Genomic DNA, 72,089 nt, shown 5'->3' on the forward strand with positions numbered 1-72,089 from the left:
TTTACCTTTAAAAATAACTTTTTACAATATTCAATAAAAGAGTTCAATTTCCTTTGAAGGCCAATTTCTGTTTGATCTACAATTACGAGATCATCTGCGTATAACAGACACGGCACCTTTTTGCCATTCATTCTTGGGCTGGCACTACCCTTCACTTCAAGACATTCTGGTAATTCTGATAGAAATATGGAGAATAACTGGGGGGCCAGAACGCAGCCTTGTCTTAATCCATTTTCTATAGGAATTTTTGGCGTCAGTGACCCCTCAGTATCCTTAATCACTTGAGCCCAGTTGTCCCGGTGCAATTCTTTTAATACCGTCAACAGGTCTCGCGGGATATTTTTCTTTATTAATATTTCCCAGAGGCAGTCCCTATCCACAGAGTCAAATGCGGCTCGGAAATCCACGAAGCAGCAACAGAGTTTACCATTCTGCTCCGTCGACTTCCTTGCCATTGCCCATAGTGCGAAGCAGTGGTCTATCGTTGAATGTCCCTCTCTGAATCCTCTCTGTTCAATAGGTATTATTGAGTTCTCCTCAACCCAGTCATTCAGTCTATTTAGGACTAGTTTTGAGAAGACCTTTTCCCCTATATCTAGGAGGTTTATCAGTCTGTAATTTTGCGGGTCACCGGGGCTACCCTTTTTGTGGATAGGTCTAATTATTGCGCCCTTCCAGTTTAATGGTACTTTTCCCTCTGTTAATATTAATTGGAAGAGGTGGGAAAGGAACTTTGCCCACCATTTTGTTTGAGACTTAAGAATTATCGCTGGGAGGTTATTCGGCACTGCAGCACTAATTAGATTCATCTTCTTAATTATTCCTTCAACCAAGTCTTCTGTAAAGTTTAGTTTAAATTCTTCTGAAATTTCCTGCCAACCTGGGGATACTCTAGCTCCTAAAGTTAATCTAGCTTCATATAGTTCCCTTATGTATTTATACCAGGCTGCCTCACTTACAACGCAAATCATATCTCCAGCTGGGGGAGATGATGCTGATTTTATCAATTTCCAAAATTGTCTCAAGTCCTTATCTTCAATTGATTCTAACAGCTTGCCCCAGCACTTCTCTTTATACTCCCTTTTTGCATCGAGGACCATTTTTTTGAACTGTACTTTCAGAGAAATAATATGTTTTTTCCTATCTTGGTTGAATTTTCTCTTTTGTTTTCTAGCTTCTGCCCTTATCTCCCTTTTTTTAATTTGGCAGTCCATTGAGAACCATTTCGGTCGGCTAACACTGTTTATTGTCCCTTTTCTTTTATCCTTTTTTAGTTCTATCCGAAGGCATTGGCCTAATTGGGCTATTTTCTCCTCGTACCATTCCAAGTTTCGTCTCTCATAAATTATTAATTCTGTCTTATGCTGGAACGATTTTAACTTTTCCAAATACTCTTCGGTTAATCTTGTTGTTACCCGTTTTGGGTAGTTCATTTCTTGTTGAATCACCTTTTCCCTTGGTTTCATCCTTCCCCCTCTTAACCTCACAGCAAGCTGGTTATGGTCACTACCCTCACTGTGAAGTACTTTAAAACCCTGCACTAAGGGGAAGTTCCAAGCTGGCATAAAGACATAGTCAATTGGGGAGTTTTGTAATCCTTTTTTAAAGGTCTTCTTTGCTGGGCAATATGTTTTAAACCTGCCGTTTAAGCAAAAAAGGCCCTTTTCCCCCAAATAATTGACCAGTTCCCGGTCCAGCTTCGAAGGAACACATATTGGGAAGCTAGCATATCTTATTCCATATGTGTCCAATAATTCAGTATACCAGCAGTCGGCCTTCGTTGGGTGTAACTTATGGTTAAAATCCCCTAAAATTATCAATATGTCTGAGGTATACATTTCAAGAATATCATCTATATCCTGTTTAAAATTCTTCATCTCAATTGCATAGTCGCACAAATTTTCCCACTGCATGTATACATTTATAACAATTAACTTTTCACATGTATTATCCTGGGATAGATGATTTATCCTGCAAGCCAATAGCCACTTACACTTTACTTTTAGCAATATTACATTTCTTAATATTCTCGTTGAGATAAGTGTCATTATTCCCCCCGAGGGGCGACCAAATCTTTGCCTCTTCGCCAGTCGATTTAACTGGTAGTAGCCCTCGAAGATTGTGGTTTCGCCGCATGCCCATGTCTCTTGTAGGCAGGCAATTTCTACTTCATTTATACGGTTCTTTATAAGTTCTTTTTTTAAATCATTGCCTAACCCATTTACATTCCACGTTAAGAGACTTAGGGCAGGCGACACCATTTCTCATATTCTATCTCGCTTAGACCACCAGCTACCCCACTTCCACCCAGATCACCCTCAATTGAATCACCTAGATAACTACATTGACTCCAGTTACCCCACCCATCCTCTTTCACAGTATTGTTTATCACTACCTTCAGTCGGCTGACCCCTTCCTCTTTACCCTTGTGTAGTCTCACCTGTCTCTTCCTTAGGCCTGCATGGCAGTTTAGGAAGTTCTTTCCTTGTAGAGCATTAACCTTAGATCTTTTTCAGTTATCACCCTTACTCCCTCTTGGAGGATCTCGCTTGCTCCTCCTATAATTGCCCTTTTGGTAAAAAGGTCTGAGTATAACAATACTTTTGTTATTTCCCCACCTGGCATGCTATCTATGAAGCCCACCTGTCTTAGATCTTTTGTGTCAATCCCACTCTGGCTTGTACATTTGGAGAAAATCGTCAGAATTTGTGATCTATTTAAGGGTTTTATTTTTCTTGATTTCTTACTCCTTTGGCCTTCTTCAGCTGGTTCTAAGTAGACCCATTTGTTGTTCCCCTGCTCATCTTCTTTCTCTGGGGGCGCTATGATTATCTGTCTTGGCTCATTCCTCTCTATTGATCTTATTTCTGACTCTTGGGTTACCTCCAACATATGATTCTTCTGGGGGGTCTGCAATTTGCTTTTTAATGCGGAGGTTATTCCCTGCTTTATGGTTTTATTCTTTTGTACTCTCTCTTTTGGGTCCTTGCTGTTCTGACTCTTCATTTGTATGTTTTGAGCCTTCCTTATGGCATCTATTGCCAAGGGTCTGGTTGGTACAAAGGACTGAGCCCTGGCGTTTAGTGTACCTCCAGATTCCTTTTTCTTCTTCTTTTCCCTTAGTACTACCCGTGGGGCATGTTTTTTACCTGCCCTACCCTTGTTGCGGGATCTTACATGTACGCACCTCCTTCTTACCAGCATCGGACGCCTAGATATATACACATAATCTGAAGGCTCTGCCAATTCACTTCCTAAACTTTGATCACTAATATTGGCAGTTTCTGCTGGTCTTAACAAGGTAGAAATGTGTCCTTTAATTCCCGTCAACTCAGCTTCAATCTTCTTTAGGGATTGCTTTTGAGCATTCAATACCCCATTGTTCAATAATGACACTTCAAGAATTCCCTGCAGTGTTTTCTGTAGCATTAGCAGAAGGTCCATCATTGAATAGTAGGGGCTGCTGAAAGATCAGGATCTTGTAGGCTGTTTCTCTCTGGGTTTACTTGGCTTACAATTCTTCCAGGGTTCTGCTGGTTTGAGTTGTTTCTCCTTTCTTGACTCGATATCACTTGGTTGGAGGTTGCCCCCCAAATAAAGCTAGTCTCGAGACTTTCTTTTCTCGCATGCTCTTCATTCCCCGATGTTTGGAGAGAAAACAGTTTTGGGGATGAAGAGAGCCGTGGTTCCATCAATTTTGAGTTCTGGCTGTGGGCTGAAAAATTTATTGACAGAGGGTCCTCTAGCTCATCTTCATGTTCTTTTTCTAGTACTCCCCTCTTGCTTTGGTCCACGTGAAACACATCTTCAGTTTCTCTATTTGTTGTCTCAGGACGGGACTCCTCTTCTGAGTCCACGTTAATTGCAGTTGGGTTTTGGTCTTTATAATGTTTACCTAGAAAGTCCTTTACGGAGTTAGTGGACGTAGGGATCTTTTTAATAGATGTTAATGTGCACCCCTTTTTTGCTTGTGGGGCTTTTTTTTTGCTCCTTTTTTGCATTTCCCTTTCTTACGTCTCCCATCGGAAATATTCCCTGGGGAAGTCAGACTCTCTTGGTTCTCTTCCCATGACCTGGATCCTGCCGGTACCTCACTCGTCTCCAGACTATTTTCATGCGTTCCCTTCCGTGCTTTCTGCCTAGGTTTGGGGCCCATGTCCCTTTTTTGGGGGGATTATACTAAGGGGGTTATTTACTTTATCCCTTCGGGGCTCCCTGGATTCTTCTTGCTTCCAATATGAGTGGGTGATACCCAGTATGGCTGTGGGCTGATACATTTATTGACAGAGGGTCCTCTACCTCATCTTCATGTTCTTTTTCTAGTACTCCCCTCTTGCTTTGGTCCACGTGAAACACATCTTCAGTTTCTCTATTTGTTGTCTCAGGACGGGACTCCTCTTCTGAGTCCACGTTAATTGCAGTTGGGTTTTGGGCTTTATAATGTTTACCTAGAAAGTCCTTTACGGAGTTAGTGGACGTAGTGATCTTTTTAATAGATGTTAATGTGCACCCCTTTTTTGCTTGTGGGGCTTTTTTTTTTGCTCCTTTTTTGCATTTCCCTTTCTTACGTCTCCCATCGGAAATATTCCCTGGGGAAGTCAGACTCTCTTGGCTCTCTTCCCATGACCTGGATCCTGCCGGTACCTCGTCTCCAGACTATTTTCATGCGTTCCCTTCCGTGCTTTCTGCCTAGGTTTGGGGCCCATGTCCCTTTTTTGGGGGGATTATACTAAGGGGGTTATTTACTTTATCCCTTCGGGGCTCCCTGGATTCTTCTTGCTTCCAATATGAGTGGGTGATACCCAGCTAGTACTTGAATGCTCCAACTTTAAACATACACTTCTCCACGCACCTACTCACTTACCTCTGTAGTGCACTTCCACCAGCCTGCCTTGCCGAGGGTTGGATGCTGTTCTCTTTTCTCCTCTGGCTGTCTTTTCCGGCTTTTGCCCCTGAACGGGGATGTCCTGATGTTCTTGATGTTCTTTGGGGGGGCTAAGTTAAATATTTGCCGTTCAAAAATCGGCTGCTCCCTTTCGGCTGCCCCCCTCGGGCTTGCTAGGCCACTCGAGCACTCGGATTCCTGCTCACGGCACCCCCTTGGGGTGGCGTCATACCGCTGTGCACACCCCTCTCAGACTCCCTGTAACTTTATCTTTGCTTTTCAGCCCCAGCCTGGGGCACTTGGGGGCTTTAGCAGGCGGCACGGTCGTTATACCGGCAGGAGTCGCGGGGGTGTGAGTGTGTGGTTGGATCCACTCACCCACCGCTTCTCCGTGCCGTTCCCAGCTTCGCCGCACAAGCGGCTCGTGCAAGCCTTTTTCCTTTGTTGTTCTTTCTTGCGATCCACAGCGTCTGGTGTTTCACGCGATAGATGTCCCCCTTCCCGGGTCAGCCCGGTCCGCGCTGTTTGTTTGTCAGCGCGCGTCCTCCATGTGCAGCGTTCGACTGTCTGGGCTGCGTTCAACTCCGAGCGGCTCCGGGCGTCACTCCTCGCGCCTCCGAAAATCCGCTGAGAATCCTGCGCGACTCTACTCGGCAAGGCTTAGCGAGGCAAGGCGTGGCTACAACGAGGCAATTTGAGCATCTGTCTCAATTCTAAATTATGTTACAATGGCCCAAACATCGATCACACCATGATCAATCACTAAATGGTCCAGTGCCTTAAAAACCTTAAGCTTCCTACCTTTATAGTTTTGTATGCCCGGTTGGAGTTCCCTACCAGCCAAATGGATATTAAAATCCCTGCAGAGTACAAGTAGGGTGGGCCACAAAGCAAGTTCCACATTTAAACACTCAAGGACTAAACCCTCATCGAGGTTAAAACCGTATACCGTGCATAACGTGAACTTCACTCCCCACGCAATGCATTCCAAAATGGCCCACCGAACTTGTTTGTCCACAAACACTCCTCCTGATTGCTGAACTACTCATCGTCAATTACTGTGAAGATGCCAAGACAGCACAGCTTAATTCCTTTAAACTTTTCCCGTTACCCCAGGGTATGTGCGTTTCCTGTAAACACACTAGGTCCGGCTGGATCACCTGCAGCTCTGCAGCAAACCTTTGTCTTTTATTATTATTATTATTTAGCCAACAAACATTCAAAGAGCAAATACATAACCCAACTTTATCCCTCTTATCTCCCAATCAAATAAGGGTGAGTGCCCTTCATCAATGCTTCTGCCATGTAATACCAGATCCCTCATCTTCATAATCTTCACCATGCTGTGGATTGATTTTCTTTTTTTACCCCAACTCACCAACCCCAAACCCCCCCACAAGCCCAACCCATACTTTCTCCCCCATCCAACCCCAGAGCCCCGTCCCCATCCATGCAGTGAGGCTTTAGGACCAATGGTCCCTGTGATAACAAGCTCCAGCCACCCGGATGCCCCCCACCTGTACACCACCCTATGTTTATGACATAAAAAACAAAAAACCCCAGTACATAATACCAGCAGTATGATGCCAGGCAAATTTTGTTCATACATATAAACAGAAACAACATAGGCTGCTATAGAACAGGGAAAAAAGAGAATAAAAACAGAGACAATTACCCCACCAGCCAAGAGAAAAAGTAGAGAGACATAGACTAAGGGTCCCCGGAGACAGAAACACCATTTTAAGCAAAGTCATTCACAACATACAATATCCAGCAAACTCAACCGCCTGCCTTTGCATCAAATAGATTATAAATACTCTTTAGCTTGCACCTCAGAGATAAAAAATTGAGTATGCTCTTTATATAACACTTTTAGTTTTGCAGGGTTTAAGAGAAAAGCTTGTACCCCTTTGGCCCGAAATGGTGAAATAAGCTGACACAGCTGCCAGCGCTTTTCTGCAGTTTGATGCCAGAAATCTGGCCTAACAAAAAACTCTAACCCTTTTAGTGCCCTCTTTCTATCAGCGATACCAAAGGGGATGATGGACGTATAGCCAGAAACCAGTCCCAGGATGCTTGTTTCCGGTCCAGGGAAGACATAGCTTGGCAGTTCGGGCAGGACTGTTCCCATGAGGCACAGGTTCAGACTGATTTGCATATGGCCATTTCTGAACTGGGGTGGTGGAGTGAGCTAAAAAATGATGATGGATTGAACCCGGGTCAGTTGACTGGGGGTAAGTCTTTGATTTGTTCCAACGTTCCGCCCATCATCCCCTTTGGTATTGCTTTGTTCACCCTAAGTTGGCAGGGTATATGCCCAGACGTGGGCCCCTTGCTCACTTTGCCACTGGATTGAAGCTAGCCTGGCTAATGATGGCTGATTAGCCAGAAACCGGTCTCAGGATGCTTCTTTCCGGTCCAGGGATGACATGACTTGGCAGTTCGGACTAAACTGTTCCCATGAGGCACCGGGTCAGACTGATTTGCATGTGGCCATGTCTCAACTGGGGTGGTGGAGTGAGCTAAAGAATGATGATGGATTAAACTCAGATCAGTAGTTTGGGGGTTGAGTGTTTGATTTGTTCCAATGCTCCATCCATCATCCCCTTTGGTATCACTCTTTCTATCAGGGCATTCCAGATCAGATACCACTTCACGGGCCAGAACAATATTGAGTGATATTATTATCTCTCTTGGTCTAGATGTTATTTGTCCTGGTCCTGCACAAGGAGAAAATGGAAATCGATGTGCCCTTTGGATCTCCCTCTGCCAGTCCCACTGTGTCAATTCTGGAAAAAATAAGAGAACAGCTCGATGACAAACTTGCGAGGATCCTGGCCTTAGGCACCTTCTGGAATTTGCAGAACTCTGAGTTTGTTCCTGCAGAGCTGGTTTTCCAGATCAGTCAATTTCCATTGAGTATCGTCCTTGAGGGACCACAGGGCTTCCGTCACCACCTTCTGAGCTGCCACCTCGTCTTCCAGGCATGAGATCTGAGCTTCCTGCTCTGTTGAACCTTGTGGAGAATTCAGTACGTGATTTAGCAATGCATCAGACAGAATTCTCTAATTTACGACACACACTCTGTGTCCACTGACTCTCTGTACATATTTCTTCCCTATGAGTCATGATGGTTTGATAAATCAGGGCTAGTGAGATCTTCTCGGATCTTTCTACTGCATTTTCTTTAGGTGTCTCTGAAATACGCCCGCTGCTGGTGCCTATGTCTGCTGAAAAGGAGTAGTCCCATTCAAAGGCACTGCTACCCTCCACCTGCGTTGCCCCTTCTCTTGTGTCTAGATTCTTGTGGACCATACTGGGTCTGGCTTCAGGGGTTCCTCCACCCGTGTCAACGGGGAGCGTTCTACTAAAATCAATGTCACCACTGCCATGTGAGCCACCCCTAGCCTGAAACTTCAGGATTGACTCCAGCTCATCGCAGGAGGAGTCTGAGTGATCCGACAGGGAGTAGAAGTAATCACCAGAGTCTATCTCCTTCATTCCAGTCTTGGTTGTACTCTGGAAGTCACCCTTCCTCCTAGCACCTGATATTTCTGCAATTGAAGAAGCCAGTATCTCCAGTCCAGTTTTAGTTTATGCGGGGCTTGACTTTTACCCCCACTGCATCTTCCATCATTGGAGTTGTACCTTCTAGAGCTTGTTACCCAGTGTCAGTATTAGCTCCATTCATTTGACCAGCAGCAGGATCTCGCTCCCCGGGGCAGTGCTCCACCGCAAGGTAAGAAATGTAGCTTCTCTCTGGTAATTGCTGAGTAGCTTCAATCTGAGGGGAATATACTGTTTTCTGTTTTTCTTTTCCACAGAAAACAAGGGGGGGATAACACACTTACCTGTGCTTCCCTTTAGTGGGCAATCCCGTTTCTCTCCCATTACATCACCAGCGGTGTCATTCTTACCGGTTTGATCGATATGACTGTACTAACAGAGCTCTTGCCAGATCCGGCTCCAGGCCTCGCATTGTCAGTCAGGGGGCGAGACCTTCCTCTCCCAGCTTTGGGAGGCTTCATCAGCAAGGCACCTGCTTTCCCTCTCCATCTTCCATCAGCTGTCATGACCGTGGTACACAACCAGCGCTGGCTCCATGGTGCTATCCAGCTTAACCCGCTGAGACCGAGATGCTTCAACATGCCTATGACCGCCGCGGCACCGATTCCAAACTTGCCCGGCAGGCCAATTTTTGAGTGCTCAATGAATTTACTGCCACATACCAAGAACCTTTCTCCCTGCCAAGACTTTAGCAGCTACGCAGGTGGGGGGCCCGAGAGCGCCAGGTCACACGTTCAAGCCAGTGGATGCCATCTTGCCTCCAAACTCAACCAAGTGACTTTACTCAACATGGTACAGGATCCAGCTAGGGAGTTTGGGCTGATCCTGTTAGATGCCAAAATGGCCCTTGATCGTGTTGCGTGGGATTTTCTATGGGGGGGTCTTACAGCAGATGGGGTTCGGCCCTGGGTTCATTCAGGCTATTCAGGTTTTATATCGATCTCCTGTGGCTAAGATATGCTCAATGGGGCTTGAATCTGATCCAGTACTTATCCTCAGATGGACAAGGAAGGGCTGTCCCCTTTCTCCACTGTTGTTTGCTTTATACATCAACCACTTTTTAAATATGTTGGAGAGAAGTGCTGGGATTAAACCTTTCACCAGAGGGCATGATCGCTTTTGTGTTCTCGCATATGCGGACAACATAGGGGTTGTTACATCTAATCCCATCGCAGCTATGCCAGAAATTGAACATCTAGCACATAGGTGTGGCTCTATTTCAGGTTATAAGTGAACGCTGCCAAAATGCAGATCATCTGTACAAATCAAACTGGAGTTAATGATCCTAGAATAGTTAAAGTGGTCACATACTTGGGTATCAAGATTAGGGCGTGTTTAAAGGAACTGGTGGAGGCTGAAGTTAATTGGGGGGCTATTATGGCCAATGTGAAGCAACTTTTGGGAAGGTGGGAATGCCTACATCTCTCACTGGTTGGCAGATGTAATATTTTTAAAATGAATATATTGCCCAAGGTTCAGTACTATTTTAGATCTGTTCCTTTGGAACTATCTTGAGGGCAACTACAGTCACTCTGTGCTAGATTCTTTTGGGCCCCGGAGAAACCTCGCAGAGCGATACGTTTCATGACTCTATTATTATGCCTGCATACTGAGGAAGATGCGTATACTCTTGACTGGAGAAGAGGTGGGTAACCCGGCTAGAGGCTAGATGGTCTTGGGGACTGAAGTAAAAAACTGCCTGTTTAAATTGTTCGAAGGCATCTACTATAAAAAAAACTTGTTTTAAAATTTTGGGTGCAGCCTTCAAGGTGTGTAAGATAGTACTGAAAAACCTCCAGATTGAAGTTCTGTTGTATCACATGCCCACCGATGCAACAACGATATTGCCTACGATTTCTTGGGATCAGATGGTAGATAATTGGAGACTTGAAGGCATTACGCAAATTGGGGATTTTTATGGTGAAGGGGGTTTGTGCTCTTCCTTTTCAATATTGGTGGATAGGTATCAGCTGCCTAATAATCAATTTTGTAAGTTTCTACATATATGTGATTTTTTTGGCAAACGGCAAACCACATACATTTGTGGAGGCTACTAGGCATCTGGATAAGGTAGGGGCACTATATAATTTGTTTTTAGCTACCAGGATGGAGGATCTCAATAGGCAAAATCCTACATGGGGAAATCGTCCGGGAAAGCAGAGTGTGTCTTTTGAGCAATCAATTGACATAGCAGGGAAAATCCTACTCTCAGCTAATCTTAAAGCACAGCACTTTAAAACAATGTTTAATCTGTACCATACCCCTGCAAAGATGTTGAAGTGGGGTCGAGTCAATCATGGGAAATGATTCCGGTGTGGTGCAGATACTGCGGATGTTGTACACATTTTTTACTCATGTGGAAAATTGTTATATTTTATCGAATGTATTAAAAGGTTTCTGTCAGAAGTAACAGGGGTTGGCATAAAGATCTCAACTCCTATGATGCTTTTAGGGACTTGGAAAGATTAGCGGCAAGTGATGCCGATTTTTAAATGTTGTTGCCTAATTTTTGTTGCCACAGCAGTTGCACATTTGTGTTTATCGTCTATGTGGTTGCTGCCGGATGTACCATCTTTTGTTATGTGGTGGGCCAGGTTTTATAGTATCTTCAATCTGGCGTATAGTCTGTACTCAGTTAAGGGGCTAAGAAGGTGTACACTTGGCATTTATAAATGGGGTCCTATGATTGACCATATGAAAGACTGAAAGTCATTTATGTCAAGTGTAACATGAATTGCCTTTTTTTTCACACTGCAATGTGATACAAGATGCGTATGTATTTATTTATGTGGCTGTGGATTGCAATACAAAGATATTAAAATAAAAATGGCAAATACACTAATTTACCTATTAGACCTTTCTGCAGCTCTGTTGGGGGTAACTTGCCTCTCTTTGGCTCCATACGTACTATAGCCACAATGGATGTATAGTTTGGATAAGAATGAACTCATAACTATTTAAACCTTGAAGTGCTTCTAGAATGGGAACCACTTCTAACATGTTATGCACAGCTCTAGCAGCCATTTTATTATCCTCTAACTTATTAAATCAGTACTTGCTTAAAACTTGTTGTATGGACAAGTCAAATCATTGTTCTCCAAATAAATACATTGCAAAATGTTGCCAGTTATCATTAGTCACTTTTTTACTCTTTAAATAGAGGTCAACATTCCATGTTTGATTCTTGTACTGAGTCTGTGGACAACATCTGTTTTTTCAGAGCATACTGTATTACATTTTAAAATCACTTCTTCAAAACTATCAACTGTAGTACCTGTGTCCTGTTCCACATCTCCTCCTATTATACACTCTTCAAATTCACTACAGTTTTGTTCTGGACCAAAGAAATGAAAGAGCACAGAATCTCAAACCTTGTCTACCTCTGCCACAGTACCATGAAAATGTGTCCTATTAATTTCATCTATACATAAATCTGCAGTTTTCAAATATTACACCCTTCTAGCTAAAGTTTTCATTGCTTTCTCGGCTTACAAGGTTCTAAAACTTGTAAAGTACTTATTTTGTGTTTGAAACTTTGCCTTGGAAATATACATAGGAATTTTCTTAATATATCAATGGATTGCTGTCTAATACTACAAACAATACTACAATTCCATATGGATACAGGGGCCTGACTATGCTTTCCTTGTATCTCTTCGGCAAATACTTCTTCTACATTTCTAGGTACCATCACCTCTTTTCCTATAGGACTGACATTCTTCGTTTCATAACATCGTCCTCTTTCATCAAAAGCATGAGCTAATCTGTTATCCTGGAGATAGCTTTCTTCATTAAAGAATGGCTCTGTACAGCATATGTGTAGCTGTTTTCCACTAAAAACTGTACAATGTTACTTCTATTCACTAATCTTTTCTTCTGGTTTTGTTTCCTCATGCACAATACTATTTTGTCAAAAGTCTTCGTTCTATTTAGAACTGAAATGAAAAGCTTCCTCTTCAAAGCAAAGGCCTTATGAACTATTCTATTATACCTGTCCTTTCTGATTCAGTACATCTCTATTTCTTCTATACTTTTTCAAATTTCTCAGTAGATTTAAAACTACTCTTCTACGAAACATGCTAGCTCTGATTTCCTTAAACTGCTTCTGTCTCCTGGTTAAGGTGTGTCCATTTTTTACAGGCTTTTTCTGTTCTTACAATGTACACTGTGTCCACTCTTATTGTTTCTCATACTCATAATTTTCATTTTCTTTATTTTGTAATCTTTGCAAATGTCTGCGTACATTTTCAAGAAATGACTTTGTCCTATTACCAATACCTCTTTTTTTTCACCACTTTTTCTGATTTTGCCCCTTTTGTAACTCATTTCTGCAAACATCTGCAGTTGGTTCTGTTTCTTTTTTGTCCGAGCTTGTGCAGACATTCTAACTGTGTGAACATATGTAGATATTGTTATGTAAAAAAAAGTATTTTTACCCTAGCCAATGTACCAACTACTTTACTACTGACTAAAACATAACACAAAAACACTTTTCATGTTATGTTGCAGTTTTAAATCTACAGATGAACCTAGATATATTATTACATGCACTCACTCCAATATAAAAAAAAACAAAGCAAAACATACAAATGTATATAACACACAGCGGCACCATATCTCACTTCTCACTAATGCATGGTGAAAGAACTGTTTATCCCTTCCGTAGTAAATTTTAAAATGAACATCAAGCCAAGAGGGCGTTTTTACAAACCCCAGGCACTATCCAGTGCATCACTTTATTCGACACACTAGCAGTGTAATGTAGTATTCCATATTTATAAGGCCACGTAAAGCCACTCTGCTTGGCTTTTCATGGAATTATAAATGCGGGCCCTTTTCATGCAGCACTTTCCGTGAAAGAAGGGTGCCATGGGTATTGCTGTGGGCGTTCCCACGATACACTTATGGATTATGCCACATTCCCAAATTTACAACAATTTGTAACACTGGAAATGTGTCAAGAGTCCTACGCCTTCCCAGGGAAAGTGTAGGGATGTGCAATGAGGAGAAATACTTTTTTCTCCTCATTTTGTCCTCTTTCTATGCTGTTATTAATCGCAATGCACCCCAATGTCGGCTTGGGTAGTCTCCTAAACATTTATCTACATTTACCCTGCCATTTTACTGCATAACATGTTTTTAGTGCTGACTTTTTACCTAGTAAGGTGCTGCATAAATGTTGTTTGGTTTTCCCAAAAAATTGGCCTAATTTATCATGTATGACAATTCTCAGAATCACAGCAGGATTACCATCTTCTGCTTAATAAATGTGTATAAGGTTCATCACCATCATCATCCTCGGCCAACATGACACAGCAAGGTAGAACCCCTGAGGGTACATTTTGTGTTTATAAGCACCATATCTTTGCTGGGGTAAATAGAGGAGAAAGACTTCTATGCTGACACAAGACTCTGTAGTCCCTGCACGTAGACACTCAAGCATGCAGTGGTCTGACGTCCCTTCCGTGGTGTCCATCTCGAGACCACGATAGGTTCCTTTGCTCTCTCACATCAGGTAATATGGCTGGCTCTATTCTAGGGTGATTCTTGGCTATACACCTACATACATGCTAGGTACCCATGGGTACATCCAGTTAGGGTTAGCATCATAGGAGTATGCATTATCATGTATTCATACACCAGCATATATCCATTGTTTTAGCTTTATGATATAATTCTACCATCTATCTACTCTATAGGTGCTTATACCAGTATGCATCTTTTTCTGTCATGTGGTTGTTGCAGCACAAGTATTTCACACTAGAATTACACTGGCTCAATAAATGCTTATTGAAAACTTCCACATCGTTTATTCTCTGAGAAAAAGTGAGCACGAGAGACTGAGCAAAAAGTACTGTATTGTTTCCACGATCCCTGAGGTATCAGGGTTATTACTTTCGATAATTGCCAAAAACTATTTGCTACTTGGTAAGAGGAGTTCATAGTGGTGCTGTGAGCTAGCTGGTATACAGGCGAACATATCCAGCGGGCTGTCTGGAATCAGCCTGGACACCGATCCCACAGTTTATGTTGTCTGTCTAAACACACAGATCCTATATAGATGTATAGGAACTATACAACAATGCATGCTGCATTCTGCAGCACACATTGAAGGAGAAAAATATCTCTTGTGATTGTTTTTGTTCAAGAAGGTGTCCCCTCCTGCACAAAAACAATCACCTTCACTACACAGGCACCATTGCACCATGGTGAAAGGGTGCCTCCTTTGGTGAATAGCAGCCAGTTGTGCGCCATCACAGGGGAGAGTATAGGGATCCATCATATTGTTGTAAATATGATGCATCCCTGTGCTTTGAAAGTAATGCAGCACGGTGCAGCCACATTGCTTGCGGCTTTGCCCTGCATTACTTTCTTGTAAAATTCTGCTTCAATTGTACAAAGTACATATAGTGTCTCAACACTGCAAACCTGAAAAAACAACATAAGAGCTATTTGGATGCCCCTCTGCCACTGTGTCACTGGTATATTTAGTATCTCAGTTCTGTTCTACTTAAATGTATCAGATTTAAATTTTGGGAAAGGGTACATTTAACAATATGCAAGTTAATCTCTGTCAGCTCCTATTCCTCAGTAAAACATGTAAAACCATGTGTTTGTGGTTGAAAACATGAAAACTTCCTACATGATTCAATTGGTGCATAGGTAGTGCCGAGGTGATTCACTGAAGATACAGGTAGGTCCAGGATGATTCCCTGAGTATTTGAGAACTCCATGGATAATTCCATATCTGCATACTTACTGCCTACGTGTTTGCATGAGTATATCACTACTATCTGGGTGTTTGAATGAGTGCATGAGTAGTACCTGAATGATTAGATAAGTGCATGACTAATGGCACAATAATTTAGTACATACATAGGTAGTGGTTGGATGATAAAATGAGTGCAACTATAGTGCTTCAAGGATTGCAAGAGAGCAAAGACAGTATACAGGTGATTTAGAGACTGCATGGAGAGGGCATACATGATTGTTTAAGTACAAGCATAGCACCTAGCAGATTGGAAGAGTGCATGAGTAGTGTTTCAGTGATTGAATAACTACCTGCTGATGCTCATGTCTTTTTGGTTACGTGAAGAGGGAGTGCCTGAGTGTTTTGATAACTACTTGGGTAGCACCTGTATAATTCAATGAGTGCATCAGTAGTGTCTGGCTGATTAGATGAGTGCATGACTAGTGTCTAAATGATTTCATGAGTGCATTGTTAAACTTTGAGAGATTTGATGAAAGTAAATGGACTAATAGGGTGATTGTATTAGTGCAAGAGTATTGCCTCAGTAATTAAAAGAGTGCATAGGTACTGGATGGATGATGGGTTTACTACAATAGTACTCTCTATGTAATTAGATGAGTGCATGAGTAGTGCCTCAGAGTTTGCGTGAGTGCATGTGTGTGCCTCAATATTTCAATGACTGCATGGGTTGTAAGTGGGTGTTTAGATGGCTGCATAGGTTTGGCTCAAGTGTTATAAAGCCTTGTTAATTGATAAGTAAATTGTTAGTGTCTGAGTGATTAGATGAATGTATACAAATTGCCTGCATAGTTGAATGACTACATAATTTCTGCCTGCCAGATTGTGTGGTGTATAGGTAATTGAATAACTCTATAGATAGTGAATCACTGGTTTGATGACTAACTGACTAGTGGCTGGGTGGTTGCATAAGTACCTGAATACTGCCTGACTGACTGTGAAACTACCTTCATTGTTGTTAGATACATAACAGTTGTGAATATATCTCTGACTCATTGATTATCTCCTTCTGTCAGTATCAAACTACTGTATTACTGTATATATATACTTTTCTACTGAGATATCACACTTGGTATATAATTGCATACATGGCTCTCTAGGATCATACATTGCTTTTTTACTCAGCAAGCACATGCATCGGTAAATTTCTAAAATGGAAAAACACATTTTGAAATTATTCAAAGCACAAAAACCTTTTGCAAATGGCATACCTACATTGTTTCTCAAATACCTCTTCTGCTTCTAAAACATATATTCAGCATTTCTCAAACAACTTCAAATGAAGCTAGCACAAGAACTCTCAAGGCATTCTGCTCTATTAATCCTCCTCAATTTTAAACAAACCATGTTTAAAGAAAAAATACCACCCTCGCCATATACATTACATTTTCATCAGCCTTACTGAACATAGATCACCATGTAAACATATGTGCAATTTCTTAATAGATGTACACCTTCAAAACATCTTTCCAATGATATATACCATCTTTAAGTAAAATCAAAAATCCCACCATATATACAGACTAGCAGCCCGTCCCGACCTTGTCCGGGAGCAATCAGGCTTCAGGGCCCCCGCCTGCCCCGGCCCCCGCCCGCCCCGACATCGTCTGTGGGTCCCCCGGAGTAGCAGCCCGTCCCAACCTTGGCTTTAGGGCCCCCGCCCGCCCCGACATTGTCCTTGGGCCTTACCTCATCCGCCGCACCTCCCCGCGTTCCTGAGTTCACCGATCTGCTGCTCCTCTCCGCTCCCGACCTTGTCTGGGAGCAATCAGGCTTCAGGGCCCCCGCCCGCCCCGGCCCCCGCCCGCCCCGACATTGTCCTGGGGTCCCCCGGAGTAGCAGCCCGTCCCGACCTTGGCTTCAGGGCCCCCGACCGCCCGACATTGTCCGTGGGTCCCCCGGAGCCTTACCTCATCCGCCACACCTCCCCACGCTCCTGAGTTCACCGGTCCGCCGCTCCTCGCCGCTCCTCCCCGCCTGTCCGCCGCTCCTCCCAACCTGTCCGCAGCTCCTCACCGCTCCTCCCTGCCTATCCGCCGCTGCTCCCCGCGCTCATGTCCGCCGCTCCTCCTCGCGCTCCTGATGTCAGCACGCACGTCGCGGCCGGCGCTACTTCCATGGGACATTTTTTAAATAACATATTTTTTAAATTCATATGGCCTATGTCCATCTGCACACCCTGACAATTACAACAATGTATCGGGTGTCTGGATTGGCGCTGTGGTTCCCGAGTTTACCCGCCTCAAAGGTTCAAAGTTCTTCCTTTATAATAGTAGTATAGATATGTGCGACCATAAGAACGACAACTCACAGTTAAAGCATATGCAAAGCAGTCATGTAAGTTAAAACCCACATTGACAAACACCTCCCAATACATGTCTAAAAAGTATTTCTTTTTTCTAATTTCATATATAGGTGGACAACATGTTCTCATCTTTTATTTGTTATTACACTACTCCGGTTTCATAATGTTACTAAAAGTACTACAACTCCCAGAATTAAAATACCAGATGTATTTATTCTGGACATGATATATATACATTGAAAACATTCTTATTTCCTCATTGAAATTTTCCAAAACACTATACTATTATTTTTAAATAAAGTACACAATGTAATAGAGAGGCACTAATTCATTTTTCTCTTACTTCCCACAACATTCCCAACTAGCCACTTAAACACATACCCTCTAATATGTAGTTCATCTGATATATTTTTTCATATCACTGTGATACTCATTTTTTATCAAACTCCCATATGTATCTTCATTTCTAATGTAATTTGTATAAAGGATTAAAAAGGAATGTACATACCAGTGAATTCAGTTTGTAGATTATATTGTTGTTTTAGCTCTTTGTGTATAATTTTGGCATTGTTAGGATTTGTAAAAACTAAGCACAAGAATGGTTCACCACTCTCATAGAAAAACATAAAATAACAACCTCTACAACGTTGCACTCTGTGATCAGGAGGAAGGCGCTAATGAAATCATGTCTTTTATTTTAGACTAAACTATCTCAACTTGTGAATGGTCAGTATCTGTTAGCCCTTTCCATCACTTTCAAAAATAGGATCCTATCTATGCATGTTTTTGATGTATTCATGATCATCCAGGAGAAAACGCAGAAAAAGACCTGAATTCAAACCTGCATCAAGTTTCATTTTTCTAAAATCTAAATACTACACACCAGTTTATTACATAGTCCTTTCGTAGTTGGACATTAAAGCTTGCCGTTTCTTAAATTGTGTAATCACTCCTCAACACTCGAATAAATATTCTATCTCTTTAACCCCCTTCCTCCCAATACACTTTCAGCTCAGTGTACCTAGCAACACAATGGAACTAGCAGGTCACAAATTCACAGCACATTCTAGAAGGAAAATGCTACTTCCCAATAGGATACAGCAGGTTCAGAAGCATATCCATATCTGTATTACATTTCTTTTATTAAACAACCACCAAAAATAATACTTCTTGCTAAGGCATCCAATACATAACCAAATTCTATTCACTTTCATGCTGACAGCATCCTATGAAATATACATTTTTTTAATACCCCCATTTTAACTGCTTTTGCTTTTGAAAACTACCTCATTCAGCTCCAGCCTACTCACAACTACTATTGCTCCTTCACTTCAAAATGCTTAGAGCATGGATTGTGAGCCACAGCTATATCTATTGGGCTAAAGATGCAGCAAAAAAGAAAGGTATTGACAGGAACCTGGGTTTGCCAAATGTGCAGATTACTTGGTTTGGCCAAAGAGGGTTACAGTTTCATCAGTTGCTAGCTTTGGTTAAACCCATTGTGGATTCCCAAGCTCCTTACCTCATGATTGTGCACTGTGGTGGCAATGACCTAGGCACATTGACTGGGGTAGTGCTGGAAACCCTATTGAAAGAAACCTTTTCAGAACTTTTTCCTCACACTCTCTTGGTGTGGTCTAAAACATATTAAATCAAAATGAGTGTGAAAGAAGGGATTGTAATCCATTCAGCTTCCTTGCATTAGTATTCAAAATCAAATGAGAATGGATCACTTGACCTGAGTAACCAGGCTTTGCAACGTTCGCGTAGTGTACTGATAAAAAACCCTCATTCACGTACACAAGTCGGAAAGGCGGTATATCTTAGTTCTCCGACCTGCTTTACAGGGAGCGTACCAGGGAGCATACCAAAGGGAAAACCCAGTGAAACAGTAAAATAATAATTTAAAGTGCTTAGAGGTAGGGTAGCTTTGAATAGAGTTGTTGTGTTGTGTGGGTGATTTAAGTACCAACATGTAGGTACCAATGCAGAGTCTTAAATTCAATGTACACCTTTTTTTCTGTAGATATCTTGCATGTTGTTACAGAAGTTATTGTGGTATATGGAATCCATACCATAGTCTGTCAGGAAAGCAGAAACAGATCCTCTAAGCACTCCCTGAGAAGACCTAGGGGATCATGGGTAGTCTACCCTGCTTCCTTATGATGTTTTAAAATTGCACAGTATACTGTAAGTTTCACTTTATACTATAATATAAACATAATCATGTTGGTACTACTTCATGAATTAGATATAAAAATTAATAATGTCTCAAACAATTTTTAATTATATCAATATCTTGTAAACATTTAATAAATTGTTGATCCAAAGACTGATCCATAAAATCCTCTTCAACAAAATCTTCATTAAGAATCTCCTCATTTGTAATCTCGAAAGAAACATTGATGTTTTCTTGTTCCCCTTCCATTTTCTTGCTGTAAATTGCATAAAAAATAACTATATCAGTAGAGTTAGGGCACTGTTGGTTTTAAGTTCAGACAGGTAGTTCTGATTTTTTAACAGTGAAGTTAACTTTGGGCAGTGTATGGTATCAGGCAGGAAGTCGAAATATAAAAAAAGTGCCTGTGAAGAAGCGTAAGTAAATTCATAATTATAGCAGAGAAGCCTAAGTCAATCCATAAATATAACAGAGGAGCCTATCTCTATCTATAACTATAGCAGAGGGACAGTAAATAACTATCAGAAAACATTTTTACAAATTAACTTAAAGTGCCCCTTACAAATTAACAACTTACTTTATAGAGAGGTGAAGAAGAAAAAATGCGAAAATCCTTTCAAGATGTACCTCAGGTAGTTGTAGTCAAAATGGCCGTGTTTCCCTCTCATTTTTCATTTATATTCATGTACATAACCAATCAAATGTCAGGAAAAAAAGTAGAAAATGAAAGTAACATTTTAATTGGTTGTAAATTCTAACACTTCATATGTGTTTTTGTCATGTAATTTACCTCAGTATATTTAGACAGTGCTACAGCTCAAATGGCTGAATGGAATTCCACCAAATTTGGGAAAATGGTAGGGACTGGTATGTAGTAGGGCCTATTCTATATTTGGTGAAAGTGTCTCCAGTGGTTTTTATGTAAATGAACTTTTAAAAAATTTTGGGAGCGCTTCCCGGTGCGCGCCCCGGTACGTGTACCGGCAGCGCAACGGGAGTCCTCCATCTTGTGTTTCGGTAGATTTGAGACACAAGATGGAGGACAAACAACGTTGGGAATGGGTAAAAGGGGGCACGGTAGACACCCCCTGACCCCCTAGGTTTTCTGAGGGGGCTTAGGAGGCCCATATAGGCGAATAAACAAAAACAAATTTCTTTTTCACGGGGGGAGCGCCCGGTACGCGTACCGGGGGGCGTACTTTGGTGAAAAACAGTGAAAAAAGTTAGAGTAAAATAATCATTTGGAGTGATCAGAGGTAGGGTAGCCCTGAAAAGAGCTTTTGGGTTCTGTGGCTTATTTAGGTACCTACAAGTAGGTTCCAATGCACAGTCTTATATTCAGGAGGAATATTCTATTCCCCTCATCTGAGAAGTGCACACCATCTCCTCTGTAGATATCTAGCATGTTGTAACGCAAGTTATTGTTGTATATTGAACCCATTCCATAGTCTCTCATGTAAGCAGAAACAGATTTATTCACATGTTTCCATGCTTTCTCAAATTGTGGACGAAATTGGTTGGACCACTTCCATTTCTGTCTTTGGCATATATTGGAAAATACCAATGCAGTTTGAGGGAAAAAGTGCCATCAATTGCTCGAAGGTGTCCTTTAAAAGCATTTCCAGACCTGCCCCAGTCAAAGTGCCTAAGTCATTTCCACCACAGTGCAGAATTATGAGGTGAGGGTGTGGCAGATGCAAAAAGGTTTTCACCGATGGTATCAATTGATGACATCTCAATCCTATCTGGCCAATCCATTTGATGTTCACATTTGGTAAATCAAGGTTGTGAAAATTTCTGGTAGCTGCATACCTTTGAGCCCAGTGGATGTAGCTATGTCCAATAATCCAGACAGAATACATGGTAAGAGGAGGTTCTGGTGCAGTCAGATGAAGTGTGGGAATGAAATGGCAGTTGGAACAGTAGGAGTTTGCAAAAAAAACCTGTGGAGTTTCAGTGCTCTTGAATCACAAGCAATGATTGGTGGATTCAGATAGTTTAACACTGAAAGTTAGGGTGCATGGTTCTGTTTTGTGAAAGAAGCAATTTGAATGGTTAAGAAAAAGTCATTTAAAGAAACATTGCACTGGATAAGCTGGTGTATTAAGAGGTCAAACATCCTTGCTAAGTTCAATTGCAACATTGTAGAATAAACTTTTAAACCTGAGAGCTCAGTGAGGAGGGAGTTGCTATGGTAACAGGCAGAAAGGGCTGAGGGGGGGAAGGGTGATGGTTTGAAAATAGAGAGGGAAGAGTTTTGATTGGTTACCAAGAGGAATATGTGTGTAGAATTAGAGGTTCTCTGTGCCATTCATGGTTGCAGTGCCTGGAGTACATACCTTTTGCTCTGCTAAAGAAATATTGGTGTGTGTGTCTGACACTGTTCTCAATCTCCTAAAGCATTTGTAAAGGTGAGTAATGATTCATTTAATATAGATGGAGACTTGTATACTCTATGGAGAAGATTTGGAAGCAAATTGTGGTTTTTAATGTTGCTTTGTGTCATGTTTTTTGATAATGCTTGGTAAAAAGTTTTTACTGAATATAGGATTTGTATTTTGTGAAATAGTGAGGTTTCAGTAGTGACATGGAATGCTTGTACATAGGACCTGTGCTGTGTTTCTTAAATGTGATGTGAAAAACGATTTTGGGGAAAATGAATGGCTTTCACATTTTTGAGAAGGAATAAATAGTTCAGAAAAAGAGGAGCTTTAGAGGGAAAAGCTAGTCAATAGGTCGCCCTCCACTCAATATGCAACTACTACACAACGAGACCTAGACTATAGAAGCACCTGTAGAAATTCACCCTTATTTAGGATATTTCGTTTGTTGCTCTTCTTTAGCAAACATTACTCCCCTTCTTAAATATTAAATGGGGTAGCCGAAACCCTTGAGGGTAGTGCTAAATTCAAACAATTGCCTAATTCTCATTCACCTAGTAAAATACAGTTGAGAGACTGATCATACCACACTCAATCTCGTGTCCAACATATATAGTGCTAAACCGAAAAAAAGTGTGTAGGAGCGAGATGGCACCTCACGGGCGCACCACCAAACGGGGACCTGACTGGTACTCGCCAGGACAGCCCTGTTGTCATCATCGGTACCATCAAGCTCAGAACTGAAAATAGTGTCCAAATACACAAAAGATTTGTGAAAAAGTGCAGTGAGATTAAAGCAGAAAAGAAACCACTACAGTGTCAAAAACGTTTAAAACACTCATAACACAACACAGACACTACAATTTGATTCACTTTCTTGTGTTGTGTATGGAAAAAATAAAAGGAAAAAGTAGATGTGGTTATCACCTATTTAACCACTCATACTTTTACTTGCCGACATGTTTCATTGCCTGGTAACTTGTAGGCAATTTCATCAGGGCGTCATGTATATTAAAGCCACTGCAAATGGACCCACACGTCTTCACAACTGTAAACACATAAAATAAAATCCGCACCAATGTGGTTAACCAAAGCACTTAGTCCATGTATACTCTAACACACATTTGACCTTCTGATAGTTACCCTCATATGGCCATAGGTGCTCCTACCAGCCGGATGGAACACGGTTGTCATTTAAAAGACAAGAAAAATCGCAAAAAGTCGATAATTCACTTCTCCCCTTCAAATTGCTAGAAAAAGGAGAGAACAGTGCACTCTTTAGGCAAAAATGCAAAAGGTGTATATTTTTACATTGTTTACGTTTATCTGGATGGCCCTAAGCGTTATAAAACGGACCACCTGCACAGCATAAACCCGGTTGCGATGTTCGCAATGCCTACCGGGATCAAAGGGCACTTTTTAACGTGCACTCTGTGTACCTCTTAACCTAAACACGAGCCCTGTGGACTGCCTCCTATACCCAGGCACTTGACAACCCATTTGTCTTACCGGACATTCGAGAAGCGGCCGCTGTGTCTCAGCCCGTGCATCATTGCCGAATGAATAGGGGAAGTACTTGTGATGCCTTCCGTGGTCTCTGTAAAAACGCGTCGGCCATCTTGGATTGGGCATATTCCTATTTTGCACAATGAGGAGTGCTGAACGCGATCAGCATCACGCGAGACTTTCGCGCGTGATCTCGGTCTCTCTTATTCCGAACAACACAGTTCGAACTTTATGCACATTTCTGTGAACAGTCCGTTCTCGTTTTACAATTTTCAAAGGACCAAAGTGCATATAAATCATATTACTCGTGGGAACCTAACAATTATTCAACTAGAATAAATCGGAAGGAAGCCACAAATAAAAACATATCATACAAAATTTGAAAAATTGAAATGGAACCTTTTTATCTAGTGGATAGAATAAATTTTTAGCCCACCTTAAAAAATCAATGTATAAATATACACACCAAAGGGAGGAGCCAATGTTAGTATATATATTCTCACAGGTACCGGCATACATATATGCACCAGGAATATATCATACCACAGTAAGAGAATAGATGTACACTCATACAAATGCCAATACAGACTCAGTTCTGATGGGAAACTCAATGTATCTTATTCCACTCCAATAAATCGTTCAGCCCTATCTTATCAGATTTCTCTTGAAAAATCCATTTTGCTTCCTTCCTTGCTAACAGGCGTTCCACTGAATACGTGTCTCCTGTCACCTTCTCAAGCACTACCCACTTAAATGCATGTTTGTTCGTGTGGCAGTGTTGCACTAGTTTCGTCGTCAGCTTTCCAGACTTTATAGTACTTAGGTGTTCTTGAATGCTTGTTTTTATTTTCCGTGTCGTAAGGCCTATATACTGAAGGCCACATTCACAGTTCAGTTTATACACGACACTTGTGGTGTTGCAATTGCTAAATTGCCTTAGCTCCCATTCTTTCCCCGACTGTAGGGTGACACGAGTCGTTTTTTCTGTAAGGTGACACACAGAGCAGGTGCCACAGGGATGGTGCCCTGTGAGATGAGGTTTGCTGTTTGCTCTAGTTGTTTGTACTCGAGTGTGAACCAATTTGTCTTTTAAATTGCTGGTACGTTTAAAAGCAAATGTAGGTTGGGGCATTTTGAAGTCTTTATTGGAAAGAATCGCCCAGTGTTTACGTATCGACTGTCGGATTTTGGAGGCTAACGGGTTGAAAGTCATGACTACCGGTAAGCAGTCTTTTCTTTCTTTTTTATTTACTTCTAACAAAGCACTGCGTGGTGTATTAAGAGCTCTCTTTTTCGCAGTTTTGATCGTTCTTGCAGGATATTGTCTTTGTAGAAGTTTCTCTCCCAAGACCTGCGACTGTTCCACAAAGATCTCGGTACTAGAGCAATTTCTCCTGTACCGGAGGAACTGGCCCACCGGGAGATTTTCCCTGAGAGCCCGTGGGTGGTAAGACTGGTAAGATAATAATGAATTCTTATCCGTGGGCTTTTGATGAACGCTCGTAGTCAAAGTGTTATCTTTCACCGTGATGTCCAGGTCTAGATATACAGCGGACTCCCTGCTGTAGGACCAGGTGAATCTTAGGCTTTGGTCTTGGCAATTGAGCCAATTCAGAAACTCCAGCAGGGTAGTTTCCTCTCCAGTCCAAATGCAGAGCACATCATCTATATATCTCCTCCAGAGACGCACATGGTCTCTGAAGGGATTGCTGGTGGGATAGATGATGTGCTCTTCAAACTGGCCTACATATATGCAAGCCAGGCTCGGTGCCATTGTAGCCCCCATGGAGGTCCCCGTGGTTTGTAGGTACATCTTATCCTTATAGCAAAGAAATTGAGACACATCTAAAATTGTAGTGTCTGTGTTGTGTTATGAGTGTTTTAAACGTTTTTGACACTGTAGTGGTTTCTTTTCTGCTTTAATCTCACTGCACTTTTTCACAAATCTTTTGTGTATTTGGACACTATTTTCTGTTCTGAGCTTGATGGTACCGATGATGACAACAGGGCTGTCCTGGCGAGTACCAGTCAGGTCCCCATTTGGTGGTGCGCCCGTGAGGTGCCATCTCGCTCCTACACACTTTTTTTCGGTTTAGCACTATATATGTTGGACACGAGATTGAGTGTGGTATGATCAGTCTCTCAACTGTATTTTACTAGGTGAATGAGAATCAGGCAATTGTTTGAATTTAGCACTACCCTCAAGGGTTTCGGCTACCCCATTTAATATTTAAGAAGGGGAGTAATGGTTGCTAAAGAAGAGCAACAAACGAAAATCCTAAATAAGGGTGAATTTCTACAGGTGCTTCTATAGTCTAGGTCTCGTTGTGTAGTAAAGGAATAAATAGTGTCTGCATGCTTAAAGAAATAAATTTGACCGTTTAACAATGATGTTACCTGTGTTAACTCAGAGTAGGAAGCACATTGAGTTTCTTTGCTGTTGGTTTGTGTCATGTTTTTTGATAATGGTTGAATTTAAGTAGTGAAATTGAATGCTTGTACATAGGACCTGTGCTGTGTTTCTTAAATGTGATGTGAAAAACGATTTTGGGGAAAATGAATGGCTTTTACATTTTTGAGAAGGAATAAATAGTGTCTGCATGATTAAAGAAATACATTGGAACCTTTTACAATGATGTCACCTGTGTTACCTCATACTAGGAAGCACATTGAGCTTCTTTGCTATTGGTTTGTGTCATGTTTTTTGATAATGCTTGGTATCAACATTTGCAAGATAGAGGATTTGTATTTTGTGAAATAGTGAGATTTCAGTAGTTGAATTGAATGCTTGTACATAGGACCTGTGCTGTGTTTCTTAAATGTGATGTGAAAAACGATTTTGGGGAAAATGAATGGCTTTTACATTTTTGAGAAGGAATAAATAGTGTGTGCATGATTAAAGAAATACATTTGAACCTTTTACAATGATGTTACCTGGGTTACCTCATACTAGGAAGCACATTGAGCTTCTTTGCTGTTGGTTTGTGTAATGTTTTTTGATAATGCTTGGTATCAACATTTGCAAGATAGAGGATTTGTATTTTGTGAAATTGTGAGGTTTCAGTAGTGAAATTGAATGCTTGTACATACGACCTGTGCTGTGTTTCTTAAATGTGATGTGAAAAACGATTTTGAGGAAAATCAATGGCTTTTAGATTTTTGAAAAGGAATAAATAGTGTCTGCATGATTAAAGAAATATATTTGAACCTTTTACAATGATTTCACCCCTGTGTTACCTCATACTAGGAAGCACATTGAGCTTCTTTGCTGTTGGTTTGTGTCATGTTTTTTGATAGAGCTTGATATTAACATTTGCAAGATAGAGGATTTGTATTTTGTGAAAAAGTGAGGTTTTAGTAGTGAAATTGAATGCTTGTACATAGGACCTGTGCTGTGTTTCTTAAATGTGATGTGAAAAACGATTTTGTGGAAAATCAATGGCTTTTAGATTTTTGAGAAGGAATAAATAGTGTCTGCATGATTAAATAAATATATTTGAACTTTTCACAATGATGTCACCTGTGTTACCTCAGATTAGGAAGTAGATTGTGCAGATGAGGTGAGGCATGTCCAGAGGTACAGAGGAGGTGAGGCCTGTGTTCAAGACTGTAGTGGGAGAGAGACCTTTCCTGGGGAGCATAGGTGGTGAGGCCTGTGTCTAAGAGTGCAGTGGACTAGACTTCATGAAGCCTATCCCCCACTGCACTCTTAGACACAGGTCTCACCTTCTTTGTACCCCTGGACAGACCTCTCTTCCACTACACTCTTCAATACAGGCCTCACCTCCTCTGCACCCCTGGACAATCCTCACCTCATCTGCAACCCTGAATAGACCTCAACTGATCTGCATCCTTAGACAGGCCTCAGCTTATTTACACCCCTGGACATGCGTCACCTCATCTGCACCCAGTTACCATCAATTATACCCAATACATTGAGGCCTGTCCAGAGGACACAGATGAGGTAAGGCTTGTCCAAGGGTCAGAGGAGGTCAGTCCTCTCCACTGTACTCATGGACACTGAATGCTTGTACATAGTACCTGCGCTCTGTGTCTAAAATCTTATTTAAAAAACGATTTTGGGGCAAATTAATGACTTTTAGATTTTTGAGAAGGAATAAATAGTGTCTGCATGATTAAATAAATATATTTCAACCTTTCACAATGATGTCACCTGTGTTTCCTCAGATTAGGAAGTAGATTGTGCAGATGAGGTGAGGCATGTCCAGAGGTACCGAGGAGGTGAGGCCTGTGTTCAAGACTGTAATGGGAGAGAGGCCTTTCCTGGGGAGCATAGGTGGTGAGGCCTGTGTCTAAGAGTGTAGTGGACTAGATTTCATGAAGCCTATCCCCCACTGCACTCTTAGACACAGGCCTCACCTCCTTTGTACCCCTGGACAGACCTCTCTTCCACTACACTCTTCAATACAGGCCTCACCTCCTCTGCACCCCTGGAAAATCCTCAGCTCATCTGCAACCCTGAATAGACCTCAACTCATCTGCATCCTTAGACAGGCCTCAGCTTATTTACATCCCTGGACACGCGTCACCTCATCTGCACCCAGTTACCATCAATTATACCCAATACATTGAGGCTTGTCCAGAGGACACAGATGAGGTAAGGCTAGTCCAAGGGTCAGAGGAGGTCAGTCCTCTCCACTGCACTCATGGATACTGAATGCTTGTACATAGGACCTGCGCTCTGTGTCTAAAATGTTATTTAAAAAAAGATTTTGAGGAAAATCAATAGCTTTTAGATTTTTGAGAAGGAATAAATAGTGTCTGCATGATTAAATAAATATATTTGAACCTTTCACAATGATGTCACCTGTGTTACCTCAGATTAGGAAGTAGATTGTGCAGATTAGGTGAGGCATGTCCAGAGGTACAGAGGAGGCGAGGCCTGTGTTCAAGACTGTAGTGGGAGAGAGGCCTTTCATGGGGAGCATAGGTGGTGAGGCCTGTGTCTAAGAGTGCAGTGGACTAGACTTCATGAAGCCTATCCCCCACTGCACTCTTAGACATAGGTCTCACCTTCTTTGTACCCCTGGACAGACCTCTCTTCCACTACACTCTTCAATACAGGCCTCACCTTCTCTGCACCCCTGGACAATCCTCACCTCATCTGCAACCCTGAATAGACCTCAAGTCATCTGCATCCTTAGACAGGCCTCAGCTTATTTACACCCCTGGACATGCGTCACCTCATCTGCACCCAGTTATCATCAATTATACCCAATACATTGAGGCCTGTCCAGAGGACACAGATGAGGTAAGGCATGTCCAAGGGTCAGAGGAGGTCAGTCCTCTCCACTGTACTCATGGACACTGAATGCTTGTACATAGGACCTGCGCTCTGTGTCTAAAATGTTATTTAAAAAACGATTTTGGGGCAAATCAATGACTTTTAGATTTTTGAGAAGGAATAAATAGTGTCTGCATAATTAAATAAAAATATTTCAACCTTTCACAATGATGTCACCTGTGTTACCTCAGATTAGGAAGTAGATTGTGCAGATGAGGTGAGGCATGTCCAGAGGTACAGAGGAGGTGAGGCCTGTGTTCAAGACTGTAGTGGGAGAGAGGCCTTTCCTGGGGAGCATAGGTGGTGAGGCCTGTGTCTAAGAGTGCAGTGGACTAGACTTCATGAAGCCTATCCCCCACTGCACTTTTAGACACAGGCCTCACCTCCTTTGTACGCCTGGACAGACTTCTCTTCCACTACACTCTTCATCACAGGCCTCACCTCCTCTGCACCCCTGGACAATCCTCACCTCCTCTGCAACCCTGAATAGACTGTTTGCTTATTGTCATTGCTTTGTTCTTTGGTAATAGTGGTCTATAATGTGTTATTTTTTTCTTTACCACAGATTGAAATCAAGATTTCAATAGTAAGGAAATATGCCCTCAAGGCAGAGAAGAAGAAAAGATGCCAAGCGGAAAAAATCAAAAACAGCAACGGAATTATAGTACTCCTCTACAACAAATAGTTCAAAAAACAGGAAAAAAGCTCCTGGTAAGACAACTAAGTCTTTCTTACGGAACATATGTAGATCAAAAAAAAATGTTGGACAGAATGTAGAAAAAGAGAAGGAGAGAGCAAATTTGAAGAGGAAGGAGAGATCCCCAAAAAATTTTACTACTGCAGCAGGAGACAATAATATGTATAGGAATAGAAGGCAAAATCAATTTAGGGACATTCGTAAAATAATGTTTCGCAATAGGGTGGTTTTAAATTTGTTAAAAAAATATTAAAAAAGGTAAACAGAGGTCTGCTTTTTATAACAAAAAGGAAAGTGTAGAGAAGATTGTTGATCAGGCTTTTGAAGTTAAGAAAAAATTATTTATTTTAATAATCAATAGAATTAGGACACTTAACAAGACAATTGATGTTTTCAAATCAAACAGTAAATGGAAAAGAGTAATTAATCGGACTAATTTTTGTAAAGTTTTTTCTGGAGAATGGATGCACAGTTCAAGTTGTGAGGCATTTTTTAATGAGGAGAGTTACTTCCAGGAGAATGATTTAGTGCATGCAGTTGACACCAGTGGTCGAGCATATGAGGTGAAAGACGGTTGTCCGATTGAAAAAGAGAAACTTGTGCCTAGAGAACCAGAAGAGGTGTTAACTGATGAAGTTTTAGGGAGACGTACTAAGGGTCCAGTGTACACTTGGAAGTGTAGTAGTATTTGTAGTGAGTGACAGGATTCAATCGATGTGCTTAGTAATTTCTTACGTACATATAGTAAGAAAAGTCTAAAACAGAAAATGAAGATGTTGCAAGACTTAGATCCTTGCAGAGTGGGGAGACATTTGCTGACCTGTGAGCGCGAGCTCTGTTCCTGGAAGGTCCTCTCTGCTGGGGCTGTTCTTTTTAATCAACTGACCTCGCGGTACCCGCTCCGCGGGTCCCGCTTCGCCCATGTGCTGGGGCGCACCTTTGCTGCTTGCTTTGGAAGGGAATACCTGGATTAGCGGAGAGCAGGGCTGCGAGCGGCAGGTGAGGACCAGGGACTCCATTGCCCAGTAGTCCCTGTGCTGACATCATTACCTGCACCTGGACGCTCTCCCTGCTTGCCCCGCCCCCTAAGCACCGCTGAAAGTGCCTGCCTGTTCCCTGCTTCATGGGAGACATTTGCTGACCTGTGAGCGCGAGCTCTGTTCCTGGAAGGTCCTCTCTGCTGGGGCTGTTCTTTTTAATCAACTGACCTCGCGGTACCCGCACCGCGGGTCCCACTTCCCCCGTGTGCTGGGGCGCACCTTTGCTGCTTGCTTTGGAAGGGAATACCTGGATTAGCGGAGAGCAGGGCTGCGAGCGCCAGGTGAGGACTAGGGACTCCATTGCCCAGGAGTTCCTGTGCTGACATCATTACCTGCACCTGGACGCTCTCCCTGCTTGCCCCGCCCCCTAAGCACCGCTGAAAGTGCCTGCCTGTTCCCTGCTTCGTGGGAGACATTTGCTGACCTGTGAGCGCGAGCTCTGTTCCTGGAAGGTCCTCTCTGCTTGGAAGGTCCTCTCTGCTGGGGCTGTTCTTTTTAATCAACTGACCTCGCGGTACCCGCTCCGCGGGTCCCGCTTCGCCCGTGTGCTGGGGCGCACCTTTGCTGCTTGCTTTGGAAGGGAATACCTGGATTAGCGGAGAGCAGGGCTGCGAGCGCCAGGTGAGGACCAGGGACTCCATTGCCCAGGAGTCCCTGTGCTGACATCATTACCTGCACCTGGACGCTCTCCCTGCTTGCCCCACCCCCTAAAGCACCCTCCTCCCTCATTAGAAGCAGCTCATTCCCGCGGCGCGGGAGCGCGCGGGAGGGCGCCGGGAGAAGCCCGGGACAAGGGCGGGACCGTCTGTGGCCGTCCGGGGCCGAGGGAGGCCGGGCTGGGCCATCCCATTGACATTTGCCGCACTGGTACTGTAAGCAAGTTATTATAGTTGCGACAGTAATTATTCTTGTTGTTATATATTGAGGTGCCTAGGGGCTATTTACATGGCCTGCTCTACAAACACTTCCACTTTGCTGCCGTTGGTGGGTGAAGCGGAAGCAGCTGTTATGGGACCCCTAGATACCTATTTTAAACGGCTGCCCCAGGACATTGACAGGGAAATCGCCTTGGCAGATAGACGTGCAGGGCGTAGGTTGTCCATAGAATTGTTGAAAACACCTCTTGAAAAACGCAAAAGCCAAAGTTTCCCCTCATTGGTAACCCCCTATCATCTATCTTGCTCCCTGCGGTACACAACATTTCAAATCTTTCACTCCCAGTAAATGAGCCATCGGATACCTTCCCTTTAGAAATAGTGACCACTACTTTGCCTGCAAAATCCCCCGGTGTTCCAACCAACTTACCCACTGGGCAACATCTTACAACTCAACCCAGTGCTCTAGCACATACTATAAAACCTAAACCTTGTACAAAAAGGAAAAGGGGTGTTATTGCAAAGAAAGGCCAGCTTCTAAAACCCGCAAAAAAACATATGAAACTGAGCCGACATATTACTGGGGATAACCTTATTGGGCTACCGGCGGGCGAGGGAGGAGTTGTTTCATTAGGCTTGGATCCCGTAACAATGGTATCCCCTGGGGTATCATTACCATCAAGCCCAGATCCCATTGTCATAGCATCCCCTGGGACACCAACACCCAAGCCACAATTTCTTCTCGAAGTGGAGAAACTAATAAGGTTCCTCTTGAACCCCTTTGAGGATAGACTTAAAAAGCTGGCGGAACAATTGGACCATCTAGAGCAGGCGAGCTTAGATAATTTCTTTTCCACCAAATCTCTAATTAAGTCTTGCCTTAAAACAGGAGGAAATGTGAACACCCAACAATCAGTTGAGCGAGATGTGGGTGCCCCGCTGGTTGTCTTACAACCTCCTACTGCGAGTATTGCGAGTAGCTCTCAGGGAAAAGGTCAAAGTAGTAAGACTACCAATGACCAATCAACTGCTCTAATTAATACTAATTGTGGGAAAACCAAGCCCCAGAGCACTGTAGTCAAAGGTAGAAAAGATTTGCCAAAGAACGCCACCCCTGTTATTACTAATACTTTATCCCTGCAAAGTACTTCGACATCCAGCCATGGTCCTTTGGCAAGCAATGATAAAAATCTAGGTAAAAATAGTGTTGGAACATATAAGTCCCATGCTCCAAAAGTGCCAAATAGAGGTGGCCTTGCAAGTGATGGAAGTAATATATTAGTGGGGAATAGGGCTCCCATGATACCAAAGAACGTTGCCCCACCATGTCCTGTTGTCCAGGAACAAAGCCACTAATCCAAAAAATGACCCAGTCCTCAAGGCAACGTAATAGGTAGGACATGTGTCGGCTGCGGGTTGAGTATGAAGCGATAGGTAGTATTCATACTTCACCCTTTTATATTACATGTTGAACTGCAATGCAACAAAAAGATATCAATAAAGTATGAGTAATAGCTTGCTGCGCAGTTTAGTGTATGTTATATGTTGAATGCGGTTAGTCTTGTGTCACATATATGTTGTTTGTACACTGCACCATTCACTGTTATGTTCCTTACTTTGGGTTTTGGACACGTTTTGCGTTAAGCTATTTGACACCGATGATGAGAACAGGGCTAACCTGGTGAGTACCAACCAGGGGCCCCATTGGTGGTGCGCCCGTGAGGTGTCATCTAGCTATTCACACCTTTTTCTTAATGTTGTCCCTTTGAATGAATGTCTGTATTGTGTAAAAAGGTTTTCTGTTTATCAGAGATGGGCTTAATTTTTAACGTTGGCAACAGCCTGAAACGGTGGTATAATCTCTACGAATAGGGATATAACTAGAGAGCGCTTTGGACGATCTAGAACTGTTTATAGCAGGACTTACCTTTACGTTGCCTTGAGGACTGGGTCATTTTTTGGATTAGTGTCTGATTGAGTGGAGGGCGATCCAGTCTTCTTTACCCCTCTTGACTCCCAGTAGTTGAATACAGGAACAAAGCCAACCAATACCCTATGCGACAAAACTTCCGACTAGGATACCCCCGATACAACTTACCCCTGATTCCTACCCCTATGTGGCTATCCTTACCAATGTTCATCCCCTACTTCTAGGGCAAAGAGAAACCTATGAAATGCTAAAAAATAAGGTCATGCATTGGTTAAGGGTTAACAGACCTCTACCTGGGGAAGTGGATGGATTGATCATCGGGGTTAGAAGGGTTAACTGGATAGGCAGTACCCTGAAACAACTGGGGGGTGAATGTATAATAATTAACTTCCAAGACCCGAGGGTGGTAGGACTGATCACTAGACCTGGTTGGAGTACTAGTAGTGGTGGGATTGGTATTGTGGACCTCACTTTTTTTTATCCAAGACCAGTGGACGCTCTTCTTGGTGGGAATAACGAGCCAGGGAGATTCAGTTTTTTTCCTCTGGCAGAGATCAACCCTTCCCATGTTCCTATCCCACAATTAAATGTCTGTTATGGACAACCATGCAATCCTCATGATGGGTTGGGAAATTTGAGGTGGGGATGTTGACGGAGACCGGCAGATCCAATTGTAAATGTGGGCATTGTGGCTAGGGAGAATAACCCAGAGAAATCACTGGCAATAACAAGGGATGTAACAACAAGTCCAAGTGGAGCGACCACCAGTATGGAATATGGAAATGTGAGTAGGGATAGCATGATATGTAGGGGAAATATGGTGGGTGAATCAAGGTTTTTATTAGACACGGGTGTCACCGAGGGCAGGGTTGGTAATTGTGTGGACACTGTTATGGAAGAGGAATGCAACTGCGAGAGCTTGTTCAACCACGCGTCTATGCCAGCTATCAATGTGGGGAGCTGTAATAGCAATACTATGGGGAGGTTCCTTTCGTTGAATATCGCAGGGCTGCGTACTAGACTGCTGTCACAAAATTGGATAGATTTTGTCAACGGGTTTGAAATGTGTTTATTCCAGGAGACATGGGCTTGCGACCCAATTTTCCTTCCAGGCTATTTAAATTTTTGTATACCAGCGAGTAGAGGCCCAAGGGGCAGACCTATGGGAGGATTAACAGTTTGGATCAAGCAAACTCTACAAGTCAAAATAAAAGTGCTTGACCTGGGTTGCAAGGATATACAACTGCTTAGAATATCATCAGATAAGGGGGGTGTGATAGACATATACAATATCTATGCTAGGGGTATGAGTACTGGGAACTCCCCTACCCTAGAGGCTCTATCCTCCTCCCTAGAATCGCAGTCCCTGGGAAATAGAGTGGTTATGGCTGGCGACTTTAATAGGACCTTTGAGCCGTTGGAAAACACTGAACATCCACTAGGGCAGGAAGAAGACGTCCAATGGGGTGTCCCAAACCTGAATCTTGTACCAGTTAAGCGGTGGACAAAAGATATCTTGCTATTGAATGCGTTATGTTTGGAATATGGCTTGAGGGCCCTCAATGGAAGGACAAAGAGCGACCAGGGAGGCAATTGTACATTTGACAATGGTCATAGTAAAAGCAGAATAGACTATGTCATTTGTAGCCTTAATTTATGGTGTGGGGTGGGTGATATGGAAATTAAGGGTAGATTAGAAAGTGATCATAATCCCCTTTGTGTCACCCATTCCTGGTGGAGGGTCACGCCTGACAATCCAGAGCCGCGTAGCGAAGTTGTACCGGTTATGGCCAACGATACACGAAGAGTTAAATGGCCAAATGTGTTGGCAAACGTGGCTTCCATGGACTACATAGACTCGGAGGTGGATAAAGCAATTGCAGCCATGGAGATAATAAATCCTGTAACACCTGGATTCTCTTTAATAACAGCTATACACGATACGTTCTTTTCTCTTATAAAACCACATTTTACCAGATTAAATAAGGTAAATAGAAAAGCCCCAGTTAAAATGGCGAGGTGGTTCAATAAACAGTGCAGGTCATCCAGATTGGAATTGGGTAGGGCACTTAAAAGCAGAGACAAGGGTTTGATTAGTGTAGCTAGGAAACACTATAATGTTAGTATCCGCAAGGCCAAGAAAAAGTGGGATGAGGAATATTGGGAAGAGTTGCTCGAAGCCTCTGGGTCAAGAAATTCTAGACTTTTTTGGCAAATTGTGAAGTGAGGCCGAGGTGGTACCCCTAATAGCGCAGATAATAATATTAATGCGGCATCATGGGTTGAGTATTTTAAACCCCAGTATGCAGAAAACAGGGATATTGTGGCAATAGAACCGATTTCAGTGGTATTTTGCAAGGGAAACCTGTTTTCAAACAAAGAAGCAGAACTGGTAATTTCAACCCTACAAGGGGGGAAAGCACCAGGTTTAGATGGGATTCCCTCAGATATTTTTAAGCACGACAAGGTACGGTGGGCTAGGTATGTGACCTCACTGGGGAATGCTCTAGCCAAAGGGGCTGAAATCCCAGAAATATGGAAGGGGGCAATAATTATACCGATATATAAGAAGGGCGATCGGTCACTCCCGGCCAATTACAGGCCGATAAGTTTGATTGCCACTATCCAAAAAGTGGTTGGGAAGATGCTGGTCAACAAACTTATGGATTGGGTAGACGAGAACAATGCCCTCTACCCCTATCAGGCAGGCTTTAGGCGGGCAACCAGCACGGTTGACCAAATATTTCGATTTACCATGTTGCGGTGGGGACTATACTCCTGGGCGAGGGCAGCCTTTATGTCGCATTTGTAGACTTGAGGGCTGCCTTCGACCTGGTGCCAAGGAGTAAGCTTTGGGCAGTCCCGAAAAAATTAGGGGTCCCACTCGAGTTGCTTACTCTTATAATGCGTCTTCACGAAAGCAACTTCGCCAAAGTCCAATGGGGGAGTAATGGGGAATGTACCGTTAATTTTCCTGTTGGACGGGGTGTACGGCAGGGATGTGCAATGGCACCCCTGCTCTTCTCCCTGTTCATCAATGGTATTGTGGATAGGATGTTGGATGCAAGTGTGGACGCACTATTGCTAGCGGGCATCAGGGTCCCTATCCTGATGTTCGCTGACGATACCCTTATTGTATCCAAGACCCCTGCAGGACTTCAGCGCGCCCTGAATATATTTGATATGTTTTGCGGGGAACATGGTCTCGAAGTTAATGCTAGCAAAACAAAGTAGATGGTTTTTGGTCAAAGGCGCCGATCCTAACCAAGGGTATCTCTGAATAATATCGAGCTTGAGGTAGTAAATGTTTTTACTTACTTAGGGGTAGAGATTTCAAGCAAGCCAGGTTGGTCACGACATATTGAGAAGGCGGTACTGAGACACCAGCAGATTTCAGGGGCGCTCGGGCAGAACAAGTGAAATCAAAAATTCGGCCTGTAAAACCGGTCCTCAGGGTCTATGATGCTAAAGCCCTGGGTGCAGCCTTGTATGGGGCAGAAGTATGGGGTTTTGAGAGGCTCCCCGCCCTACAAATATCAGAGAATAGGTTCTTGAGGGGAATAACGAGTCTCCCCCAGAGCACACCATTAATACCACTTGGCTTGGATCTAGGGAGGAGACTGGTTAGTGACCGCGCCCGATTAAGGCCTATCCTTTATTGGAGACGACTGTGGACGACCCCAGAGATCCGACACTATGCCGATGGGTTTTTAGCCCTAGTTAAATCGGATACATTCCACAAAATATCATGGTTGAAGACGCTCAGGGTGGTTCTTGCTGAGCTCGGTCTCTCTAACCTTTGGGAAAATCCGGATGGGGAAGTATTCCCAAGCAAAAACACCATTAAGGCCATATATTGGGATTATATAGAACAAAAGCTCTGGAGGAGTACACATGCAGAAACAATGGGGGGTAGATTTATGGAAATAAAAACAAGACCTGTACTAGAACAGTATTGGGACAGTATAACTGTCCCGATAGATAGGAAGTTATTTTTTCAGCTAAGGTCAGGTTCTCTCCCATTGAGGTCATTGACGGGCAGATGGAGGAGTACTAATAGCTCGTGTTGCCCGGTATGTGGTGCCCTAAATGAAAGCATTATACACTTCCTATTTCTGTGTGAGGCCTATGCAAACCCTAGGAGAGTATGGCTAGCCCCAGTTTGCAGAAACCTTGGGGTATTAAGTGGTTTCGAGGGGTTGAGAATCATTTGTACCTCCACCGAAATGCCTATAGTGCTGGGAACAGCAAAATACTTGGGGTGGGCTTGGTCCATTAGGAGGAGGGCTCTATCTTTCAATATGCACTAAATTTTATATTTATTTTAAAAACTCTTTTTGTCAAAGCTTGCACAATTGTTTAAAATGTATCTTATGTGTCTGAAATATGAATTTTAATTATTATGTATTTTAAAATGTATGAATTTTAAATTGTATGTTTGTGCTTTTATGAGTGTATAACTCGAATAAAGCTTTTTCAATCAGTTTCAATCAATCGAGTGAGAGAAAACACAGGTTTGCATGGACATTCACTGGCTTGTCTTTCAAGAAAAGTATGTCAGAGTGTTTTTCATCATTTTAGGATGTTAGCAGTGCATCATAACAAAATGAGGAAATTAGTGAGAAGGTTGTATTATGCAAAAAGTCCAGTACTTAAGCTTAAACAATTAAACAGTGCTCTTTTGCATGGAACTGAATTAGATGTGAAGAAGATTTGTGAAGAAATTGAGATTTGTTATTTTGGTGAAAAAGAGGACAGTGTAGAAATTGACACAGAAATTCAAGGTAATGTGGAAGACAATGTACAGATTTCAAGTACAGAAAAGTTTGACCAGGAAATTACCAGGTTTAAGGTGAAATCAAGTGAAAGGCCGAATTTTACTTGTGTGTGTTGTCGACGAACTCATTATAAGCATCAAACTAGATTAGTTGATTTATATGTAAAAAGTGAAAAGATAAATAATTATGAGTGGAAGGATTTTGCAACTTATTTGTGGGTGGAGAATTCTTTTGATTTGAGTTCTGATCAGCGTATTTGTAAATATTGTTATGATAAATTAAATCAAAACAGAATGCCTGCTAGAGCTGTTCATAATAATCTGGAGTTGGTAGACATTCCTCCTGAATTTATGGATTTAAACACACATGAGTCTATTTTGATTCAATGTGTCCATCCTTTTCATTCAATTGTTCGCATGGAGCCTAAGATAGGGAAATTGCCTCCTTCAGATTTACAGAGAGGATTAAAGGGAAGAGTTGTTTATTTGCCTCTAGATTTCAAGAAAAATATTGATACAATTGGTGTAGAGAATGTGGAAGAGGAACCTCTGGTTATTCTAGTTAATGGGGTTCCGACAAAGAGTAAGAAAATCTGGCAAGATTTAGTGGATGTTAGGAAAGTCAAAAAGGCAACGTTGTATTTGGTCAAAAACAATGAGTACTACAAACATATATGTGTTGGAGCAGAGGAAACAGCTGCAGATGAAGACAGTGATTGTTCAGCTGGCCAAATTGAAAAAGTTGATGTGTCTAGAAGTTTAGAAATATATGAACATTATACTGTTCATCCTTTGCATTCCAAAGAAGTGATGGGGAATGCAATTGACTTGTTTCAAATGAAAGCAGCAAAAGGAAGTCCCATTAGTGTATGGGAAGAAAGTTTGGAAGCTCGTTGTTTTCCACATTTATTTCCAACAGGTCGAGGTGGACGATATGACGATCGACCACTTCAAATTCCTGCATCTGAATATCGAACTTTAAGATTATATGCTGAAGAACCAAGGTTTCGTCAATGCATTCCATATTTGTTTCCTCTACTGTATGAAAGTGACTTGTCTGGGCTTTCTTATGCAGTAAACCATATACTGAAAAGTGGAGCACATCTGCAAAATGTTTCGGTGAGGGACTTTATGGAGAAAGTCAATCTGCAAGATAATATTTTAGAATCTCATCTAATCAATCTCATGGCATGTCAGCGTGGTACAAATGAGTATTGGTACCGTCATCATGGGGAATTGAAATGTATGCTAAGAAACTAAGGAACTCCTACATGGTTCCTCACTCTTAGCTGTGCTGAGTATGCATGGGACGACTTACTTCAATTTCTACGAGAGGCAAATGCAAATATACAAAATATGGAATTAAAAACTGCTGGAGAACTGTGTTCTTTGGATCCAGTGAATGTATGCAGATGTTTCAATCATAGATTTGAAGCTATGATGTCTTTTATTACCAACAAAAAAAATCCTCCCCTTGGAGAGGTTTTGGATTTATTTTGGAGAAAGGAGTATCAAGCGAGAGGTGCTCCTCACATACATAGGTTGTTGTGGATTAAAGATGCACCCAAATTTGGAACAGATTTGGATGAGACAGTGATGAGCTTCATTGAAGAGTATTCAACATGTGCTGTTCCGAAAACTACCGAAGAAAACAGTTTAAGGCAACAAGTTTTACGCTTTCAATCCCATCATTGTGGAAAGTACTGTCATCGAAAATTCAGAAACAAGGACAAGTTCTACACACAATGTCGTTTCGGGTTTCCACGACCAGTGATTTCTAAAGGAAGAGTAAATTATTTGATGTCTTCTCTGCGACATACTGTGACGAGGAAATCACCCAAAAATACATACAATTTAAAAAGAAACGAAGTGTCCAAGTACATCAACGACTACAACCCAGTGATTTTGTCCATGTGGAATGCTAACATGGATATTCAGTTCGTTGCTGACAACTCTATTGCTGTGGCTCGATATGTGACGTCTTACATCACAAAAAAAGAAAAGACAGAACTGAAGGAAATGTGGGAGGATATTTCACATGAAAAGAGTCTAAGCAAGAAATTATACAGTTACAGTCTGAAGATGTTGTCACATCGAGAAATTGGAGCATATGAATGTTCTGATCGATTGTCATCAGCAAGTCTATATGCCAAATCTAGAACCATCATTTGGGTGAGTCTAGGTCTTGCTGCAACACGAAACCGATTTTTGAAATCTGTACAAGAAATAGAGTATTTGGCGGAGAAAGAACCAGAAAGTACAGATATTTTTAAGACAAACATGTTGGATACATACTATCCAAATAGAAGTCCTTACCTTGAGAACGCTTGTCTCTATGAAGTTCTGCAAAGATATATTTATAAGAGGAACATCCGAGAAGATATCAATAATGGAATATATGCTGTCATTGGATGTGAAGGATGTATAGTGAAACAGAGAAAAGGTCATTTGATTAATCATCGAAAATTGAGTTGCGAAAATCCAGACAAAAAGGAATTTTACTATTTGGCTCTTTTGCAACTCTTTAAACCATGGCGTACAGAAGAGGAACTACTTGGAGATTTTCTCTGTTATGAAGACTCTTTTAATGCAACCAAGGATACCATAGAATGTCCTGTTTTTCCAAATTATCTGCAAATGTTGAACGAAGAAATAGAGCAAGAAGCAACAATTGCTGCAGAGATTGCGAGAGACAGTTCTCAAGACAGTCAGAGTTCTACTTCATTGAGTCAGGATCCACTAGGAGGACCAATTATTCAAAATGAGGCTGCCACTGCCATGGATGAGGTGGAAAGAGCTATGGGGCAAGCTGAAGAGGATGTAATTAACTTAGAAGATTTGGTGAAACAACTAAACATTGAGCAGAAACAGATATATGATGAAGTCACAGAACAGGTTAACCATGGATTCAGTCATGAGAAAAAAGAGTGCTCATGTACATCATTTAAGCCTGTCCGACTGTATGTGAGTGGAGAAGCGGGAACTGGAAAAAGTTTTCTGATTAAAGCAATTGCGACTTATTTGCAGAAAAGGACTGAATCAGCGTTGTCTTGTGTTGTTACTGCTCCAACTGGGCTTGCAGCACATAACATTAAAGGGATTACTTTACATCGTTTACTGATGCTACCAGTTGAGCATGATAACAAATTACAATACCACAAACTATCTGGAGATGCTTGTTCTGAAGTTTCAAGAGTCCTGAAGAAAATGAAACTTCTTATCATTGATGAGGTAAGCATGGTCTCAAATCTAATGCTTGCTTTTGTGCATTTGAGAATGCAAGAAATTCTTAGAACAGACTATGATGTCTTATTCGGAGGAAAACACATTATTGTTTTTGGAGATCTACTGCAGTTGACTCCAGTGAAAGGACAACCAGTGTTTAAAATGGTCACGCATGAAGATACCAGGAAGTGCCTAGGAAGCATTGGAAACGTTAATATATGGTTAAATTTCAAATATGCAGAACTACTTCAAAATATGCGACAGGCAAAGGATGAAGATTATAAAAATATTCTACAAGATGTAAGAATCGGAAAAGTAAGTGAGCATGGGAAAGAAGCTTTACATGCACGATTAATTTCAAATTTGTATCCAAATGAAAACATTCTTCCAGAGAATATTTTTAAGAAGTCACTGCAAAAAATTAGAACGCAGCTGGAGACTAACATATGATATTGAGGCAAAAACTATCTACAGAACGGCCCTTAAGAAATTTACTAAATTAAAAAAAGCTGCCATGAGAGAGTTTTTTGCCTCACAAACAAAAGACGCAGACAATTCGGCAAAGACACTGTTTAAAATTGTTAAAGACTTTGTAAAACCTCCTGCTATGACACCTAACAACCTAGCCAACCAGTCTCTTTGCAATGGACTATCAGATTTCTTTCAAGAAAAAATTGAAAAAATTGCATCCTCCTTTCCTCCAGTTGGAGTACCTGATCTTTCCCTTTCCCCGGTTTCAAACTACCATGATACTGCTCCCACACTAGCGGCATTTAAGGACCTTACTCCTAACCTTGCACTTAAGCTACTCTTACAGTGCAAATCCGGCTCCCCTTTGGACCCGGTTCCTCCTAAAATCATGAGTGAACTGACTACCTTATTGTTAGAGCCACTTACTGCCATCTGGAACGCCTCTTTACAACTAGGCCAATTCCCCTCTGCCTGGAAGGAAGCCCTGCTTGTGCCTATCCTAAAGAAATCTGATGCTGACCCCACGCAATTCAGTAATTATAGGCCCATTTCCCTCCTTCCGAAACCCGCGAAGGTCTTGGAGAAGGCAGTCCAATTACAACTTGCAGAATACCTAGAGACTAACTCCCTTCTTCATGACTCCCAGTCCGGCTTCCGTACTGGATTCAGTACGGAGACCGCACTGCTAGAAGTATCGGAGACTGTGCGAGAATGTGTGGATAAGGGCGAGGAGGCCATGCTGGTGCTCCTCGACCTATCCGCCGCTTTCGATACGGTGTCCCACAAAATTCTTCTAGACCGACTGGAGCAGATTGGACTGAGTGGCACTGCCCTGGCGTGGATCAGTTCCTTTCTCCAAGGACGATTACAGAGGGTTCTTCTCAGACCGTTTAAATCAGGATGCAAACCTCTTGTACGTGGAGTCCCACAAGGCTCAGCATTGAGTCCTTTGTTCTTCAATGTCTACCTGGCCCCGCTGGCCAAGGTAGTGGAGGCATGTGGAGTCAGAGTGATCTCTTATGCTGATGATACACAGCTGATATTTTCTTTTAGAGATCACTCTGACTCCAGCCTCTCTAGTTTCCGCCATTGTCTTGGCGAAATTTGTTCTTGGATGTCCTCGAACCATCTGCGGCTTAACACCGATAAGACGGAGGTTTTGTTCTTTAATCAAAAAATGATTATACCACCCTCATTATGGTGGCCAACGGTACTCAACCCCCCCCCCAATTCCGGTTCACTCTGCCCGCAATTTGGGGTTCATATTTGATGATACGCTTTCCTGCAGCCCTCTAATTAACAAGGTTACTGCTGCCTGCTTTGGTAAATTAAAAATGATGAGAAAGATCTTTCCATTTTTGCCAATGGAGGCACGCGGAACAGTCACTCAGGCCTTAATTACCTCCCACCTGGATTATGCCAACAGTCTATATGCTGGGGCCCCTCTATATCAAATTGAACGCCTGCAAGTAGTTCAAAATGCGGCAGCAAGACTGATTGGCAATATCCCATACAGATACCCTATCTCAGCGTTTCGCAAAGAACTCCATTGGCTCCCTATAGCCTACCGTATTAAGTTTAAAACGCTTATTCTTGCTTTCCGCGCTCTGAACAGAACCGGCCCAGACTATTTAAGAAAGAGATTGAGACTGTCCCACTCAGTGAGAGACCTTCGCTCTAACAACCTGCGTCTCATGCTTGTGCCAAGATTCCGTCGCACAAGAATGGGTGGCAGAGCCTTTGCTGTTCTTGCTGCCAAACATTGGAACAGCTTACCGATCGACCTCAGATTTGCCCCATCCGAAGCTCTGTTCCGCAGACGTTTGAAAACGTGGCTATTTTCATCCATTTAGATTGCTCCTTTTCCTCCTGCTGACAATTTTAGCGCCGGGACACCCCCATTGGGGGTAGCCGCGCGCTTTACAAATTCCGTAAATAAATAATAAATAAATAAATAAGAAAATTAACAAGAACCAATCTGGGATATGTTTGATGGCAACTCTGAAAGAATGTTCCATCTTCAACAACAAAATGTTAAAGTTAGAAAATAAAGAGATTGTGAAACTGGAAGCTATAGATAAAATAGAGCATATGGGAGCAACAATTATTTTGTCTGAAAATTTGAAATCAAAATTGGATTCATTAGAGAAGAGTATATCTAAAACTGCTGGTTTTGAAAAGACTCTGAATGTGTGTTTAAATTGTATCATTTTGAGAAGGAATTTAAATGTTGAAAGAGGTCTGGTAAATGGAGCAATGGGTCATGTTGTTGATTTTGTGAATTACAAAAATAGAGATGGAATTGAAATTTTAAAAATGAAATTTGATGGCATTGACGAAATAGAACAAATTTGTCGTTGTTCAGCTATATTTTTGCTTGTGAAAGACTTATATGTTCGCCGAAAACAGTTTCCTGTTTGTTTGGCATATGCGGTGACAATTCATAAATCTCAAGGTTTAAGTGTAGATAGTGCTTTGGTGAACATTGGAAGTTCTGTGTTTAAAGAGGGTATGGCATATGTGGCATTATCACGAGTCAGAACTTTATCAGGATTGTACTTGATTGAGTGTGATGAAACAAAGATTTGTGCTGATCTAGATTGTGTTAAAGAATACAATAGGTTAAGAAGAGAGTATGCTCCACATTTGCCTCAATTTCCTCTGTTTGAAAAACGTGTGGTAGGTCGAAAAAGAAGAAATGAGAATAATTGCAGTGAGGTAGTAGCAAAAGACAAAAAGTAGATGAAACTGTAATTGTAAGCAGAAAGAAAAAGGATTCTGTTGAAGATGTTGGATTTCAGTTTGAAAACAGTTCTGGTGTCAACTGCTATGCTAATGTAGTGCTTAATGTTGTTTTTTTTCTTCAAAATTTACAAGAACAGATTGTTGAAAATCGGGATGAAACATTCTGCTGTTTATTGAATTCTGTGTTTGAGAAATGTAGCAGTGATAGAGCAAAAATAGAAAGTATTTCAGAAATTCGAAATCTTCTAGACATATGTTCTGGTCAAAATCAATTTTCACAGTGTATTCAGCAGGATTGTCAGGAATTTTTAATGTATATGTTTGATGTATTGGAAGATGAAGGTGTAGATATAAAAAATCTTTTTAGCCTTTCTTATCAATGGCAGCATGACTGCGACAACTGTAGTTTATCAAGTAGTACTAGAATAGACACTGAAAGATTTATATATTTGACTTTACCAGACTGCAAATCAGTGTCTTTTAATAATCTAGTTAAAGCAGCTGATCACAATATGGTGTGTACCCAATGTAAGTCTGCAATGCTGTCCACATTATTTTTACAAACTTATGGTAAATATGTCATTTTAATGTTCCAATGATGTAGACCTGATGGAAGTAAATTGTCAACTTCTATTAAAAATTGTGTGGCTTCTCAGTTATCAATTTCAGGAAGAACTTTCGCAACTGTAGCTATTATTTATCATGACGGTCCTTCAACAACATCAGGGCATTACACATGCTATTTAAAATGTCGTAAAGGTTGGACCCACTGTAATGACACTCATTTGACTTTCAAACAACGTTTGCCTTTTGACTTAAAAAATTCATACCTAGTGTTTTTAGAACCAAAATTTAAGTAAAGGTAATTGCCCTACGAAGACGGGAGCAGTTAATAAAAGTTAGTCTGCTGTTTAAAATTATATTGTGAGTAAAAGTGATGAAGATAATATAAAAATTATAGTTCTCATAAAGGTACGGTAAGTGGATCGCATATTAAGTGATATCAGTATCATAGGAAATGTTCAAAATGAGAGAGCCAGAGATGGAATTATGAATATTTAAATATTGTGAAAATGTTGTTTGAGCCTTTCTTTCAGAACGTCGGGAAAACTGTAATTTTAGAATTTGTTTTAAGTAATTTGAAAATATACTGATACATCTGACACTATTTGGCCTTAAGGAAAAGTGAAGGAATGAGCAAAGAATCATGACTGAAAAAAAGGAGTATATGAAAACATTAAAACATATTTCAGATGTTCTTTGAGCTTTTCTTCTAGAAAGTCGATGAAATGGAATTTTTAGAGAACAGCAGAGTACTTTCCAACGAAAAGGACCTTCATGATGTACTATTTGGCCTAAAGGAAAAGTAAGTGAATGAAAGATTAGTGTACCTTCGTGATTTTTAAGTTTAGACGGGTTTTTTTTAAAACACAATCTTTTTGATTGTGTTTTTTTTTCCCGCTGTCATATGATGAGTAGTTTGAACTCACTGTTTTAAGTGAAATTCAATATATTCTGAGAACAGCAAAAATAAACTATGTAACATGTTGTACAAGTTATTCTATAGTTTGTATTGTGTATTTTAAATTGTATTCCCATTGTCTCACACTCACTTTGCTTTTTGCATCCTCTTTCAGCTCTTTTTACTCACTTATAATGTCTTTCTCTCACTCTGTTTCACACCCATTCGTTTACTGCACTTCTTGCACAACCCCTCATTTTCATTTCAACTGTCTGCATCCCCTCTCTACCTTGCACCACTTTTCAGCTTTCAGTCTCTCTGCTTTACTTCCCTTTTCCGTCTTTTCCTCCTTCGCTCTTTTAGTAATTCCTCTTTACTTACTCAGCAGTATTGTCGCACTCTATCACTATAACTCACCCACTCTCCCTCGCTTATCTTTTTTTGCTCCTTTCTTTTGACCTCTTCTCTCTATTTTCCGTTCACTACCTCTATGTCCTCAGTCCCTCACTCTCCTTGTGTTATGTTCACTTGTGTTTATCTCCCTTCTATCATTTCTCTTACAACAACTTCACTGCTCCTCTCTCATCATTCTTCATCCCATTTCTTTTACTCTGGTTCCATTACTACCCCTCATTTCCTATCTTTCAGTGTCCTTCTCTTTACTTTCATCACCGAATCACTTTCTCTCAGTACCAATGTTTTAGTCCTCTTCTCCTCTCTTTCCTTTTTTTGCTCTCTTACTCATTTCCTTTCCTCACTCATTGTACTCCACTTCACTCAGTCCTTCTCTAAGTCTCTCTGTCTACTAACTTCCTCACTCCTTTTCCCTCAATCCTTCTATATTATCCTCTCTCCCTTCATGCCTTCACTCTATGACTCTCCTTCACTTACTCTCAGTTATCTTCCATTCCTCATTCTTCTAAATGCATCCTTAATTAGACTCCTTTCCCTCTGAGTCATTATCTTTTTACTTACTCCTGTTTCCTGATTTAGTTTTGCTAACTCACATTCTTTTAGTATCGTTCTTACCTTCAGTTCATTTCTCTCTTCTTCTCTTCCTCTCTGTCAGTGAATCTTTATGCCTTACTCTTAGTAATTTGCTCTCCTTCTATTTCTTTTTCCCTCTTTTTGTCCTCCTACCTTACTTTATTTCCCTTTCTGTGTCCTTCACTCTTACTTTATTTCTAAATACACTGTTATGATTTTTAACCTCTTCATTTGTATCTTTTATTTAAAAATACATATTTTTCTAATTATAACTTATTTTTTCTTCTCTTTCACAGATACAAAGTGTAGTAAAAAATGTAATTAAAGTTACATTAATTATATGGTAAGTGTGACTAAAAAAAAGTAGTTTGTCATCACCCTTTGCTTTAACCTCACTACTATTTTCTCACCCTACCTCACTCCTGTTTCTTTACTCTGCTTCCCTCACTTATTCTTATCCTCCATGTTTACTCCCCTTTCCCTAACTCCCCTCCCACATTCAACTTCTTTCAGTCCCCATTCTTTACTTCCCTTACCCTCTGTTCCCTTCCTTTGCTCCCTCACTCATTCTCTTTCCCTTAATCATTTACTTCACTCACACCTCACCCCCCACCACACACACACACCTCTGACACACACCCCACACACACCCCACACACAAACACACACACCCACACACACACTCCTCACACACACACACAGACCAATGAATGCGTGCTGCCGCCCAAATGCACAATAAAGCCTCTGCTTCATACTACCGGTGCTTCGGCATTTTCTTCACTTTGCTGGTTGCAATATAGCGGGATGCTTCGTTCCCGTTTTCCGCCGAAGCTGCCCTGCAGGGTCGTGGGCTCTCGCTAACGAAGAAGTCTGTTGTGTGATTGATGACGAGAGTCTGACCCGTCCAAACCCAGGACTTCCTATAAAAAAATATCACTTGATCAGAGGGAGAGGAGCAAGGGAACCGAGAGGGATATTCCATCACCTCTTGTGACATGACCAGAGACATTGGCAAAGGTAAAGCGGCAACACTTTTAAACAGCACAAGATCTTCCCCAGTGCACCCGACGAGATCACAAGCACATTGCCTGGTTGGGTACTTACCACGATGGTGCATTGTGGGACTTTGTGACTTTGACCAAGCTGTTGCATGTTTGTCTATGATTAAAGCTACAAAGCTGAAACGCGTCAGACCATATATATATATATATATATATATATATATATATATATATATATTCACTGAAAAAACCATAGGTTATAGACCATATATAGTTAGGAATTAGCATTTAGAAAACCTTATTTTACTCACACAAAACCATTGAAATTCCATATATAGTTAGTTGCACTAACTATATATCGCGCACCCGCAATCCACTGCTGATGATGTCACATATTACATCATTCATGACATGGTCAGTGACATCACTGATGACATCACTGATGACATCTCAAATGACATCACTGATGACATCACTGATGACATCTCAAATGACATCACTGATGACATCATGACACACCAATACCAGTTACTACATACGCACTCACTGATTCCTACGTCTACACACACATTCACTCATTCACCCATACAATCACTCATACATACAGTCACTCATTATTACAACACTATCATATGCACTCATACACCTATGCAGACAGTCACACACTGCCACTCATCCATGGAGTTACTCACACACCAAGTCAGTCCTGTAAAGAATCAATCACACTTCCATTTCTTCATCTATACAGTTAAACACAGAACACCATACTTCAGTGACATCACTGATGACATCACTAATGACATCTGAAATGACATCACTGATGACATCTCAAATGACATCACTGATGACATCATGACACACCAATACCAGTTACTACATACGCACTCACTGATTCGTACGTCTACACACACATTCACTCATTCACCCATACAATTACTCATACATACAGTCAGTTATTATTAGAACACTATCATATGCACTCATACACCTAGTCAGTCCTGTGAAGAATCAATCACACTTCGATTTCCTCATCTATAGTTAAACACAGAACACCATACTTTTCACACATATACTAACACATACTTACTCTCTTATACAATCACTGATACAAGTACACATTGATATGCACAGAGTCACACACCTCCCAGCCAGCCACACACACACTCAGTCTTCCATACATCCACTCATTCTTCAATATGTAAAACGTATTTAAACTTTACAAAAACACACAGACACTAGATGATGTCATCAGTGATGTCATTTGAGATGTCATCAGTGATGTCATCAGTGATGTCACTGACCATGTCATGAATGATGTAATATGTGACATCATCAGCAGTGGATTGCGGGTGCGCGATATATAGTTAGTGCAACTAACTATATATGGAATTTCAATGGTTTTGTGTGAGTAAAATAAGGTTTTCTAAATGCTAATTCCTAACTATATATGGTCTATAACCTATGGTTTTTTCAGTGAATTTTCAAGGTTTTGTAAATGCTAATTCCTAACTATATATGGTCTATAACCTATGGTTTTTTCTGTGAATTTCATTGGTTTTTTAACAGCTAATATCTGTAGCTGTAAAATGTATTCTTCTTTAAATCCAAAAATATATTTTATATGTTTATGAATAATTTTTTTTTTAAATATTTTTTTTTCTTCGTTCCCGCTTCGCGAATCGGGAAGCTTCCCGTTAGCTGACCTTGATGCCGCGAAATAGACCGCGAGCCGGTAAACGTTTCTTTACCGCAAGTGCCGCGTTAGAAAACAACATCGTGACGCCTCCCGTCCGCATGACGTTTCACGTTCTCGCGTGATACGTCATATGACGTGCTACGTTAGCGAACTGGTACGCGAAGCGAGTCGCAAAGCGCAGGTTTCTGGAAGCAAACCGGGAGGCCCTGCAAAGCGCTTAACGTAATCACAGCAAGTCATGTGACTTGGTAATAACACTTTTCATTGGTTCATTTCACTTTTGGTTTCCTAATGATGTAAGACTAGGTCATATAATCTAAAATGAACACTTTTGATTGGTTGAGAACTCTTGTTTTTCCCAAATGATGAAAATCCCTCCTTCTTTCCTCACTCTGACTTTCATCATTGTGAGAGAAAGACCCTTTGTGATCACTGAGCAATGGCTTCTTTAGTAGCTTCAGCTGGTGCTTCCCCACCACCTCCACCACATCCAAGGAAGAGTGGACCACCTGCTCAAGTTATAATTCAACAAGAAGAGGAAGAAGAGGAACAGGACGACGAGCACGAAGAGAGGCAGTTTTTGCCTGAGCAGCCCAAGATGTCTCACCGGAAAGAAAACTTCATTTGGCAATTTTTTAAAATTCCCAAAGGTCAGAAAAAAGTAAATGCAAGATACGTAACTTGCCTTATATGTCAAGATAGACTGTCCAGAGGAACCGAGAAAAAATACAGTTTCGGAAACTACACAATGCATCGCCATATGACTAGGTGGCATCCTAACAACTACAGTACTGCACAGTTTCGGAACGACCTAGATAATCTCCCTATTATGGCCAGAAGATCTGTTGTACCGGAAGTAACGGGACCAGAGGGCAGGGAGATGGTGCCAAATATACAAATGAAATTTGGTGAAGTAAAACACATCTGCGTATTTTGCGATGGATTCATTTCCTACGGAGAAAGAAGCATCACTCTGATCAACAGAGCTATTGACTATCATATGCAAGTTTGTACGAAACGCCCAAAATAATAAATACTTCTTTTTTTGTTTTGTTGCTCCTGTTGAGCCCTTTACAATGAATCGTTTTCATTGCCCCCTCCAAGAAAAATCCAAAAAAATATAAAACTGTTCAGAAAAATTCAAAAAAAGTAAAAAAATGTTCCGAAAAATAATAAAAAAAATATAAAACAACAAAAACAATAAAAAAAAAAGTTCTTTTCAGAACTACCTCCCCGTTATTAAAAAATTGGTACAATATTTGGAACTGTGCCAACCTCTATTTCTCTTAGTTCGCTTCCCAGTTCGCTCGCCGGTACGCGAACCGGAAGCGAACCAAAAACAGTAAGTATAAGGGAAGGAAACAGACACTTATGTTAAAAGAAAGACAGCTATAGGGGAGTAAACTAGAGATACTATTACCCGTAATCCACTGCTGATGATGTCACATATTACATCATTCATGACATGCTCAGTGACATCATCAGCAGAGGATTGCGGGTTTTTTGGCAACGTGCCTTATCCACGGTTTAATAACGCTGCCTTTTGCTTTATATAAGTTTTCAAATTGTATGAAATATATACCAATAGGTCGTTATGAACCTTTAGGTAGTGCTTTTCTTCATGAGGTCTGGTCGCTTCCATACACATACAGATGTTTCAAAGATGATCAAGAAGTTTATCTGAATGGAGAGGAATGCACTGAGACGCCAGATCATTCACTAATGTGTAGGCACATACAGTTACACGGTTCATGCAACAAACACCGACCAAATATGGCTTGCGTGTTGCAAGGCACGCCAGTTCCTGCTATCATCCCCACGTTCAAGTTGTTGGAAAATGGTAGTTATTTGATGCTCAATAATGAAGATTGTTCTGAGTTAATTAAAAGTATTCCTTTTATCGTAACAGTAAGTGAACGGGTTATTTGCTGCAGAAATGTTCTATTTCCTCCCACACATGAACATAGGGAGTTTTCAATCTGGCCACAAATACCAACCTTGGGGCAGATTTCAACGGCATGGCAAGAATAAGAGCTCTTTTGTCTCAGAGAGAAACTTTCGTGCTTCACATAGCGAACACCCGTACAGAGGTGCAGACCCTTTTCAATTCAGATTTGCCTTTCAATTTCAGCAAGATGGTTCCGACTATCTTTAACGCATCCTCCACAAAGGCCCTGGCGCACTTTTTTAAAGTTGTTACCAGTGGTCTTGTGACTTCATTTGAGAAAATCTTTGGAGTCATCCCTGCTTCCTTTCATTCTATTTTCTCCACTCTGGTTCGTGGATTGGCATTTTTACTTGCATTACCAGCGGACGCTCTTGTGCTTTTTTACATTTTTAAATATGGATGTCCCTCCTATGCAACCTCCCACCCTGCAGCTGCTGACACTGTTCCGCAATCGCATGCTAGAATATTATGGCACAATGCCGTTGGCGATATTAAGCACGGCATATGGATTATCTTTTCGATTCTCCTACTTCACCTGTGTCCAGCCTGTATTTCACTGCCTGACCTGTGATTTCGATTGGGCCATTGATTTGTGTCTCTGCGGACCGGTTTCTCCTGACGTCGACTTTAATCAGCTGATGACTCCTATCATTACTCACGAGTTGGTTTGTCCTGGCGAAAGGATTATGGCTGTGGCATTGATGCATGGACTACTTGGTCCCTGGAATTTACTGGCGGCAGCACAGTCTTTCTTGGAACAGAGCTTTCTTGAAAACCCACCGAGCTGTCCTCTGATGGTGATAGAGGATCCGGTGCTGGGAGAGCACGTATGGTCTTTTCCGCTTTTAAATTGGATGGCTGAACTGTTTTCGGATGAAGACGGTGACTTCCTATTGGAGGCTGTTGCAGCTTATTTTGCATACACAGTTATGTCATAGACCTTTTTCATGTTTGATATGCTGAGTACTAGCATTTCATTGACAATTCATTGACTTATTTGTCAAGTTTTTATTATTTACCTTGCCTATTGGCTTAAGCCTCGATAAAGTACTTGGCTGTTTTATTTTTCTTTAGCATTACATTTTCCTAGTTTTTAATGCTTTACCTTGCGGACCGTCCACATATAAACTTGCAATCTGCTCTCATGAGATGGCACTTCTATTATCTTATTCAGTTCGTTTCCGGATCATGGGGAGGTGTCATCTAGGTCCTGGATATCTTTACACCGTGTTAAGTTAGCATGGGCTCATTACTGGTTTAAACGCCATTTTTCCTTTTTTGCAACTTCTGCACACGACACTTAGTTGTTGCTTTAGCTTTCCACCTAGTAGTTCATCGTGGTTTACATGAGAATAATATGTTATTGCTCTACTATCTGCTTTGCTTGTTAAACTATATCTGTACAGCGAGTGCTAAAGTTTCAAGAACAACACGATACAGAATTGTTATGAGGTCTGATCTCCACGACTTCATACTCATAACATAAGTGCAACTTCTGCCAATTCTGGGCATGAGGCGGGTTTTATATTGCTTTGCCGAACACACATACACAACAGTTGATGCGGTTCACATGAAGAGAGAGCTGGTGTATGCTGATGTGATTCCTTCAAATCTAAGACACTAAAGTATGGGCACGCCCTAAACCAACACAAAGAGACCTTCTTAGCAAATAATATAATATGTGTATTAGGGAGGGTGAGATATAAGCAGCCGCGGGCCGTGGAGGGAGTTACGGTGAGGCAGGGAGGCGGGGAGGGGGAGAAGCAGGGTGGAGCCCTCTCTACCTTGCCCCTCCCCCTCCCCGCCTCCCTGCCCCACCGTAACTCCCTCCACGGCCCACGGCTGCTTATAAGTGTTGCTAACTCTTATTCATTTACAGCATGTTAACATACTGTCACCATTCGCTTTTTATGTACTAGTAACTATGCTGGTAATTTTGCTACTGATAATATGTGTACTTGTATTCTCCACCCTGCTTCTCCCCCTCCCCGCCTCCCTGCCTCACCGTAACTCCCTCCACGGCCCGCGGCTGCTTATAAGTGTTGCTAACTCTTATTCATTTACAGCATGTTAACATACTATCACCATTCGCTTTTTATGTACTAGTAACTATGCTGGTAATTTTGCTACTGATAATATGTGTACTTGTATTATCTAAGATACTACGCCTGAGAAGACGGCATTAGTAAATAAACATTTGAAATACACATGTGTTCTTCTTAACTCCATGTTCTGGTTTCTAAGAAATATATAACGACCGACTGTTCATGAGTTCCACGTATCCTGAGGTACTATAAGTTCATATTCTGGATTGTCTAAACATTGAGAGTTTGTTATATCCAATGTGACACTGTACCTAGCTTGCTAAGGAGTTTTTGATTACTAACGTGAGTTTTGGGACACCCTAATTCGCCGAGGTTCCAATCCTCTGTCCACAGTTCTGTGTGAGAACAGAAACCCTGCGACAGGGGCACCCCCGACCCTTGCTGGAGCTTCATCACACTTGCGATACAACTCCAGCAATGCGCCACCTTTACGGCACAGATACATCACGCATCTGTGCTGTTTTTGCCCCATGATGCGCCGCATTGTAAATGCAGCACACCATAGGTGACGGAACAGCGGCACAGAATGACTAACACATCCCTGGTGATGCACCAGTCATCATAAATGTATCCCTATGCTTCTTATCTTGTTAGAGATGAACCGCCATATGTATCATCAAAGTTTTTTGCATTTCCTAAATAGCGAACTTTAAGGAATAAATAGCGATTCTTTACCATTCCTAGTTTGCGATTAGCTATTTGCTAATTACAAATTACCCATTCATTTCCTTCATTTCCATAGGGCGGTTGGACTCACTTTTAGCTCGAACGGCTGAATGGATTTCCACGAAACTTGGCAAAATTGTAGGGACTGGTAGCCCGATGTGCCTTTGCTATGTCTCAAGATATATGCTCCAGTGGTTTTTACGAAAATTAACTTTGAAAAATATATATTGGGCTACATTGGCCTATATATATGTTGGAGCCCAAATGTAGCCCAATGTAGCCCAATGAAGCCCAATGTAGCCCAATGTAGCCCAAAGATGGCCGCCAGACACACAAAAAAACAAATGTAGCCCAAATATCAGCCAGATGTAGCCCAACTATAGCCCAGTGACAGAATGACCAATCAGCTTCGCAAACCTCCGTTACGCGAAGCGGAGCGCTGTTACAGATATATATCTTTTTTTTAACGTTAATTTCTCAAAATCCACTGGAGCACATATATTGAGACCTAGCAAAGGCACATCGGGCTACCAGTCCCTAATATTTTGCCAAGTTTCGTGCAAATCCATTCAGCCGTTCGATTATTATTATTATTATTTTTTTTTGCCCCGCGGGGCCCTTTTAAAACCTCCACATCAAACCTAGGGGGTCAGCGAGGATCTACTATGCCCCCTTATAGTTATTTCCCCCTTTGTTTTGACCTCCTCTTGTCTCTCGATCCTACCGAGAGACAAGATGGCGGCCGCTACGGACTTTTTGGAATGTTGACAGACGCCGGAGAACCAATCAGCTTCGCTTCACAAAGCTCCGTTGCGCGAAAAGTACGCGTCCTGGGACGCTGCCAGGTCCGCTGTTACAGATATATATCTTTTTTTAAACGTTAATTTCTCAAAATCCACTGGAGCACATATATTGAGACCTACAAAAGGCACATCGGGCTACCAGTCCCTACAATTTTGCCAAGTTTCGTGCAAATCCATTCAGCCGTTCGGGCTAAAAGTGAGGCCAACCGCCCTATGGAAAACTCAATGTTAAAAACACGTTTTGGGACCCCCCTTTTTTCTCGGCCCCCCCTTGACGAACCCCCCCCAAATTTTCAAGGGCTGCTCAGAAACGAAATGTGCCATTTTCCTGAAAATTTCAGCCAATTCCGTCCACAAACGCCAAAGTTATTAGACATAGAATTTTCAAAAATCCCATAGGGAAAAAATCCTAACTATATATACCTACTGGCGACCGCCAGTAGGTAATATATATATATATATATATATTTCCTCGCAAATTACCCTGTCGCAGGGGGAGCACTCAAGTGCTGGTGCTGTCAGTGGGACCAGGGCAGTGTCCCGTTGTAATATTATCACAATTTCGAAAACGAAAATGACAGCACTCCACTTCAGGAAACTTTTCAACAGCGTTTTATTTTCACAGCTGCGATTGCCTACGCGTTTCGAACGTGTCGTTCTTGATCAAGGTCTCTAGTCAAACAGTGAGTCCCTTTTCTCTTTTACTTTATAAACATGTATTTTAAACATTTTTCTACACTCTTAGTGTTACTTATATGTGTAATGCGTTTAAAGTGAAGTGAAGTACTTTCCCTACTCTTATTTAAACTGCTGTAGGAATAGTAAAATTAATCTCTTTCCCTACTGTTGAACTGTTTGGAGGGGGAATAGTAAATGTCACCCCTTTCAAATCCAAGGATTTCCACATTGTTTTACAGACTGGCATGGAAATAGTATAGTTTACACATCTAAAGTCTGATACTTTTCCTACAGTTACGCTGTTTAGAGTAGGAATAGTACATTTTACCCCACTGAAATCTAATGCTTTCCTTACTTTTGCAAAAACTTGGTTGGGAATAGTACATTTTACCAATCCAAAGTCCAAAACATTACCTACTGTTGTGCTGGAGTCGGAATAGAAAATGTCTTTGCGATGATCAGCGTCATAGCGAATACCGGAAATTGAACAGAATAATTTTTTGTTTGAAAATAAGTAGTCAAACATAAATGATAATTGACTGATAATAAATCCCAAATGTGTCATTCTCTTTACAAAAAACACATGTTCATCGCGGTTACCGATGTCATCGCAACTTCTGGCATCACTGCGATCACACAATACACCAAATAAAAGGCTTATAATTGAAACATTTCTACCAAAACTTAGGTTAGTATATCAATAAACAACGTGTGTCAAATATTAATTAAAATATGTCCCCAAGTTTTAGAAAAACACACACTTCGTGACTACCAGTGATGCTGGCGTCTACACAATCACATTGAAGAAATTTTTTTAAACCATCACACAAACTCAAATAATAAACTCCACATTATTATACAACTAGTGCCTGCTATTAAGTAAAGTATGTCTATAAATATATTTAAGACTTCCTCAAAAACATGTGCTTTTCATGACATCACCGCGGGTATCGCAACGTCTTTGTGGATATAAAAAAAATAAGAAACAAAACAATGCTTATTAATCCACTGAAGAAGAAAATACAAGGTTATAAACAATACCCCTTATAAAGCCATTTTAAACAAAAAATACAATTTAACCTTACAAATAAAAAAAATCATAGGTCACATGGACATTATAGAATCAGAAAAACATTAGACATTCACTTAAAAAAACAAAGGTTACATGAACGCATAGTTAGGATTTAGCATTTAGAAAACTTTAGAAATTCACAGAAAAAACAAAGGTTACAGGGGTGTTATAGTTAGGAAATATAATTTAAAAAACTTAGAAATTCAGTGAAAATACCAAAGGTTACAGGGACGTTATTGTTAGGCTGACATTTCACTTGTACACAATCTGCGAAATTTAGATGTTATAGCTAGTTGAGCTAACTATAAGTTGTGCCCCAGCAATGCCATGGTCAGTGATATCACTGATGACATGACTGATGACAACTCAAATGACATCACTGATGACATCACTAGTGATGTCATCAACAGATTCTTTGGCACACTCACTCACACCCCAACATAACCTTTCATATACCCACTCCAACCTCCACACTAACATTATCAAAACCATTGACACACCTATACCAGTACTTACACACCCAATCACTGATTCATTGTTCTACACACACTTTCACTCAGTTACCCATACAGCCACTCATATATCAACTCACTCTCTAATACAGCCACTGAAATATCCACACATATACCCATAAAACTGCTCAGATACTGTCAGTCAATCATAGAGATACACAGGCGCCTACTCACTCACCTCTAGAGTTAATCACACAGCCATTTGCTCACCTAAACAGTACATATACACACCCATTCAATTATTCATACAGATACTAACATATACTCACTCACCTATACAGCCCCTCACACAGACACTCACTAACCCATACAGCCACTATCACAATCCTTCACTCACACATACAGTCAATCATATACTCCAACACTCAGCTACACTGCCTTTCACAAATCTAGTTATTCACCATTATACCAGTGACACATCAATTCACTCAATGACACAGCCATACACACACTCACTCACATATACAGACCTTCACTTATACACTTACTAACCCATACAGCTAGTGACTCCCCCACTCACTCATCCATGCATGCAGTCACCCAAACCCTCAGCCTCTCACACAGACACTCATACACCCATACAGGTACTCAGACAACCAATCAATCAGTCATGCAGCCACTCACATACCCACTTACTAACCCATACAGCCACTCAGACACCAATTGACAGACTGATACAGATATTCAAACAACCTTGTCACTCACCCCTACATTACCCAAGACACCTAATCACTCACTTATACAGTCAGTCATGAACGCACTGAGTCATCAAGACAGGCATGCATACACCTCCTGATTCATCAATAGACATTTGTGTAGATATAAATATAACCCTCCTAAACATTTTAAGAACACTCATAGTCACTGAATGATGTAATCAGTGATGTCATTTGAGATGTCATGAGTGATGTAACTGACCAGCTCACTAGTGATGCAATATGTAAGGTCATAAGCAGTGCATTGTGGGGCGTGAGTTATAGTTAGCTCATCTAACTATAACTGCTGAATATATTTTGTTTTTTTACTAGTGAAATGTCAGCCTTACTATAACGTCCCTGTAACCTTTGCTTTTTTCACTGAATATATATGTATATATACACAGACACACACACATATATACATTTATAAATGTATATATTTATAAAGTACTAAATATTTGTAGAATATATTTTATTTACGTTATATTAAAAGTATATATTAAAATAATTAACATTTCCTTTTTTAAACTCTATTTATATAAAAAAATCTATATTTTTGACAATTTTTGGATGATATTCATGTAAACAATATTTTTATCCCCTATTTCTTTATACTTACCATTACAGGTATAGGATCACAATATTGTGGTAAACGATATTTTTGACACTATTTTTTACAAAAATTTTCATTACGACAAGATTGTGTCAGGTGCTTGAAGGACTGACCTGCTGCAACTGGACCCACCTGGACCTTCAACTACACCAGCCTAAGCCCTGCTATCTGCTGCTGCAGTGAGTCTCTGATCCCCAAGAGGAGCCTCCACAGGTCCTGGACAGTTGGGGCCTTTTTATGAGTTTAGTAGTCCGACCGCTGAAGAACCACTTTCGTGACTGCTAGGACACCACTGTGCCAATGGCCTTCTGACCACCATATTAACAGTTACCAAGGGGGTGGAAGGTGTGGCTATGGTGGTCTTGCAGCGGTGGGCATTGTATTTCTTTATATATCAATGCCTGTGTGTACCACTATGCGCCCCATATCCTTTGTTCCTGCGGACCTTTAGATGGCGGTCCAACAGCTGCGGTCAGCTCGTCAGAAAGTCAACTCATAATACAGACACCTCTGTACCAGCCAATGAGAGCTGCCTTCCCCTGACCTTGGCCTGGCAGTGTGCTGGCTGTTCCAATGGTTCAGCTGCAGTCTTTGCACAGTCAATCTGCACAATTCGTACTTTGGTGGCTGGCTCCAAAGATCACCAAACTCATAATAATGGCCTCAGAGTGTACTCCTCATAAAGAAAATATGACAGTACTGAAATTTGGACTCCTTAAAACTTTGAATGGCCAGTTCACAACAAAACTCATCCATCTGCAACGACTACAAAATCAAAGTTCTGGTGAGATTTGTTCTTCAACGGTGGCCGACAGCAATGACCAGCAACTTGAGACCTATTCTTTGCACTACAGCAATGACAGCCAGCAATGACCTTTAAAGCAAAGTTACAGCAACGACCATCCTCAATGCCTGACCAGATCTTTCTGCTACAGCAACAACCATCTGTGATGCTCAGCCTCCATCCCTAGGCCCCCTCCACAGTGAGTGGATCTCTTCACGTCAGACTTTGAATGTAACTTCTCAGTCAGTCTAACCTTGTCTTTGCACCCGGCTCATGCTCCTTTGCAGTTGGCCTAAACTAGTAACTTTCTCCCAGTCTAGCATGGACAGATGATCGTGAGTGGTGCTTTGTGCTTTTAGCCAGTATGTTCGCAAAACAATTCTAAAAACTGCATATATCCGGTATGACGGATTGCATTTTTGTTGTTCTGGTATCATTTTATTTATTCAAATGTACTCTATTTATCTAATAGGTTATGGATTACACTTGCATTGTGTTTTCACTTTGTTACTGTTTGTTTGTTGTGTAAATACTTTATACATTGACTCTAAGTTAAACCTGCCTTCTTTGTGCCAGGCTGCTTGAGGGTTAGGTGCAGGTTAATTTATTACATATGGATTACCAAATACTTTTACCTCCTAATCTTTCTAATATGCCTTATTGAGATTTTAATCAAAACTTCATACATCTTAATTGTCTTATTTATTTGATTCTGGTTGTTTTAGTCTTGTTCTATTAATTTAATTTACTATATTGATTTGGGAAGTTTGCTGATCAGTTTCTTGACTCTAACATTGTCTTGGTGATGCCTAGATACTTTACTCACATTTCTCTGAGGAAAAGCCTGTTGCTTTGTGCCATCAGGACGCAGCACAGGCTTTATCATTTAAACTAGATTTACCTAATGAGGCACTAGACAACTGCTTCGGTTGAAGCACCTCCTCCAAAGTACTACTTTGGTGTCTTACATTCACCAACGATGACAAAGAGTACTTAGGGCCTGCTTGCGCCCCTGGGGGACCGTGAACTGCAGTCGCTTTTGGCCAGTCCGACCGCCCACATACCTGAAGGTCTGACTGCACTGCTGTATTATGAGGAGCGCACATGGATCACCTCAAGACCGCTGCCCTCGCCACCATTCCTGCTACCATGGCAGCGGCGGCAGAGACAGAGGTGGAAAACAGACGCAGTACTTGCTTCTGCACCACCAACTACTTTCCGACTAACTTTTCATGGCAGTGACACTGCCTGCCATGTAAAACTCGGCTGAAAGGAAGGTAATGAGCCTAAAAAAGCTCGTTATGGAGCAAAATCTGGTGTCTAATGTGACTGGTGTCTGTGTTGTGCCCTCCAATGCCAACAATGTCGATGGGCACAGAAAAAGATCACCTGACTGGCGGGGGCATCAGTATGGCTGGCAATTGCTTCTGACTATTTCTCAGAGCCAAAGCTTGCCACTGTCATGACTGCGCCGTTCACACACAGCCAACCCCACAGGAACATTGAAATGCGTCTGTCGGGATGAGGCTGGCTTGTCAAATATTTCTCGTCTGCTGCTGTGGTGGGCTGGAGGTGTGTTCTCCAAACTTGGAATCTCTCCCATTAATATGTAGAAGAAATGTTACCTTCCAAGTTTTCTTTACTCCCCTCGCCAGGAGGCGCCTACAAACAGCGCTCTGCTTTGCGGAGCAGGGGGAGGCACACTTACTGGTGCTGGGGGACGAGGGGAGTCCTCTTCTGCCGCCGCCACCGCCAGGAGTCACTTCATTGCTGAGATAGCGCCGCCGCCCCGGGACTGCAACTCCCTGCTGCCTCAGCGGCGGCGCTGCATTTCCACGCACCGCAAGCGCCAGGAGGCGCCTACAAACAGCGCTCTGCTTTGCGGAGCAGGGGGGAGGCACACTTACTGGTGCTGGGGGACGAGGGGAGTCCTCTTCTGCCGCCGCCACCACCAGGAGTCACTTCATTGCTGAGATAGCGCCGCCGCCCCGCACACCGCAAGCGCCAGGAGGCGTCTACAAACAGAGCTCTGCTTCAATTTGCGGGACGCGAGCGGGACGCCGAGCTAGGCCCGGGCAAAGGGCGGGCCCTCTGTGGCCCTCCGGGGCCTGAGGAGGACGGTAGGCGCCACCTCCCTTGGTTCCCCAACTACACAAGGTACAGAGATTTACATTATTTATTGACCTTCCATGAACAGGGAAAGACACTAACTTCGAACACATCTCGTCAAGAATGATGCGAAAGGAGGCATTTAAAAACTCATTTTTACTGCGGGGCTCGGGGAAGGGGATGGAAAATGAAACTCCGAGAAGTAATACACTGTCCCCTCCAAGAGAAGTAGACACTGACGTATCATTCCATCTTCTAGATAGTACGCTATCTCCCCCATTAACCCTTGGAACACCGCAAAACTTGTCTTATTGGGAAGAATTAAATGCATTGTGTGGTACTAAGTTCGCTCCAGTAGCATCCCCCTCTCCTGTACAAAACTCTTGTATCGACATTCCTATTGGCAGACTGTGCGAACCATCCCTACCACCTAATGAGGTCAACTGCCAAGCCGCTGTACAGCCACAGGGTTCAAGTATTAAAAGGAAATTTGACGGGGTTAATGACCATGGAACCCAATGCAAAATACAGAAACTTTGTGTTGGTCCCACATCGCCCGTTATGAACTCCGCCGTATCTAAGGGGGGTGATGAATGTTTGGACGACCAAGTACCATTGCCCCAGTTGCCACTATTATTTCAGTTTGAGCAAATGCTAAGATCCATAATAGCACCCCTGATAGAAAAAATTAATATCTTGGGGGATAGGCTGACAAATATAGAGACAACCATTAAAACCAACTCCTTACCTCCTATAAAGACGGCAACATCTAAGCATCCCAACCTACCCACTGCATTTGAAGCCCCTATGCCGATTAACACTAGGAAAAATGTCCTAACTGGAAGTCAAAACTGCAAAATACCACCCCCAACTGCTACTAAAATTCCCCTCAAATCTGTATCCACAAATTTCCCTCTGGTTAGAGTAGAGAAAAATAGAGTAACACGCATCCATTTACCTGCGGAAGCCGCTCCTTTTGTGCTTGTTCTTTCGGGAATACCGGCACCCTCTTATGGGAAACCCGAAAGACACAAGGACCTTCTAAATAAGGTCATATTCTGGCTTAATAAAAACAGACCCCTTCCACCCAATCAAGACGGTGGAATTCTGAGTGTTAGAAGGGTGGGCAGGTTAGGGTCCCTACCTAAAGAAATCCCTGGGGACCTAATCCTAGTGAAATTTAAGAATCGGAACATTGTCCCCCATCTACGATCCTCCCAGCCCAAAGATGGAGACGGCCCCATTTCCATCTGGGACTTTTACGATTTCTACCCAAGTACCCCACATATTCCTCCACTTAGATCAATGACAGCATACAAATATCTGATGGGAAGTGGATTTCGTGCTCTTACTGGTAGTAGCTCTCCTGCCCGCAATAGATTTGACTTATTACACAATCATTGTAATTTCTGAAGGGACAAGCCAACGCATTAACCCAGACTGCAAATGCTAATCTTATGCATTGTAATTAATGAATTGTTCCAATAGGCCGGGCACACGTTCTTTTAACTTGTAGATATGTTTCGTTTGTATGTTCTTCTTCATGTTTGTTTGTATGCTTTTATGATTTTTTAATTCAAAAACCGAATCAAGCTAAGTGACTGAGTACTCCCCTCGCAGCTGTGAAAGAACTATGGGGATACGAAATTTTCAAAATTTGCTTTTGCATATATAATCACAAAATTCCAGGAAAATTTGACGAAATTACGCATAATTATGCAACATGCAAATCAGTCCTTTAGCTATATATTACACTGTAAAATGCGTCCCTTCATCCATTTCTGATGCAAGAATGCATTTTGGTTGTAAAAAAAAACAGTTCAAATAAAACTGGTGCGAGTAAAAGCAACTTGTATTCTGTTACTTCGTGATGTTCCCACTCGCTCGCACTAAGATTTTATGGCTAACAGCGTATAAATATGCGATGTGGTTTAATGGCATTATTTTGGAAATCTTTACTGTAAGAAGCGTAACATGAAATTCACAAAATTACACAATTTGCCAACATAATTTACATTCTGCCTGGATCTAGAAAGGGCTGTCAGGGCTTAATTCAATTGAGTTGGTGTGCGGGTGGTTCAGGTACAGAGCAAACAGATATTAGATTTGAAATTAACATAGGAATTTCTAGCAAGTGTTAACATTTTTTCTTAAGGCATACCATTTTCATAATTACTCAAAATATATAAATGTATGATCTAGAACACAAAAGTCAAAGAGTGAAATATCAAAACAAAATTAAATGCACAATATATTCCTGTTTTAATAAATACAGTGGTATGAGTATCTGTGTGTGCACACTGCATTTTTCGTGATACTCAAATGTTTCAAACATTGGCACACACCTGGAATAAACACAGTTATAAACTAGTGAAGCCACTGTACAAATTATTAGATTACTCAGGACTAATGTGCAACATTTAACAAAATGCACTGTTCAGTATGACGATCTTTCTGACAATATCTCATCAACTTACCTTTATTGTTTAATTTATAACCCTGTCAATGCATAACGTGGAAAACTACTAAAATAAGAGAAACACTGTGGCAAGATGTTAAATAGATAAAGGTTAATTGTGAACATTATATCAACGTGTTTCCGAGGTCTGGGGCAGAAAGCGAGAGACTGAGATGGCCTGTGGCATTACCATGAAAATAATTCAAAAATTGCTTTTCACCCCTCTGTTTGAACAGCTGCAGCTTATGTTCATAATCACAGAATTTTACACATGCCCCCTCCCCTTTGTGATTGCCATGGCTGTGCAGATTACATTTTTCCTTGTTTACTGCAAAAAGATGTAACCGTGTTTTTGTATATTCTCAGTCAGGTGCTACATCATAAAATGTGCTCTACCTGGTAAATATTGGAATCTGCACTAATCAAAACAGAATCAACATATATGCACGCACTAGTGATTTGGCATCTCAATGAGGGAAAAGTGACTGTCCCTGCGGGAGTGGTTGTGAAATCACTTCCTGATATGACCCCTGCCCATCTCCTGGTTAAGAGCTAGACATTGTTGGTTGCTCAAAATATAAGTGGATTTCTATTTAACCTGGAGGGGTAAATCCTCCAGATTACTACCTCCACACTAAAGGAGACCGGAACTCATTGCCGAAGAATGCTAACTTCTGTCTGACTCACAGAAAAAAGGGACAAATGAAGGCACATTTTGGTCCTGCAGTTTTTGTTCAATTAGTCAATCAAACTCTTCTTATTTAGCGTGGCTTATCAACAATTAGGGTATCCAGGAACTGGGCTGTGAATCTCAGTTGAAGAGCCAGGTTTTGAGTCCTTTCCTGAAGTCTGCCAATGATAGTGTTGGTCGAAGGTAGAGGGGAAGGGCGTTCCAGGATTTGCCAGCGAGGGGTGAGAAGGTTCGCCCGCGAGTGCAGCAGCATGAGATGTGCAGTGTCTGTGTAAGGGCGAGGTGAGCAGAGTGTAGGCTTCCAAGTGGCAATTGGAAGTGCAGGTGATGGTTCATGTATGCCGGTCCTTGGTACTGGAGGGCTTTCTAGGCATGGGTCAGGAGCGTGAAATGGCATCTCTTCTGGATGGAGAGCCAATTGAGGTTACTGTAGGTGCCAGGTGATGTGTCCTTTTGGGTAGGTTGAGGATCAGTCTGGCTGCTGTATTCTGGATTTATTTTCTGGAGTCTACTAATGAGTGCCCTTTTGGTGCCTGCATATAGTGCATTTCCATAGTCCAGGTGGCTTGTGATGAGGGACTGCGTCACTGTTTTCCTGGTGCCAGTGGGTAGCCATTTGAATGAGGAGTGAGTTGAAGCAGGCTGAGGAGATGACGTTGACCTGTTGATTCATGGAGAGTTCACTGTCCAGGGTGATGATGGGGGTGCAGGTGTGATCTGTTGTGGGGGGTGGGGTGGGTCCGAGTTCCAATGGCCACCAGTAGTCATTCCAGAGAGAGGTGTGACTGCTGAACATCAGTACTTTTGTTTTTTGTGTTGAGTTCTTCATGTAATGAAAGCTGGTTTTCCCCACAGTGGGGTCCGCTGAGAGTGAGAGGACGAGCTGGGTTTAATCAACGTAGGAGATGATGTTGATGTCATGGGTTCTGATGATGTCTCCTAGCAGAGTCATGTAGATGTTGAAGAGAGTGGGAGGAATGGCAAGCTGCAGCTGGTGTACTTGGACTGTGAGATGAAAGGAGGGAGACAAATCCTCTGTGTGCACCCCAAGGGGAAGGATGCCATCCCATCTGAGGGTGCCGTCTTTGATTCAGCTGCAGGTTGTTGATGAGTATGTGGTGGAAGACAGTTTCAAAGGCAGCAGAGAGGTCAAGAACAATCAGGGCTGCTTATTCCTCTCTGTCCAGTAGGGTGTGAATGGCATTGGGCGCAGCTATCAGGGCCATCTCAGTGCTGTGGTTGGCTCTGAATCCGGATTGGGAGGGTTCTAGATTGTTTCTCTCCAGGTGTTCAGTGAGGTGGAGGTTGAAGGCCTTCCCGAGGACTTTGGTGGGAAACAGAAGCAGTTAGATGGGGCAATAGTTCTGGACGTCATTGGGGACAGTAGAGGGTTTCTTGATGAGTGGTCGGACCTCTGTGTGTTTCCAGGCATCAGGGAAGGGGACTGTGGTGATGGAGGTGTTGCAAATGGTAGTGAGCTGGTGGCTGATCTTGTTGGTTTCAAGGTTTAAGGGTAGATTGGGAACAAGTCAGTGGGTGCTCCTGAGTAGATGGAATGCATCAAGGCCTTGCTGTTTGCTGCGCTGAGTTGTTCCCATTTGATGAGTGGGTGGTCGTGCCTGTCTATGCGGAAGTGGGAATTCTGATAAGGTCATTGGCTTGGGGATCGAAGTTTCTGTACATGGTGGCTACTTTCTTGTGAAAGTGGTCTGCAAGAGCGTCACTGAGTTCCCATGAGGAAGGGATTGAGTTTGCTGTGACTGAGTTCCTATGAGCAAGGGATTGAGTTTGCTGTGGCTGATGGGGAGGTGAACTCTCCGATAATGGTGAAGAGTTCCTTAGTCTGGTTTGTGTTGGTTTCGATGCAGTGTGTCAGGGCTTTTTGTTGTTGCAGCTTTGAGGAGGTGATGGCTTATTTCTTAGGTTTTCCTCACAAATAACATTTTCAGCTGTGACCTTTTGCACATATTTGCATACACAACAATGTTGGATTTGTTTCCCTGAAATTAAGCTTGTTTTCACATCTAGATTTGCACAACATTATCACAACGCCCTGATCATCATGTAGAAGGTCTTCTTTTGCACTACGTACAAAGGTCATCACTATCTTCATCCACGGGGCAACAGGGCTATCTAATATCCATAACATCACTAATCTATGCACAAATCGCAAGGCTGCATTCAATTATAAAATATGAGTATCACAATAGATTATCAGGGGAAGCACTTCCCTTGACACCGAGGGTCCTTGAATTCTGAGAAATAACAACACAGGAGTCTGACATCTTGTGAGGGGTGTCCAGTTCATGACAAAGACAAGGTCCTATACTCTATCCCATCAGGTAATGGGGTTGGAAAGCCCCTTGGGGGAATTCTTGGCTCTACACCTACACACACTCTAGGTACACTTAGAATAGGTTTTGCATAGTAGGAGTGTGTTCAATTACTGCCTTGTTGTTTATGCCTGTATATATACATTGTTTAACATCATGGTACAACTATATCTACTATTTATGCTCTTAGTGCTTGTAATTATGTGTATCTGCTTCTGTCTACTAATCATTGGAGCACATGTATTTTATGCAAGAATAACATTGGTTCAATGGATATCACGAAGACGTCCCATTGTGTATTCTCTGGTATCTTTCTGAGAACAAGTGAGCATGCTGACTGAGAGAACGGTTTTGTACTGTTTCCATGGTCCTTGAGGGGTCAGGGTTGTCAAGTTCATTGGTTGCCAGAAAACAATTTACTCCCTGGTAGATTAGGGGGCTTACGGTGGTTCTGTGAGCTAGATGGTCTATGTGCCAAAATATTCTGCGGGTGTAGGGTAATCAAGCTTGAAAGATTCGAAGTTTCCACACTGTGCAAACCATACCTCTATAAAATATTAGCTGAATACTACTGTGACAATGACAGAACAAGCCAAGGATGTGGAATATCAGATAGTTGGACTAAGTATTTCAGAAAACTGCAGACAGGCAGTTACCATGAAATTATTACAACATGGCCTCCTGGCAATGAGTGGCAATATTACCTTTGTGGTTGAGGCAGACAAAGCATTCAGAACGGAGGTATTCTATTCTTGGGTTAAGTTCCTTCATGCGGACACTCACACATGGTTGTTTCATGAATACATTGAAGTTGAACCACCTGACGAGTATTTCCCACACATGGACCTAAAATTCATGTTAACTTACCAGGAGCACATTAATTGGTTTAAAGGCGCCCTGCCTCATACTACAGAACACGTTTGATTCAGTCCGTGCATCCTGGCTGGTTTAGTGGGGGTGACTCGGTTGGTGGCACAGGTGGTCTATGCATTGAAGTTCTTTACTGCCCGGTTCAGGTTGGTGGAAGTATCAAGCTAGGAGAGGCTAAATGCGTCAGTCAATTGCTGTTGGTCCATTAGTATTCTTGTAAAACAGATGCTGGTCCTCTGAACCTTGAGGCAGCATCAGAATAGAGCTTAGAACAATAAAATGCAGTACAGAGAGAGGTCTCGCTAGGCAGAGGTATTACTCAGCTCACCCAAGCTTGTAGAGCCTGATTCAAAAAGGTAAGTTTTCATGTGTAGATCTACTCACATGTATATCTATTTCCACACCTAGCTGTAAATCATTAGCTTTTTGCTATTCGCCACTTCCAAGTGGGGCTTGACACTTAGGTGTAGACTTAAAATGTTCCACTCCTTGCAATATGGAGGTGGAGACTCCTACTTCTTAATTTACGGTCATACATTTAAATATAAGCAACCTTACAAAAATATTTTTTACATTCTACCTCTATGATTAAGACATCCACCACTGAGGAGAGATCTGATCTCCCTTAGTTAGGGGTAGACCTCTGCCACCTAGGTGGAGAATCAGTCCCTTATTCGGAGCCCTCTTCCACATAGGTGGAGACTCTGAATGGATGGGAATAGATAAATACTATATATAAGACAGAAATCACACACACCTGACACCCATTCACTTAAAACACATAATTACAGCCTAGACTCTACACTTTGCCCTTTTTCCCTGGACTGCATGGCCCTGCATTCAACAGGAGACACATCCAGCTTCAAAGACGCAGAGAACACTCAGGAGGCAGAAAACGTTCAAAGAGGAGGAAGCAACCAGTGTCGTAAAATTTGTGGTCAAACACTACAGGCAGCTACATGGCCTGCTGCCATAAAAGCTAAGGACAGCAGAAAAGGCAGTCTTGTAAGAGACTGTCAATGTTTGGGGGAGTAGGGAGGCACCATTGGGTATTTACAGAAATGGCAGGATAAGATGATGTGGGTGAAGGAGAGGTCGTCCAGGTTTCAGGTGGTAAAGGCTATTACTGAAAGAAGTTTGGGATCCCATCTCCACCCTTAGGGAATGTGCTCTCTCTGGAATGAAACTTGACCTGTTCTATGATCTGCATATTGCCCACACCTTAAGATAAGACCAGGAAAGAATGAAACTACCTCTTTATCCCTACACCTTATCCTACAACCGTTCATGCAACTCCACTCCTCCTTCACCCTATAGTCTTATGCAGACATCATACACAAATACCTGATACAAGGCCTCTAACTCACATCCTTCAAATGTAATACCATATATATTGATCACATTTTATGCTTCATTCATCTCATACCGTCTCCCTTACAAGTTATTTGGTGGATTCAGTTAGGGCTGCAGTACATCCTAATGTGGCATGTTGACACAGAGGGCCATTCTCTAAACCCAAACCTACAACACCCATAGTTATATCACTGTGCATTCAAGGGTATGCTTGTTTATTTTTGTTTTGAACACAACTAAGCTTATTCACTTCTCATTTTAACACACTTGTTAGGGTCTGTGCTGTAGTCTCTTTCACCATCTTCCACCATGGCTACTTTAATTCCTAATGTTGCACATAGAGCAAAACTGGCCACACACAGTAGACAGATGATAGAGACTGTTAGGCAGGTGTGTAGCTTTGTCCATTCGCTATTTTCTTTATACACTAATGCCGTGGCAGCTGAGCTGATTGGATGTCCCTTATGTTGGCTCAAACCTCGCCCCGATACGCCGCTAGGCAGATAACTCGTTTTTACTAGCTCGGACTCTTAATACTTGACATTGTCTAATAGCATCCTATTCCACATTTATGTATAATTTGGGTATTAGGGTTAATGAATCCAAGTCTTATGTGCTGGTGGCAAGAGCTAGACTTAAAAGCATTCACTGATTGAACATTGAGGGGAGAAAACTGGGGGTGGTTGACACCTTTTTCTATTTGAGAATACTTTTCGATAAAAAAAATATGTGGCTAAATATGGTATCAAACAGTGCTCTTCTTATGGAAAGAAGCATAGGAGCCCTGATTGGTTTCGTAAAGAAGCTTGGCTCTAAACCCATAGAAACAGTAAAAAAGATCTACGAGGCCAAATCGATTTCTGTTGCCACCTATGTGGCAGCTGTATGGGGAATAGCCAATACACCCATTGTTCAACAAGTAGAGGACAGTTCCCTAAAGAGGTTATTAGGTGTCCCTCAATCTTGTTCCACTTTTATTTTTCACTCTGAACTGAATGTACCCAATATTTCCAATAAATTAAGTTATGGCAATCTGCGAAGGAGAATCATTAAAGCTAACTCATGAAATTGTACAGGACTGCTTAGCCCTAGATGGTATAAGTAAGATCAAATGGTTTCAATATGTGACCACCTCCCAGACAGGATTTAGTGTATTAGAGCTGGGTGGGTGCACTTGCCAGCATCTGAAAACCTGCAGGAGGGGCACATTTTGAGTCCCTATGCGTGGTTCGGTTCAAACCAGTCCTGGGAGCCGTTGGCTCCCCCTCTGGTGAGAAACTGGACAAAGGACATGGGAGTAGCCTCCCCCTGTCCAGACCCTCCCCTGGGAGGGTCCCCTGAATCTTTACAACCCTCTACCATGAGTACTTAAGGGCTTTACCAGGTTAAAGGACCGTAGATTCATCATGGACAAGATTCAGAACTGAAACCACTGCACTTCTATTATCTGGGCACACTGGACTTCGCTGGACTGCATTTGGGCCTGACCTTGTCTTCCTTCCAGTCTGCTGCATTGTCTGTGCCTGTGCATGCTCCAGGAATCTTCCAATGCCTGTGAAACATCAAGGACAACCCAAGTAAATTCCCTTGTAGTGAAGTAGTCCCTTCCTTGTATTCGCAGGCACCGCAACAAATATGAACCATCTGCAGATCCCAAGCTCCTCTGGACCATAGGCTTTGCAAGTCAGGTGGTGGTTTTCCTTAGCCCACAAGGTCTGCTCTCCCCTCAGAACAAGTTTTCGGCCAGCAGCTTGAGTGGGGGTTGCAATAACAGAACCCCTTGGTACCGCAACAGCTTTGCAGTTGCAAAAGCGTGTTGACATCTTTGCAAGAAGCTCTCTTGGCTTCAAGTCGCCCCAACACTGAGCACCTCCTGTGAACAGAATCTTTGGCCACACCATATCATGTGCATCATGGTCTGCCTCTTCAGGTGAGCTGCTTGAAGTCTTTCATGAATCCTGTGCCATTGGTCTGTGGGTCCATTTGATGGTCACCTTTGATTTCCTTGGGCTGCCCTGATTGCTGGGGGCCTGTCCTGACTTCCCTGCTTGTGGTGAGTCTCCTGGACCTTGCTGGTCTGAACCCTACATTTTTTGACTTCCTGCATGGGCTGCTTTTGCCAAGGCTTGTTGGTGCTCCTGCTAGACACTGACCCCTCAACTCTCGACATCCTTCATTGGACAGCTCATATCTGGCTCCTGGTCATCCTTAGTCTTGCCTGGTCCCTACAGCTGAAGAATCAAGGTCATAAACATCCATCCTGAAGCATCCAACATCTTGGGCATTCATCTACTGACCCCCTGGTCACTCCCCAGTGACCATGATTCCGTCCCCTGTGGGTTTGGGTATTCTTCATCATGTTTGGATTCCTCCAGACACTTTCTCCTCTTCCAGCCGGCAACTTCCAGATGTCCTCCATTGGTTTCGACTGCAGTTTCCGATGCCACTTCACAAATACGCACCCGGCTTCCCTGGGATAGGTAACTTGGGTACCATGGTATCCACGGGTGGGGTGGCTCTCCAACCTTCTGTCTTTCACGTGGTTTCCACAGGGTCCACTGGGAAGGGTCCTTAATCTGAACAATTCCAACCG

Source organism: Lissotriton helveticus, chromosome 8, assembly GCF_964261635.1.
Source record: "Lissotriton helveticus chromosome 8, aLisHel1.1, whole genome shotgun sequence".
Classification (NCBI taxonomy): Eukaryota; Metazoa; Chordata; class Amphibia; order Caudata; family Salamandridae; genus Lissotriton; species Lissotriton helveticus.